The sequence below is a fragment of the Dermacentor silvarum genome, chromosome 1 (assembly GCF_013339745.2).
Source record: "Dermacentor silvarum isolate Dsil-2018 chromosome 1, BIME_Dsil_1.4, whole genome shotgun sequence".
NCBI classification, from domain to species: domain Eukaryota; kingdom Metazoa; phylum Arthropoda; class Arachnida; order Ixodida; family Ixodidae; genus Dermacentor; species Dermacentor silvarum.
This window is the reverse complement of record NC_051154.1, coordinates 6,899,339-6,960,833: the sequence shown is the minus strand read 5'-3', so window position 1 is coordinate 6,960,833 and position 61,495 is coordinate 6,899,339. Positions and strand designations below refer to the sequence as shown.

Below are 61,495 nucleotides of genomic sequence, written 5' to 3'. Positions count from 1 at the left end.
GACGAGAACTGTCAGCGCCTGCAAGAAGAGTTTACTTACGCTTTACTGCGCACAGCAGTAATTCATGCTTGTCGGCTGTCTGTTTCGTGCATTCTGTTGCGAGTCGGTGGAATTTCACTGCTGTCATCAACCCCTTCGTGTGTACATTGCTGGCTTGGGATTCCACAACAAAACAGCAACTACCAGCCTTCCGTAATTGCTGGTTTGGAATTCAACAACACAACAGTAATTACCAGCCTTCCGTAGGGGCGCAATCGCAAACAAGAGACGTTTCTCGCGCAGACTAAGCCTACGTTCGCACTTGGGAAGCGGCAAGCGGGCGGAAAGGCCAAAGCGGCCGGAAAACTTTTTCAGCGCCTGTCCAAGTTCACATTTGTTTTGCTACCGCCGCGGCCGCCGCTGCCGTTTTCGTCCAGATCCATCTCGTCTGCGTACGTTTGTCGGCGTGGTGGCGCTCATTATCGCATTATTTCGAGCGGTATGTTCATTCTTTGACCCACGTACCGTCATCAAAAGTGATCATTTTACGCAACTTCGCGTGTCATCTGCGACCTTCGGTAAATTCCTCGTTGGCGTTCCGTAATTCTCCTCACACGGGCGCGGTAGCGCTGAGTCACAGGTTGGTGCCTAGGCGTGATAATATTTCTTTAATAGCTTTTATTTACAAGTTGTAATAACATTTCATCATTTCGTATTGTCGGCGCCTCCAGGACACCAAAGGGGCAACGGGTACACCACAGCTAAAACCCGGGCTGGCCCTAATGTTGGGGCTCGCCAAAGCCTGCGCGTCCTACGTGAGACCTACGCTCCCAATCTATCGTCGCGACGAGAAAAGCACCCCGCGATTTCTGCAACGTACCGTACACGTGCGAGGTGAATTATGGAGCGCCAACGAGGAATCTGCCTAACTATTGTCTGCCGTGGAAGAAGAAATGGCCTTTATACTTCTACCTACTTGTTATCTAGAAATGGACAATGAATAAACGGAAGACGCGGACACCTCGGAAACGGCGGTGGTGGGTTCGCCTGGCTTTGCAAAAGCGCGAGAAGTTGGGTCACGCCAAGGCTTCGTTGCCGCACCTCCGGTCGCGCGACGTTGAATATACTATCGCGAGTATTGCAGACAGTACGTTTTGGTGCCACTCTTGTCGTATGAGCAAGGGCTGGTTCTTGATCACGTCGATCAGCATTACAGCCTACACTTTTGGTGCCATGTTCAATTTTACGACCGGTTGTTTACATGCTAGTGTAGCTTCCAGTGAAGCAGAACGACTTTCCGCCGCGTTTCCGCTTCGCCATGGTGAAAAAATCGGCCCGAGACCGATTTGACTCGCAGCCTGTTTTACTGCCTGTTTTGCCGCCTAGGCGGGCGGATTTTTGCAAGATTTTGCCGCTTCCGACGGCTTCGAGACCAAGTGTGAACGTAATCTAAGATCCTGCGCGAGCGCGGCCTAACCGGCACCTGAAGGGAAGCGGCGGAAATGTATGCCGGAGATTTCGACCACCTGGGGTCTTTAACGTGCACCTAAATCTAAGTAAACGGGCCTCGAGCGTTTTCGCCATCATCTAAAATGCGGCTGCCGCGTTTGTTGCTTCAGAATGTGGCCGCCACATTCTCGCCCAAAACCTCACAGAGTGTCAAAGCCTTGACAAACACCGTGACAGTTTTTTTCAATATGCAGACATGATTCGCTGTAAATTACCAACCCAAACGGAAGCGCCAAGGAATGAAATTGTGATATTAGCACCGGTTTCATGAATTATGTCAGCGCGAAGCGACGCGAACAAAGGGTGTGTAAGTAGGGGGGGGGGGTGCGGAAAAATTTTCGCCCCCCCCCCCGGGTGACATGGGTTGGGCCTCTTTTGAAGTCAGAGAAGCACAGAGCAAAATTAGTTTTGAAGAAAGGCTCAGGAACATGGATGAAAATACATGGGCGCCTAAAGTGCACAAGTATCTCTACACGAAAAGCGTGGACACAGAATGGAGAAAGAGGTCAAGCAAGTTGACAACCAAGTACAGGATAATCGAAACGGTAAATAGACAACCAGGAGTCATCAGAAAGAAAGTGAGAGAAATCGGGACCATGAATTGGATGCAATTAAAGAATGGAAACAAAAAGGACAATGGAGATTTACAAGAATGAGAAGAAAGAAATTAGAAGGGAAAATCTGTACGATAACACAAAGGGCAGTGCCTTGCTATTTGAGGCTCAAGCCGGTTGCCTAAGGACGAAAACATATCGGAAGAAATATTCGGAACTAGATGAGACATGTGTATGCTGCAGTAAAGATCCAGAGACCACTCAGCACATCCTAATGGAATGCGACGGGATCCACCCAGCGAGAACCGTAGGTAACGTGCAACTCCCAGAAGCGCTTGGTTTCAAAGTGGAAGGAAACATAAACAGATCAGCCGTAGAGATCAGCAAGAGACGATTAGAGTACTGGTGGAAAAAAAGCAGGGAAAAGATGGATACGACCTGATCTCTTAAAATCATAGGCAACTGTACAAGGTAAATTTTTGAAAAAGAAAAATAATAATGAGAGGTATACAAAAATGCTAGATAAAGAACATGTATAGTATACCTGATTAAATCAAGCAGGCTAGGTGACTATTTGTCGCCGCCCCGTTTAAAAGGGGATGCCAATAAATCATCATCATCATCACGTAGACGTACAGAAATAAAGTTGCCAGTAATGAATCAAAAAGGTTGATGCCTGGAATTATTTGTATTTGTGTGTTTCTCAAAAATAAAGGTAGGACATTAGGGAAAATAATAACAAGTGCTTGGTGGCGCAACCCACCGCCCCGTTTCAAAGGGGACGCTCATAGCATCCATCCATTCATCCACGTCTGCTTAAACACATGCTTAACGTCGGCCGCGACGGCGGCTAGCAGCCGCAGTGCAAGCGCGCTGTGTGGAATGCGATCGTCCGCGCGCGCAGCCGAATATGCAATAACAAAAAAAAAAAAAAAATGAAAGCTTCGTAATATATATTCTCGCTCGTGCATGGCGGCAAATGGCGATAGAGTGGCTATGCTAGCCGTTTCGTAATTGAAAGGCGCCAATCCGATTGAGCGCGCGTCGATGGTAGAACGTAGCTTGCTTTAGACGATTTACTCCGGCTGACATCTTATCGAACACAAAGGAAGAAAATTCCCAGTGGTAACTCGGAAGCAAACATTTTATTTTTTGACGCACTGTTTACGCAAACAACTAATTTTTGAAGAGTTACAATCCGTTTAAAACAAACCATTCTCCGTCATCGATTCTTTTTTGCTACGCGACGCACCTGAGCTGCTGCTTTTTTTTTTTTCTCACGAGAAAAAAAATGTTTTAAATTGTTGACAAACAGTTCAAACAGAACGTTGTCACCCTCTGCCAAGTGACGCGACTGAGCTTCAGGTGCTTCTTCTTTTCACGGGAAGACTCTCTCTTTGTTGAGTGCCTTCGTGTAGAAGGGAAAACGGATGACCAAAAATAATTTTGTAACTTGGTTGGTAAGGCTGGGGCCATGCGGTGCACCGCCCAATATGACGTCCTTTTTGTGCAGACAGTATACAAGCTCTTCCAAGCTGTCACTGTGCCGCTCGTTGTAACTGAACCACATCGAAAACAGTGGTTTCAAGGGCGTCTATACAAATGAGAAGAGTTTCTCCGAAGGGTGAATGAGGCCCCCATTGACGCAGAACTTGGTGAACATCGCCACCTGCTCGATGGCTTTGCCGGTGGCACCAAGGAGCTCGTCAAAACATTTCTTGCGCACAGACTACTGGGTATTTACCCTGCCACGCAGAAGACTAACCGCGAGTCGCTCATCTTTTCATGGTAATCATGGTCGGGTAGCATTGCGGATTCAAAACGACAGACTGGTGGGCTAGTTGGTATGACATTATTTACACAGTAGCGCAGAAGCACACGGACGGCGAAAGAAAGGGACACAGCGCGAAGAACTGAGTGTTTGTCGCGTTAGGCGCCTGTGTCAGTTGAGCTTGCTAAGTTGATTTGTTTGTGTGTCTTCCTTGTACATTCCTTTTGTGTGGCGATATATATATATATGTATATATATATATATATATATATATATATATATCTGCTCTCGTCCAATAAACACTCAGTTGTTAGCGCTGTGTTCCGTCTGTTGCTTTCACCGTCCGTGTGCTTTTACGCTATATCCTGCGTAAGTAAACCATTAATTGTGGACTTCTTTATAATGTGAGAAGCTGCTTCAACCTTCCCACTATCCAGCAGTGCGTCCAGTTCATGGTCTGCATCCTCAATGCTGAGGAGAAGTGTCAGATCGCCCCCTCACAGTTGCCACTGCTGGGAGCTTTGACCAAATCGTAGAAACTAACACAGTTCACGGTGAGAAAAAATTGGGCAGCAGTACGATAGTAGCAACCAGACACGAAACAATGTTTTCGCACCATTAGTACACATATAGACTTGCTGCAGCACAAAAAGAAACGAACGTAACTTTCCACAGGTCAGGGCGGGCGGCGTCACTGAAGCAGCAGAGCCGGCGCCAGGGGCGTAGCCAGGGGGGGGGGGGGGGGGGTTCAAATCCCCCCCCCGAAATTTTTCCGCAACCCCCCCCCCCCCCCCCTTACCCACCCTTTGTTCTCGTCGCTTCGCGCTGACATAATTCATGAAACCGGTGCTAATATCACAATTTCATTCCTGGGCGCTTCCCTTTGGGTTGGTAATTTACAGCGAATCATGTCTGCATATATGGAAAAAACTGTCACGGTGTTTGTCAAGGCTTTGACACTCTGTGAAGTTTTGGGCGAGAATGTGGCGGCCGCATTCTGAAGCAACAAATGCACAACAAATGAAGCAACAAATGCGGCAGCCGCATTTTAGATGATGGCGAAAACGCTCGATGCCCGTTTACTTAGATTTAGGTGCACGTTGAAGACCCCAGGTGGTCGAAATCTCCGGTATACATTTCCGCCGCTTCCCTTCAGATGCCGGTTAGGCCGCGCTCGCGCAGGCTACGTTCACACTTGGTCTCGAAGCTGTCGGAAGCGGCAAAATCTTGCAAAAATCCGCCCGCCTAGGCGTCAAAACCTATGGTGTTGGGCTGCTGAGCACGAGGTCGCGGGATCGAATCCCGGCTACGGCGGCCGCATTTCGATGGGGGCGAATTGCGAAAACACCCGTGTACTTAGATTTAGGCGCACATTAAAGAACCCCAGGTGGTCCAAATTTCCGGAGTCCCCCACTACGACGTGCCTCATAATCATATCGTGGTTTTGGCACATAAAGCCCCATAATTTAATTTTAATTAATTTTAGGCGTCAAAACAGGCAGAAAAACAGGCTGCGAGCCAAATCGGTCCCGGGCCGATTTTTTCGCCATGGCGAAGCGGAAACGCGGCGGAAAGTCGTTCTGCTTCACTGGAAGCTACACTAGCAATGTAAACAACCGGTCGTAAAATTGAACATGGCACCAAAAGTGTAGGCTGTAATGCTGATCAACGCGATCAGGAACCAGCCCTTGCTCTACGACAAGAATGGTACTAAAACGTACTGTCAGCAATACTCGCGATAGTATTCAACGTCGCGCCACCGGAGGTGCGGCAACGAAGCCTTGGCGTGACCCAACTTCTCGCGCTTTTGCAAAGCCAGGCGAACCCACCACCGCCGTTTCCGAGGTGTCCGCGTCTTCCGTTTATTCATTGTCCATTTCTAGATAACAAGTAGGTAGAAGTATAAAAGCCATTTCTTCTTCCACTTCCATGGCAGACAATAGTTAGGCAGATTCCTCGTTGGCGCTCCATAATTCACCTCGCACGTGTACGGTACGTTGCAGAAATCGCGGGGTGCTTTCCTCGTCGCGACGATAGATTGGGAGCGTAGGTCTCACGTAGGACGCGCAGGCTTTGGCGAGCCCCAACATAAGGGCCAGCCCGGGTTTTAGCTGTGGTGTTCCCGTTGCCCCTTTGGTGTCCTGGAGGCGCCGACAATACGAAATGATGAAATGTTATTACAACTTGTAAATAAAAGCTATTAAAGAAATATTGTCCCGCCTAGGCACCAACCTGTGAGTCAGCGCTACCGCGCCCGTGTGAGGAGAATTACGGAACGCCAACGAGGAATTTACCGAAGGTCGCAGATGACACGCGAAGTTGCGTAAAATGATCACTTTTGATGACGGTACGTGGGTCAAAGAATGAACATACCGCTCGAAATAATGCGATAATGAGCGCCACCACGCCGACAAACGTACGCAGACGAGATGGATCTAGACGAAAACGGCAGCGGCGGCCGCGGCGGTAGCAAAACAAATGTGACCAACTTGGACAGGCGTGGAAAAAATTTTCCTGCCGCTTTGGCCTTTCCGCCCGCTTGCCGCTTCCCAAGTGTGAACGTAGGCTTAGTCTGCGCGAGAAACGTCTCTTGTTTGCGATTGCGCCCCTACGGAAGGCTGGTAATTACTGTTGTGTTGTTGAATCCCAAACCAGCAATTACGGAAGGCTGGTAGTTGCTGTTTTGTTGTGGAATCCCAAACCAGCAATGTACACACGAAGGGGTTGATGACAGCAGTGAAATTCCACCGACTCGCAACAGAATGCACGAAACAGGCAGCCGACAAGCATGAATTACTGCTGTGCGCAGTACAGCGTAAGTAAACTCTTGTTGCAGGCGCTGACAGTTCTCGTCGGAGTTCACGCGTCCTGAGAAATTGATTATGTGCACTATGCACTGAACAAGACCGGAGTTCATTCCTGCATCACTAGTACACCAATCAGTCGAGATTCTGTGAGGCACGAGGCCGCTTCCTGTTTGCACCAGCATAAGTGAAGCAGAAATGAGTTGCACGTACGCACTACTTAATATGCGTACACAAGCCATATCTATGCTGTGCGGTGAAATATTCTGTACAATTCTGAATCTGTTGACGTAAAGGCAAATGACGGCTGCACGCTCGCACACAATGGAAGACACAGCGGCCCATGCACTTGCCGCAGGAAATGCAACCATCTCGTATGAAGGTGCAGGGCGACGAAAGCTTCGAAAAAAAAAAAAAAGCCTTACGCGTTTTTGCGCGTATTTAAGTTTTCTAGCGCAAATACGCACCGAACAAGCTATTGCTATGGCAGTAGTTATAGCCTGGTCACGTGCATTTTCACGCGTATAGCCGTCCTTGACTTGTGAAACGCACTGCGCCCCGACGAGGACGACGCCATCTACGCTTAACAGAAATTAACAATTAATGATGTCTTCCCCGATCGCACGGGTCGTCTCAAAGATGTGTTTTCGAAGACTGGTCCATTCAGTGGCGCGATGAGAGACCGTTGCTCCAAACGCCTACTGTACCTGTCGTACTTACTGTATTTACTGAGCGTAGTTTACTTTTTACTTAATTTTTGCACAAGCACACGCACACGCGAGGGGGGGGGGGGGGCGGTCCCATGTCTGTGATATACATGTAGAGAATCTGCTTAAACTACCGATATTTATTATAGATCACGTGACCAGCGCCGGAAATCATTCTGGATTTTGTCTACAATGTCTTTTTCGCGCTCGAAAAGACATTTCGGCATGAACATTGCGAACTCGGGTTGGATTTCATGGCAACGCCCATGCACTTGGAGTCACATAACGCAAGGAGGCCCATCCGAGCACAAAGTTTCAAGGGCTTTTCGATAGCGTGCGGGCGCGTCGCGGCATCACGCAGCGGCCGCGGAATCTAAGAAGCGCGTGGATTTCAGTTCCAAAACGTTATGGCTATAAAGATCTCATAAACCTTTGACCGGAAAGGTGCACTGACATTTCCAAAGGCGTGCTTTAGATTTTCAATTCTGTAACTTCATGGGTTTAATGTTCTTATAAACTTGGACCATCATGCACGTCCTCGTGTCCAAGCCATTCCATAAATGGAAGCACGCGCTCGCAAAGGCTTCCACAGACGCGAAAATACTAAGTATCACCGTGACTGTCAGCTAGCAGCTGATAATTTTCTCCAAACATCTTCAGGAAGCGCGCCCAATGTGATCGATCAGCTGGACCAGGGCAGGCAAAGTACAACAAGAGAAAACAAAAGAAAGTTAACGGCCTTTATTGAGACAGTTCTTTTTTGCGGGCGGCAAGGTCTGGCTCTCCGAGGCCATAGGGCTAGTGGTCCTGTGGATTTCAGCGAAGCCCCCGCTGAAAATACTGCTATTTTCAGAGCGCTTCTTCGCATGCGAGCTAATTGTGGAGATACATATCTGAAGAACCATTTGGAAAGTTGCCCCAGTAATGCCTCGTATTTAAGCCCAGATGTACAAAACCAAATGATAGAAATTTGTGGTGAAATTATCAAAGAAAGCCTAGATGCAAAAGTAAACGCTGCAGGCTGCTTTTCCGTACTTGCTGACGAAACGACGGATATTGCTGGAATCGAACAGCTTACTGTTTGTGCAAGGTACCTGAACAAGGATGCCAACGATATCGAAGAAGTGTTTTTAGGTTTTAGCACAGGAATAGATGCCCTCTCTCATTGCGACTCTCCGCCATTGGACAGGTACTCGTGGTTAAACCTATTCCTAGGAATATATGCACCCTCAATTTAACATCGGAAGGCGTAGGGCTAGAACCAAGTAAATCTTGGAGCAGGTACAATCAAACTCGGGATCGTCGACCTTCACGGACGCAGCGCGCACGGATAGGAATTGTTATGTGGCCGTTGCGGTCTCTGAGCGAGGTACATTAATGTCGGCATGCTCTGTCGAGGCAGCTTCCCCGGCAATAACTGAGCAAGTATCCATCGCACTAGGGCTTTTGGACTCCACCCGTTATCATATCTATTCTGATTCACGTTCGGCGGTTAGAGCCTTTGCCTCTGGCAGGGTCTCCACGCTTGTTGCTAGGATTCTCAGACGTAGGACCGTCATTCCATACGAGATTATTTGGTTCCCGGCCCATATGGGTTCCACGATCGGCGGCATCACTAACTCCAACGAATTGGCCCACGCCCGGGTGCGAGGACTTGCATTCCGCGCGGGGCTTCACGGCCCTGGGTCGTTGGACCGCTCCGCCACGCCCGGGGCCAAGCCTCTGGATGGGCATGCGGCTGATTGAATGTCGTGGGACATTCTAGCTACATTCAACTAAGTCACTTCGCATTATCGCTTGGGTCGTAGGGTCTTTCCTCCACCCCGTTCGCATCTCACCAGGGGACAAGAAATTACGCTCAGATTGCTACAGACAGGGGTTTACCCCTGTCCAGCTAGTGTTTCGGTATATATGGATATATCTCCTGACTGCCCGGACTGTGGGTGTGTGTGTTTACATTTAAACACATGATGTGGGACTGCCCGCACATACCCAAGGAACTCAAGGCGAAAATCATCTCAAGACGAGGCTTTTATTCCGCCATCGAAAGCACGGATCGTCACCGTCAGCTTCGGGCAATCCAAGGGGCCCACGATGCCGCGGGCAGGTATACTCACTGCCTGTCCCAACGTGGGAGCGGCCCGCAGGGGGGTCGGGGTAAAACCCGGCTCTCCTCCCTCGGTCTTCAATAAAGTTATTTATCTATATCTCATTGCGACTGCAGGTTTTTTATTTTATTTATTTCAGCACCCTAAAGGCCCAAAGGGCATTACATAGGGGGGGGGGGGAGGGGATTTTTATACAATCATAATGTACAACAAAGTTGCAAATACAAAAGAAAAAAGCGAAATACAAAAAACAAAACAAAAACTATAGAAATGGAGCGTTCACAAATCAAAGCAGGAAAGTACAAGAGATATCATCTTACAATCAAGAGGTATATTATATGAAATATCGACTTCATGCACATTGACGAGGTTAGGGTTGCTGCGTGTCAATTCTATCAAGATACCCCAGCAATTCTGTCTCAAAGGACGATATATCAGTAAGGGTTGTAAGGACTGTGCGGCGGAGACAACCCCCGCAAGGCCGAGAGATGGCGCCACCGGACAGAGCGACATCATCATCACCGATACGGAGCCGAGAGACGGCGCCACTGGACGGAGCGACCGCCCGGTTTAAAGGGTTCAGCCTCATCCATCCATCCATCCATCCACATCGTGAGGACGGAGAAGGAGTGGTGGGGAGACCGAGGAGGTCACTCTAGCCGAGGGGAGAGAATAAAGTGTTGTACTTGTTCGAGACGCGGTGTGCACGCTTCCTTCCTGACAAGTGGGGGCTCGCCCGGGATTGGAAATGGATAGCGTGAATGTTCCGGAGGAAGTAGTGCAGTACCTCGTCAACCAGACAGACGGATCGCCCATCCAGCGTGAACAGGTCGCCTCCCTGCTGCGGCAACGAGTGATGACCGCCACCGTGACTACCGCGCCGGTAGGCCTAGGGGTGCCGGTGGCTGTGTCGCAGCCGCCTGCCGTGACTTGCACGCCATACGGGACATCAGAGCCGCCGAAGTTCACGGGATTCAACGACCTACAGTCGCCGGAGGTGTTCCTCGAACGTTTGGAGAACTTTTGCCTCGTTTCTGGTATCGACTCAGCCAGAAGGCTTAGTAACGTGGTGCCGGCCGCCTTGGAGGGCAGCGCTAAGCTGTGGTGGCGCTTTGTCGGCGTTTTCGCCACGTGGGAAGAGTTCACACAAGCGTTCCGCGCGGAGTTCGCTTCAATCGACTCGAAGCGCCGCCTGAAGGAAGAGCTTCAACAACGCACCCAGCACCCAGAGGAGAACCTGAAGGAGTTGATTTATGTCATATCGGCATACTACGACCACATCGGTGAAACCGTGCCGGAAGAGGAAAAAGTCCAGCAGGTTCTCCGCCAAATGCACCCGCAGCTACAAGACCTCGCAGAAGGGTCAACCTTTACCACTCTGAGGGAGCTCGCGACGGAGGCGGACGGATTGATGGAAAGAGCGTGGCGGCGATGGCAGTACAAACCGCCGCCACCACCAACAAATCAGGTCGCAAAGGATTTGGCATTCCAACCACACAGGGCAGTCGCTAACGCTCTCGCACCGCGGCCCATGTCGGCGGCTGCCACCATGGGCACCACTACGTCAGGCACAATGGTTTTCAAGTTTTGATCTGTCACAAGGCCTTTTCCAAATCCCAGTGTGCCAACAGGATATCCCTAAAACAGCATTTATCTGCCACCAGGGCACCTTTGAATTCACTAGGATGCCCTTCGGCGTGGCAGGTGGGCCAGCAACCTTCCAAACGTTGATGGACAGAGTTTTGGATGGTATAAATCATAAATTTGCAATGGCATTCCTCGACGACGTCCTGGTGTATTCAGACACTCTGGACAACCACGTGGAACACATCCAATGTGTACTCGAGCGCATCAGAGCCGCAGGCCTCACCATCAACCCAGACAAAATCCAACTCTGCCACCACTCGCTCAGGTTTCTTGGACATATTATTTCACCTGGGCAGTGTAGACCTGACAAAGACAAAGTGCTTGCTGTGTTGCACTACCCTCGACCAGCAACAGTCAAACAACTGCAAGCTTTCCTTGGCCTGGCGGGGTATTATCGAAGCTTCATACCTCGATTTTCTCTCACAGCCCACCCCCTCACCAGCCTTTTGAAGATGCACCCTGGCAGTAGACCAACCAGCAAGAGTGCGCATTCCAGAGTCTGAAGCAGTCCTTGGCCAATGATGCCGTGGTGAACCTGCCTGACCTCAACCAGCCCTTTGTGGTGGAAACAGATGCCAGTGGTATCGGAATAGCTGCTGTGCTACTCCGGGCAAGCCCAGAGGAACTCAGACCCGTGTCATTCATAAGCAGGGTCCTCACGGAGGCAGAAAAACAGTACACTGTTCAGGAATGGGAGTGCCTGGCAGCGGTCTGAGCAGACGATAAATTCAGACCTTACCTCGAATTCACGGAATTCGATATCCGTTGTGACCATTCTTCTCTCTCATGGATGTTTCAAACAAATCAAGCCTCACCAAGAGTCAAGCGGTGGGTCCTTAGGCTGCAAGGCCTTAACTGCAAGATCAAACACAGGAGAGGACTTGCCAACATTCCAGCAGATGCCCTTAGCAGAGCCCCCTTGAACTGTCCAGACAACCCAAGCCAGACTCTACCCGAAACTCTGTTCCCGATTACCGTTCAAGAGCCTGAGCAACACATTACGTTCGAGACAGTTGTGACAGACACATCGTCTGTGACAGACGATGTCACTCTCCTCAACGATATAGAATGCCTGATTGAGGAGCAAGGTCGTGATCCACTGTTCGCCAAGCTGAAAAGCGTCATGCAAGGTACAACGCTCCCAGAGAACGACCCACAATCACGCCTAATTAGGGACTTGGCTGCTTCGACAGAACTGGAGTCTACTGGGTTGCTCGTTCAGCACAGAGGGAACCAAAAGGTGCCTCGGCTACCAGAGCGCTTGCGGACTCTGGTGCTGAAAATGGCGCATGACCACCCCACGAGTGCACATGCGGGTTTTTTCAAGACATTGCAGCGGGTCTCTTCTCGTTTCGTATGGCTGGGTATGCGAGCAGATGTATCTAAATATGTCAGATGCTGCAAAGTTTGCCAGCGCTCCAAGGCAAATCGCCAAAAGCCAGCGGGCCTTATGAGCAGCCAGTGGGCCACTGCACCGATGGAGGAACTTAGTGTAGATGTCATTGGACCGTTACCACTCACACCACGGCGCCACCAGTACCTGCTGGTGGTGGTTGACAAGTTCACAAAGTTCATTGAATTGTTTCCTCTAAGAGCAGCTACCAGCCAAAACATTGTTGATTGTATGCGGCAAGTCTTCTGTCGGCATGGAGTACCAGTAGCAATTTCCAGCGACAACGGGCGCCCATTTGTCAGTACGCTTTGGAAGAGCCTTCTGAAGCAATGGGGCATAAAAGACCGTCATACCGTGCCTTACCGCCCCGCTGGACAGATGGTAGAACGCCATAACGGTACAGTTAAGGAATGCCTCCGGGCCTACTGCACAAACCACAGGGAGTGGGACTCTCACATCCCCGAAATTGCCTTTGCTCTCCGCACTGCAGAGAGTGTTGTGACAGGCTACACGCCTGCCTTCCTGTGTTATGGTCGAGAGCTGCGCACTCCATGGGAACCACCTGGCACCAAGGACAACGTTGAACCGCCTGCCGCGGCTTACCATGCCTTTTCCGAAGAAGTTCGCGAGTGCCTTGCCCAGGCCTTTGAATTTACTCATGGACAGCAAACTGCCGCTCAGGCAAAACAAAAGACATATTACGACCACCACAGGCGGCCAGTTACCCTGAAACCAGGCGATCTTGTTCTCCTGGACAGCCATACTTTAAGTAAAGCAACAGGCGTATCATCGAAGCTCGCACCAAGACGTTCAGGTCCTTATAGGATTACAAGGAATGTCGGTGCTAACAACTTCATGCTGACAGACCCAACGACAGGGCGCGTCGCGGGATAGCTCATGCTGACCAGCTGACCGCGTGTTATGAACCTCGACTGGACATGCCCGCGACGGGTTCACGTTCTACGGAGGGGAGACGTGTAAGGACTGTGTGGCGGAGACAACCACCGCAAGGCTGAGAGATGGCGCCACCGGACAGAGCAACATCATCATCACCGATACGGAGCCGAGAGATGGCGCCACTGGACGGAGCGACATAGGGTGCCTCGTTGCCAGCGCCGCCGTTCAGGGTGGTGCCATCCTTTGACCGCACCCGCGCCGCCGCTTTCTCGCTGCGACGCCATCTTGAGTCACAGCGAGCGGTTGCGAGTGCTTGGTGCCGGTGCTTAGTTCGAGACACAGTGCGCGCGGATGCTTCGCTGACGCTTCTACTTGCTGGACAGTGTTCAGCCGCATGAATGACAAGCTTGTCAAGTGCATCGAGTCGACATGACGGGCTGTTGCGTTCCCAAGTGCACCGGATCGACGCGTAAAGGGCTTCGTTGTTTACGCTTCCCCAGGGACCCAGAGCGAAGGAAGAGATGGGAAGCCCAAGTAAAGCGGTATCACTGGAAGGCAACGGATAGCTCCTACATTTGCGAGGTAAGTTTCAAGAAAGTTTAGACTATCGCACCGTGTTTTTCATTTAAATAAGAAAGTATTCTCTGATCCTCGCTCATGTACCTACGTTCGCTCACGAACTAAGCACTGCACCGATGCTGTCTGAGTAGCCGATGGTTTGCGAGCGCGCGTCGCATAGGCTTTTGCCGTTTTGATCGGCGCAGTCTATGCGAGTAGTACCCTCATTTTAAAGACTGACGAAAATGCTTCGCCGCGAAATAGTCTTACATTAGCTACAAATCGTCATGTAAACCACCTATTTTACTTTTTCACGGGACGCGCACATCGTGTGTGTCTCTCGTTTTTTTTTTCTCAGTTTCTTTTTTCGCTGGTTATTTGGGATTAAAGAACGCAGTGCTTCTTCTGGGGAGAGCGGCTACGTTGTGTACGTGGCAAGCGAAGCATTGTGATTTTCTCTGCTTTCTCAGCAGATATCTTGCGGATCTCAGGTTGTTACGTTATATAGCTGATTTTTTGGACGAATATATTTGTAGCGTGGTGCTCGTAAGCCGATGGTCATTTGTGCTCATTCCCGATCGTAGTGGGTACTGTGACGGTCTTTAAATGCCTGTGCACGGTATGCCCAGGTGTAGTAGAGTTAAGGGGCATCATGGGACCAAAATGTTTCGGCGCTTTCTGGCATGGTGTCTGTTGTAACCTGTGCATTTCTTCGAAACGTGTGAAGCGAGGTAATACAGCATTAATTCTGCGAAAATTTATTTTTAAGCAGTGTAATGGGTTCTCTGTATTTACAAGGCAACTTTTCAAATCAATAATCACTTTTGTTGTTTTACTTGTACTTAGAAACACTTCGAAGAGGACCATGTACGAGGGAAATCAACAGGATGGGCGCCGTCTGTTAAAGTCAACAGCCCTACATCATCATGGACTATATTTTCGAAGTGAAAAACATTGCTAATCTGCATTTGACTGCCTTAGTTTCATTTACGGTTTTTGTACGCGATATGTATGTAGTGTTGTTTATTTTTTCAATGTAGTTATCAGTGTTCTAATGGTTATTTATAAAATGTTCTGTACTCGCCATCGATGTGTTTGGCTGATGCGACGTATTCGATGGTAGCTCATGTATTCTGGCTGGATATCTTGATTAATCTTACCCGCGGTTGCGTTTTCTTGTTTGCATTCTTGTTTTCGATTTATATTGTGTGTAATAAGGTTGGTGTACTCATTTGAACCCCCCCCCCCCATGTAATGAATAAATTAAAAAAAAAAACTCTCACTATCCAGAATTGTGTGTCGAGCCTACCTTCCGAATTTTTTTTATCTAGTCTTTCGACATAACCTTCAGGCGCCACACAGTACATATAATTTTTCATGTACATATCTCTTTCATGATTGATTGTACTAGACATTATAAGTAAATGTATTTTGTGCGTCGTTTGGTTTCTTGTGTGTACTACACAAGATTGACACAGACAAGTTACGTTACATGTTTCTCTACAGCACTTACTAAACCTTATTTTCACATCGCAGTTATTTTTACACCAGCTTAATCCTGTCAGCACACAGTTTTGTGGGCAAAAAAGCAAAATTGCGCGTAGATATCGTCAAATAATTGCAACGAACGCGAAGAGCACGCGCAACGCAAGGGAAACTAACCGCAGTGCGCGAGTGGCTGGCTACGGTAAAGGAGGCGTGACGTGTAAACCAAAATACAACAGCGAAAAAGAAAAACTTCCACACACAGGGGGTCGCAAACCTTATATACCAAGCATTGAAGCGCAAAAAAAAATAGTGCGTATTTCAAACATACACACGGCATCTTAAATGTAACTTGAATTAGGCAACTTGGGGCATGTTCCCGGCGCCATACATTTACGTCTTGGACCTTCGACGAGTTAACGGCTATTGGTTATAAAGATGTGCAGATGCGATACCGATAAAAAATGTCACAGTTTCGCCCTAAGGGCGAAGCAATGAATGCGATAGCAACACAGCAATGTCATACGAAGTAAGGTGAGCGGCTTTGGTAGCAATATGAATTGTAGTAAACATGAGCTGATTAAGTAAGCAGGTGTGCTGCGGCGTAAGTAGACCGACATGAAGAGAGACTCGATGACCACGAGAAGACGCGTGTGAAACGGTGGTGTTGATGAGAAGCGCTTCCCGTGGGCAGCGCGTGCGAAGGGACACACCTGTAGTGCTGCACTGCCGATCCGGGCAACATTGCATGTGTAGCGTGCGTTGGAAAATGTCGCCCGACTAGTACTAACTGAATGAACAAGCGTGGTGTGAGCGCGCACAAACAAACACGAATAGATCACACTGAAGGACTGCAGACAACGACTGTCAAAACGCTGGCAGCAAGCGCATATACGCCGCAGCGGGCGAAGGTACGTGCGGTCTATCGCTTCAACGGAAACTGAGCGGCGAATGCACGGCGCATAAAGGTCAGAGCCGTGTGGAGATAAGCGACGGTGCGAGCGAGCGACGAGCGCGGTTGTTGGCAGAGAGTGCGTACTCTTGGTCACCAAGTGCGTACTCTTGGTCTCGTCGTCGTAGGTTGTAGAGTCGGGCGTCGATGTTTTGCTTCTCTTTAATACGCATTCGGGCGAGCTGGCGAGCTTCCTCGGCGCGTTGAAGGAATCCGGCAACGTCTGCATGGATGTTGTCTTCGACGTGAGGCAACACCGCATCCAGCATGGTGGCGACTTGGCGACCGAAGACAAGCTCGAATGGCGTCATCTGCGTTGTTTCCTGTGGCGCGGTGTTGTACGCGAACGTCACGTACGGAAGGATTTCATCCCAAGTCTTGTGCGCGACGTCGACATACATGGCGAGCATGTCGGCGAGGGTTTTATTTAAACGCTCCGTGAGGCCGCTTGTCTGAGGGTGGTACGCTGTAGTGCACCGATTGCTCGTGTGGCTCAAGTGCAGAATCTGTTGCGTGAGTTCTGCTGTGAATGCCGTACCTCTGTTGGTAATAAGGACCTCCGGTGCACCATGACGGAGAACGATGTTCCTTACTAAGAATTTGGCGACCTCGATTGCATTTCCCGATGGTAACGCCATTGTCTCGGCATAGCGCGTAAGGTAATCCGTTGCTACCACTATCCACCTGTTCCCGCAAGTAGACGTCGGGAAGGGGCCAAGCAGATCCATCCCTATCTGCTGGAATGGTTTCCGTGGGGGCTCTATTGGTTGCAGGAGGCCGGCTGGCCTTGTAGGCGGTGTTTTCCGGCGTTGGCAATCTCGGCAGGTTTTCACGTAGCGTGCGACGTCTGCGTTCAGGCCGGGCCAGTAGTACTTTTCTTGGATTCTTCTCAGAGTTCGAGTGAATACCAGATGCCCTGCTGTCGGCTCATCGTGAGACGCTTCTAAAATCTCTTGCCGTGGAGGGCGCTTCGAACGCGCAGCCGGATCCAGACGTGCTTCGTATGGGCTCTGCGTTTTTTCAGCATTTCGGCGAATATTCTCACAGTGTACTTACGAATCTTGGTGCACAGGACCGTGAACCAGTAGCGTACCCAGGATCTCTGCCAGGTGGGGGTTGACAGTTTGCCAATACCATCTAAACAGCAATAATTTCGATTATTTCACGGGAAATTGTCAAAAAATGTGCTCTTTGCGAGTGTGCAGACGATTTCGCGTCCTACATCTTAGTTGCAGCACTCAAATGCGTAAGGAAAGAAAAGGGGTTAAACAAAAGGGGGGGTTAAGTCGACCTCAAGGGGGGGGGGGTTACAACCCCCGAATCCCCCCCCCCCCCCCCGTCGGTGCGCCACTGCCGTGAACCCCTCCGGAGTGAGTGGACAGTGCCCCTTTTTGATCATTTTTGGACGTGTTCTTCAATGGACGACTTGTGCTCCGAATCGACGTGTTATATATATAGCCGCGTCTAGGCTTAGCTCGAGTGCGGCCGTGCCAGCTGGCCGTCACGGGTAGGCCAAGTGCATCATGGACTCGATGAACGCCCCTCTACCCATCGCAGGGTCAATTCAGCAATTAGAACATCTCACGGATTCAACCATGACCTCTCACATGAATGAAATCACCGTGGAACATCGGAACGCCAACTCAACGCGGCCAGGAACGCGCCCGATATCTGAGGTAGACGCGAAGGTGGATGCGGCCGGCTCGGCATCCCTGACGGCGACGCCGCTTATGATGAAACATGGAGCACGAAGATGATGACACATCGGACTGGAGCCCGGTCAACTACCGCAGATACACGACGCGAAGACTCAAGGGCGAACTGCGATCGGAGCGGGTGAGTAGGCCTCACTTTTTCGTGTTCGTCAGGCCGCTTAATCAAATGTCTATAGAAGAGGTCCCAAAGTCAACCATTACCCGCCTCATTGGACAAACTGCTCCTACTAGCGTTGCAGCCGAACACTCAGCATTTATGTACATACCTAAAGCCAATGCAGTTAGACTTTCCATTTGGGATCAACAGCACTTGAACAATTTGCTGGCACAGCGCGAGCTCACACTAACGCCTGGAACTTCAGGTGAGGCGCGTAGGATTCCTGTTGAAATAGTGGATGCAACCCAACCTGCTGAAGTCACTAGCAAGGGGGTCGTGAAAATTCGACCGGAGCACACCGAGGAATACATCGCCAATCACATTCGCTGCGAATCCGCTAACATTCTGGGATTTCGAATAATGGGAAAGACACAGATGCTTCTGGTCACGTTTGATACGTCACATCCTCCTATAGAAGGCTCTCCTTGGACTACGAAATTGTCCCAGTGTATGAGCACCGACCTAGGGCTCTGGCATGCTTCCGGTGTCACGGGCTGGGCCACATGGCCAAGTTCTGCCCCTCGCCGGCGGTATGTCGTCACTGCGGTCGAACGCATAAGGAAGATAGCCAATGTGAAGAGACACCATTCTGCGTTGCCTGCCAGGCAGCGGGGCATATTTCTTTGGCCCCCAACTGCCCCACTAGAGCGTGTAAAGCCGCAAGCTCGCCACCTCCCAAGAAATCTTCTGCTACTGAAACAGAACGTGGAGAGCAGGAACCACCGCTAGTTAATAGTACAGGCACTCCTCTCTAGACATGGTCGCAGGTAATGACTTCGAACAGAGTGAAAAGTAACGGCAAGGGTGAGGATAAGACCGAACGCTTCGAGCAAGTCCAAGCAGTCTCGGCAGGCCCCTGGAGCAAGTTCCAACAACAAATGGAGAACTTAATACAGCAGAAATTAGATGCTATGCAAAAGCAGATCACATCTTGGATACAAGCCTCCCAAGGACAACACGCACAAGCAGCAATCAACCCACCACAACTCGGAAAAGCTACAAAGCCACTTGCTCCAGCACCCCCTAAGAAACCGTCTCTAATTACACCAGAGCACACCTTGCAATCTAAAGCTACGTCGCTGCCAAACACCGAAACGCAGTGTGCGTCTCAGAACTCCCCTGCTTCTCTCGAAAGAAAATCTCCCGTTACAGTGGACCGGGCAATGGACACCATCATGCAACTTCTCGAGAAATTGAACTCCCGTATGGAGGCGATTGAGCGAGCCATCGAACAACAAGAACAGGTTATCATGCAGCACAAAGAGGTCAACGAGCGGGAGCTTGCCCAGCATAAGGCTACTTTAGACGAATACAACAGGAATTGGCAGCGAGCCCGCAACCGCAGCAGGGATTAATCATGAAAACTCTCAACAATATATGTATCCAGTGGAACTGCAGGAGCATCTCTCAGAATGTCAATGCGTTAAGGTATAAAGTTGATCAATACAAACCCCTCATCATTCTGCTTCAGGAAACTAGGGGCCCAGTTTCAATACATAATTATCAGACCTTCACGCACCCAACAATCACTCACGTTTCCGGAAGGGACACAGACCTTGTGCCGTTGCAGAAAGGGCAGGCAGCAGTATTAGTTCACAAGTCATGTACTGCAATACTCATGGATACAACGCAGGCTAGCAATCATTACAGGGAGATCGTGGCAGTCAAGCTTGCTTTACCCGGCAAAGGCAAACAGCACTCGTTGGTGGTGGCCTCGGTCTACTACCGACCACGTAGTGGCACCACATCGCCGAACGAATACGCATGGATTCTGAAGCTGTTGCACGAGGCCAACGGCACTCAGATCATCATAGGAGGCGACTTCAATGCCAAACATGGTATCTGGGGATATGCCACCGCCGATTCAAGAGGACGCATCCTGGCTGATGAGTCATTACCGCTTCATATTTGCAACACCATAGGGGTGCATACCCGAGCAGGGCTTCATGCGAAGCAAGCCGATACCACGCCCGATTTACCTAAAACGCTGGGAAACTCATCCTACCACATGGGGCAGTGATCACTACCCCATTATTTTCACAATCAATAAGAAGATTCGCAAACAACGCGAACTTATTCGCACTATCAACTGGTCCCACTTCCGAGAAGGTGTCGGAGATAAATTCGAATCCATTGAAGAATTCGCTCAGCTTATGCGCGACAACCTCAGTTCTGCCACCGAAGAAACACTTGAGGAAGAAGACGAGGGAGTAATCGACTCCAGGATGATTGCTCCCTGGAAGAAAGCTAACAAGCTCACACAGAAGTACAAGACCAATGGTAGAAGGTATCAGACTCTCCGTCGCATCAGAGCAGGCGCGTAGCCAGGGGGGGGGGGGGGGGGGGGCTGATGGAACTTCAGCCCCTCCCCCCCGCCCCCGAAATTTTTTCGTGCCGGCATGCATCGCCGACCAAAACTACCACCGACGCCGGGAATCATTCTGCATTCTGTCTACAATATCTGTTTCACGCTCGAAAGACATTTCGGCACGAACATTGCGAACTCGGGCTGGATATTGTGGCACCTGGGGTGGATTTCGTGGCAGCTGGGGTCACGTAACGCAAGGAGCCCCATCCGAGCACAAACTTTCAAGGGTTTTTCGATAGCGAGCGGGCGCGTTGCGGTATCTCGCAGCGGCCGCGGAATCTACGGAGCGCATGGATTTCAATTCCGAAACTTCACGGGTATAAAGTTCTCATAAACTTTTGACGCGAAAGGTGCACTGACATTTCCAAAGGCGTGCTTTAAAAGATTTTCAATTCTGGAACTTTATGGGGTTAATGCTGTTATAAACTTGGACCAACATGCGTGCACTGGAGCCCTCGTGTCCAAGCCGTTCCAGAAATGAAAGCACGCGCTCGCAAACTTCCACACGCACGAAAATACTAAATATCACCGTGACTGTGAGCTAGCAGCTGATAATTTTCTCCAAACATTTTCAGGAAGCGTGCCCAATGTGATCGATCAGCTGGACTAAGGCAGGCAAAGTAAAATATGAGAAATCAGGAGGAAGGAAATGGCCTATTATTGAGGAAATTATTTTTGCGGGATACGAGGTCTGGCTCTCCGTGGCCACAGGGACAGTGGCCCTATGAATTTAAGCATAGCCCCCGCTGAAAATACAGGTATTTCCAGAGCGCTTCTTCGCATGCGAGCTGATTGTGGAGATACATATCTGAAGAACCATTTGGAAAGTTGCCCCAGTAATGCCTCGTATTTAAGCCCAGATGCACAAAACCAAATTATAGAAATTTGTGGCGAAATTATCAAAGAAAGCCTAGTTGCAAAAGCAGGCTGCCTCTCCATACTTCCTGAGGAAACGACGGACATCGCTGGAATCGAACAGCCTACTGTTTGTGCAAGGTACCTAAACAAGGATGCCAACGACATCGAGGGAGTGTTTTAGGTTTTAGCACCGGAATAGATGCCCTCTCTCTTTGCGACTGCAGGTTCTATGTAAATGTGTACAAACTGTTCCAGATTCTAGTCACCCTTCCAGTGACCACTGCCTGCGCAGAGAGAATATTTTTTAAGAAAAGTTTACTAAAAAACTACTTGCGCTCTACAATGTCTGTGGAACGCATGGTTAGGCTGGCGCTTCTATACACCCACAGAGACGTCGGCATCAACGTGTCCGAAGTCATTGACCGCTTCGCTCAACTTCCCCGCCGCGAGAAGTTTGTCCTTTAGATAGCGAAGCAGCAAAAATCAATGCAAGTAAAAAGCTCTGTTCCTTCAGGTCCATAAGCTCGTAATTATGAAAACGTATGACTGTTCGTTAGCTTTTAAAACCGCAGAAATCTTAGCCGTTTATTCTAGCCGTTAGCATTATGATCAAAATTGTCATGCAAACACGAAAATTACGAGGACATCAATAACCAATTTTGACCGACCTTGCTCATAGAAAGCCCGGCCCACGCGGCGTTTGCCAAAAACACACTCGGATATTGAGTAGTTCAACTTGCCGCATCATCTGTGGCTTTCGTTTGTCCTTTTCTTTACTTTTTAGCTACCTGCTTTTATTTCTTTTTTGAAACGAAGCAAAACCCTCCTTTAATTTTGGGTGCAGAATAATTCTTGCAGCTGTGCAGGCAGTTAAATTACACATTTTTGTGTAATTTAACTTTGTGAGTTCTGCGTTATTCCTCTATTATTCTACCTGTATGGTGCTGTCGCGACCGCTGCATGGCCCGAGTACATATCACGATTTCTGCGATCATAGTTTTGTTCTTGTCTAGATCATCTGTCTTTCTGTGCGCAAAGTTTACTATCTCTGACTCCGCAGCGTGTTTATTTGTCTTGTTTGACGCATAATATAGTGACATTTGCTTAAATACGTAGATTTATTGGAGACTTAGACGTATATTTAAATATCTTGTTGCGAGGTGTTGTGTATACAAGCAGTGAACTTTGTTTCCAGCGGCTCTTTCTTGCCCTTTAGCGAGTTGTATCTTCGCATTTGTATATTCCATTCTATCTTCGCATTTCTAATGTATATTTTGGAGAACTCCTACTTTTAAGTGACTGCCACAGATACGAAGATGAGAGCATTGCCCTTCGGACGGCTTTGGGGCACTCAGATGACAGGCCTTTTATGGAGGAAAAGATCTTGGGCGCGTGGCCTCGTGCGTCTGCTATGTGCAGGGCTACAAAGGCGCTGCTGCGTTTTTTGAAGTGCACAAGCCTGCATGACCGCCTGTGACGAAACTGAGCGATGAACGCTTAACTGTAAATGTGCAACGTGTGAACTGTGAACTTCTTCCTTCTCTTTCAATCCCTGCTCCCCCTTCCCCAGTGCAGGGTAGCCTACCGGGCTCAGCATGGTTAACCTCCCTGCCTTTCCCTTATGACGAAGATTCATCAAAATATTTGTCCTCAACTTATTCATTTCATGGCCTTTACGTTCTTCATATCAGCTGTATACACTGCTTTGCTGGTTTCGAACTGATATAGTTCTAAAGTCCGTGTGGTATTTTCTTTACTTATTAAATAGACAAAAAAAAAAAAAAAAACGCGGCCGCATTGATATCAGTTATTTCTGCCAGAATTCTGGGGGCATACGAATACATTCTTTTATGAAAAAATACATATTTTACTTGACAGTGCGTAGCGTTCAATAATTCGTTTGCAGCATCTAATATACAATGGCATTGGAAATGCAGTTATTATTCATGTATTTGATCCCTCGACAAATTCTATAAAGAGGAGGTCGCGCTGCAACCTGAGCCCCCCCCCCCCCCCCCCCCCCCCGAACAAAATTTCTGGCTACGCCACTGTAGTACAGTACAGTACAGTAGCACCTATATAGAGTAGTAGATGTGCTTGGGCACCCAGTCTTGTTCGAAACGGGTGATGATGGACTCCGCGGAGCCCATGCGTCTAAAGTCGAGGATGGGAGGGTTCTGCTCGCGATTGAGACGATCCTGAATGTCTTCGTAAGAGTGGGCGAGAGGGACCCCGTGGACCACACCGCGCGCGCAGTCTTCCTGGGCCGCTTGGTAGGAGTAGTCGTAGGCAGTGTCTTTGATGAGTACGGACTTGATGGCGAGGTAGTGGTTCTGGTGTTGCGGGTCGGGAGTGTTGATGAGGACGACGTCTTGGAGGGTGTTTATGATTACGATGTCTGGCTTGGCCTCTTGGTGTCCGAGGCGGGCTGCTTGCAGAATGGCATCGCGCAGCCCAACGCCGTTCACGGTCCAAAAGTTGAGGCCGCCACGGGGACGGAGGATGATTTTATGATCGTCGATGGGTAGCTTGTGGTGGCGTAGGGCGGAGAGTTGGGGCGGCCGGGGCCGGCGCCTCGCCAGAGCTTGAGGCGTAGATGGCTGCATACATTTCTCGGCAGCGGCGGAATTCGGAGTAGTGGTGGGGCGGGAGTTGCGAGTCGAGCTAGGATGAGTTGGCTAGGAGGAGTTTATCCGGTCGTAGGGGACAAAGTCGGGTCTCCTCCGCACCCCGGAGGCCCGGTTTTGATTCCCGCCCAGATCAAAAATTTTCCTATTTTTCTTTTCAACGGGATTAGTTTACTTTGTTTACATGAACCTGCCTGCTAAATTTGTCATCAATTCGAACATTTTTTACGCGTTTTTACTCTTTGCCGTCGGCTATTTTTGGTAGAGTCATTCGGTCACGCCGCCGAATACAACTACGGGTTTTCGCGTAATGGGCCATATAATGCTTTCGGAATAAAAAAATGGAAAGGAATCGGCTCCAACACGGAGCCTTGCGGCACACCAGACGTAGCAGGAACATCATCTGAGCAACTCCCATTCAAAACAGCTCTTCGACATACTTACTTAACAACACGGAGTTACAGCCTGTATATTCATAAAAGTATTCACGTGTTCATAGTACCGTTAATCTTACCTGGTCAACCTATTACCGCTAATCTTACCTGACATATCGACATTAGTAACAATGTGGATCGAACGTTGGGTTATTGGCTCCTGTACACTTATAATTCCGCCATCCTCTCTCATGTTACTACTATAGAAAACACTAATGGGAACAAAATTTGAGTATACATCCAATGTGCGAAATTCCATTGTATTTATTACCTCATTAGACCTCAAAATTACTCCGCTCGTTTTATATGTTCAACTTATGATCGAATAGCTACTCTAACCCCAAATAAAACTAAACTTGAATTTGTAACCCGTAAACTGATACAGTCGAACCCGGATATATCGAATCTGAAGGGGATCACAAAAAGTTCGTTATATAGGTAATTTGATATATAAAATAATAGGCCCTCAGGTAACGGTGGCTTACCGATTAGTGCATCTGAGAGCCGCTAATTTACTGCACGCAACTCGGGGGAAAAAAGCAAGCACACTTTATTTACACGCAAAAAAACATTGCTCGTTCACTTTCCGCTTCATTGAAAAGTCCAAGCTGATTCTTTTCTTTTGACTTGTAGCGGCCATCGCTTGTGGAAAATAAACTCGTGAATAGGCACTTAACTCATACGACGACGCCTCGAAAATCGGATAGAAGGAATGTTGACGTCCGAGGTAGCATGAGGGCTAGCCGAACAGCCTGACGGGGCTCAACTGACTGCAGTATCTCTTCTCCACCTCCAGGTGCCAGAACACCTCAAAGTGTACAAAGAAGTGCACTATGAGGTCTTCTGCGTGGCGCCGCGCTCGATATATCGAATGTGCTGGTGAACGAGCGTTCTTTATAAGCGTGCACCAGCCCGATACATTTGCATGGAATTTTCAAGGAGATTTTACAGCTGTTCGATATACAGAATAATTCGTTATAAGTTGGCTTGATATATCCGCGTACGACTGTATCTCCGTCACCACATATATGGCATCGTATTGATCAGCTGTACAAAATACGTATCAGATTTAGTCACATTAACTTCCTTCAGCTCTTTCTGGCCTCGCACAGCCCTTGAATGGTATCGCCTCCCCAAAGAAATTCTAAAGAGTACTAATAAACGCAAGTTTCATGCAACATCAACTAGCGTACGTTGTGTAATCTGAATTTGTTAATTAGTTACTATGTTCCTTTTAAATTCTTTGTAAGGTCAGGTAATATGGTATAATTGTAAAGCTGCCTTCCTGGTGGGCACTGAAGTTTTTTTCCACGTACCACCAGCTAAAACTATATGATTAGAAAGTTACTTTTTAATAATTGCATTATTTGTTTAGCCTGCTCAACCCATTTCCTTCCGTAATGCCTTCGAGTGCTGACGGCGCAAATAAATAAATTATTAAACTGTAAAAGATATTTCTTGGATGAGGGGTGGTCACCTCCGGCAATGTTTCATCATCATCGTCAGACTATATTTATGTCCATGGCAGGACGAATGCCTCGCCCAGCGATGTCCAATGACCCCTATCCGGCGATGTATAAAATGTGTGCATTATTTAAAGCTACATAGTTTAACACTACATAGCTATACTCAGTTATTCTTCTGAAATAACTAGTCAGTTGTTCCTCTTAGGCGCTTATTTTGTCTGTGCATGAAAGTCTCTCATCTTATTTGCGCAAATGACAACCTAATTAACGAGCTCTTGAAACTTATATTGCTTTGGTAAATAAGTTGCTACGTGTTTTTGGACTCACGCGCTAAAAAAAAAAGTACATTGCTTTATAAATGCAGTGGATGAAATTTCTGCGAAAAGACAAAGCCGTGTAATACATTTGAGCTTTTCATTACATGACTATAGCCAGGAAGTTTATGCAACCAAATGATTGTGTATTATTACATTCTCAAATTCCTACGGCATTTCCCCTATGTGGAGAAGCCAGTTTAACTTTTAAATGATTCACAATTCGACTTTGTGATGTTTCGACCATATATTTGATAGATAGAAATGTGCATGACCAATAGGAACATATGTTGGAGGCAAAAATTCTTATCAAATTTTCCAAAATAATCTGTGTTTACCAACTGAACAGCATATTTCTAACTTGGAACAGATAGGAAATTGAAATGAATCACATGCATCAAAGTTTGCAGCGCGAGTATTATGAAGTACAGTTTCAGTTTTATTTCTTTCAATTTATGATATATGATAGTTGATGTGATGACTTCAATTGCCTGTTTTATGTTTAGGCTACTGACACTGCACAAACTATATTTTTTCTCATAATACGGAATACAGGCCGCAGAGTGCGGCTCATAAACACATCGGGATAATGAGGTGTAATTTGTGGATACATTTCTGGTTATGGGTAATATAGGAGCTCCTTTCTCGCAAATATGTCTTGGTTGAGAGCGCATGTGCTGAAAGTGGACTGATTGTCCGCGCTTTCCGTGCAGCTACAGAAGTGACTGTGGCAGCCTTTCGCTGTTTAAAGGTTTAAGCCTTTCGATGCCAAGCGCCTGAAATATACACAAACAACGCGCTTGTCCAGAACCAGAAAGGTCGCAAGCATCATGCCAAGGGAGGGATTACCCTTCTACGGGTTAGTTGCATCCTTGAGCAAAAAAGAAAAACCGGGGAGTGACAAGTCATTTTTAACGACGGGCTGTCGCTCTTATCGTTATCACAAATGACGACTTGCGCCAACGTGCTGCGCTTTGTCGGGAAGCTGTTATGGTTCATTCTTTAGAAAGGGTATTTATTTTTTTTCCCGCAACGTAACTTACGTCATCGGGGCAGATTTTAAAACATAAAGGTCATGTGTCAGGCGGTGGTACCTAGGTGACATGAACGCCCGGGAAAGATGGACTTGTACAGTCACTTTCTTTTGGAAGCGCTGATAACGTTGCAATTTAAACCACAATAGAACTTCGTACATGGTATTTTTCCTCACAGCTTAACGGAAGGCTAATCAGTCCTCATATTATTAAACTCATAACTTTTTAGCAGAGAAACTCTCAGATGACTTTTATATATATATATATATATATATATATATATATATATATATATATATATATATATATATACAATAAAGGGCTCTGTTATTTCCACCGTGACTTTACGTAGGTACGTTGGCGTACTTCCTGTCATAATCCCAATCAGCCTACTCACATATACCGCATTACTAATCACATCTACCATGGCCTCGGCTACATCCCAAGAAGCAATTACCTACCTACTTTGATTACTTAAGACTCGGTAGGCTTAAGACAGGCCAAAATTCGAATAGGAATGCGTAGTATGGAATTAGTACGAAACCTACAGTGACATAGAACGTACGCATTACAGACGAGTCTGTCCAAAATCGGACAGTAACATTCATTTACTCAGACTATTCATTTATCATCAGTATTAATAAACAAAACGCATGCTGGGCCGATCTTTCCCCCCACCTCACTCCAAATTCAGTTGGGCGCAGGCTGCCACCCTGCGTCTGCTACAAACAAATACGTACCCTTCACTCGCCCGCCTCCACTTTATATTCCCTGAAGTCTACAGTACACCCAACTGCCGGTGCTGTGGCACTCACCCGGCTACGCTTCTGCATATGCTGTGGGAGTGCCTAGCACAGTACACTCACATTCACACCACGACCCTCTCGTCGAGGTTGCGTGAGGCGCTGCGGAGCTCCGTCCTCGACGACCAAACCTGGGCGACACAGCACACCCATGAGGCGGCGGTGAGGCAAGTCTCGACGTCCCCTCATCGCTAGGTTTGCGTCGTGAAGTCACCTGAGCTTGCACAAGTTCTACAATTCTACGCTCCAATATTCCATCATCAAGTGTTCGCGCTTGTCATCACGAATAAGCTAAAAAGCCACCTCGCCTTCAGAACGTATAGTCAGCGTCAAAAGCTTTCGTACCCCGGAAGGTGAAAAAATATTTATATTTATACGCCTTAGTCACGCATCGTGGTATTCGGATTTACCGCGTACACTGGTCTAGAGTAAACAAAACAAAAGTTTTGCACTGTTTTACTGGCTGCGGGCGTAGCTGCGTTGAAAATGAACTTATTCGCAGAATCTCGGCCGCGTAAACTTTTGACGGCGACTGTGCGAGTGAACACCTGCATTTTCTTTATCCTGCACATAATTTTTTTAATGAATGGCCTTCCAGCCAACGTCATGCAGTGCTTACACCTGGTTAATTTTCAGGACAGCAGACTCAGACATGACTTATTAAGTAGAAGAACTGAACTATTATGTAGCACGTCATTATTATCACCAATCAGGTGTAATAAATATGTAAACAAATAAAGGATAATAATATTGCCTATGAAATTTTACTAAAATCTCAGGACTACTTCAAAACTTTGCCTGTTCGTCCTGTGTACGTCCCTATACTTTCTAGCAAACTGAAAGGGAGAAATTCAAGGGAGAAATTGACATCTCTTGTGGCACCCTGGCAGAAAAGGGAAGGTGTGGCTTAGTGGGCCCATATGAAAGGATCAGCTGCGATTGTGCTACTCACGCACAAGGAACGACACTTTTGTATTTTATTTACAGGCAGTAAAGTGATAAATGGTGTCAGTGGACGCTGGCGTGATCATGACAATACCACCGTACCTATATGGGTCATAAACGATTCTAATAAGGGAACATTTCTGCAAACCCCCATGGTCCTTTCTCATGTTTCTTCAATTGTTCAAACACGTTAAATTTAGGGTAGGAGAATATTCTCCGAGAATTACTGAAGAATTGTACCAGTAATTATATCATGGTGCTGCGATCTGCTTCAGCAATAGAGTTAGTTAAGAAAAGAACAGCAGAATGCCATAGCAACTTTCGTGATTGTAGCCGAAAACAATGTCTTCTTACAACAATTTGTGGGCATAACTCAAAAAGGGTGTGGTTTGTGATTGGAATCGTTCTCTGTTTTTACACGACAAACTACATTAACACGTCCCGGTGTCTTTTCGCATAATTTCCAATACTCATCTGCGTGCGTCGTGGTAAAAGGGTATGAAGACCTTTAGTAATTCTGGAATTTCGTGAAGGTATATGGGAATGGTTCAAATGATAAGACACGTGCGCTGCATATTGAGGATAGAATGTTTATGTTTCGAGGTATCGGTTTGTACTAAGTAAAAAAGCTTGTGAAATAATTCGGACAGCCTTCATTTGCACCGAAGATCCGGTACGCAAAAATTCTGCTTTGATATAATGCAAATATACTCAGTCAAATAGCTTCTGTATTCCTCTGTAAGAATACTACGTCTGGGGCTGCAGCCAAGTTTTCTACTTCTGTGTCTTGTAATTGCACACACGGGACGCTATTTATTTTTGTGGTACGTTTCAAGCAGAACAAAAGTCGCACAAACACGCCTTTCCATGACATAGCTGAAGAGGCAAAAATATTTCTTGGTAATGTCTTTATAAATGTTTGCCTTGAGAAAGAAATGAACTTTCAAAACACGTAACCTGAGTTTATTGTCTAAAATACATTACACCTAAAGTGCAAAAGAAGTTTGGAAGCACGTTCGCGTGTTCACGAAACCAGCCAGCTATTTTTTTTTAGGGAGACGTTGGTGCAGTAGAAAGAAACGAAACAAGAACCGTAACTAAATGACCTGCATTTCGGAATATGCCATGTGGCGGGAAACCGCCAAAATAAGCAGCGACAAAGTGCTAAAAAAAAAAAAAATAGCGGCGCCGCCGGCTTCGAACCTGCGAACTCACAAACGTGGTATCAGTGATCCTAATCTGTGGTCGCGCAGAACGCTCGGCTATAGGTTAGACGTGCTGCTGGAGGCAGAAACTAGGTTTATATACGTACGACAATAAATTCTGCGACCTTGTTATGAAAACTGCGATTTTGGAACGACTTTCTTGCCATTTCAAGGGCTGCTGTGGCAACTAGCTGAAAGCTGAGTCATTGAAGTTGATAAATCCCCGGTAATACGTCGATCGATGCAATAGGCTCATCGCAAATTGCTTTTTACTGGCCAAAAAAGCCTCCAAAATTTGGCCGTTTCCATAGACTCTCATACTTCGAACTTCGCCCGCAATTTGGAACGGGTTTTCTGTCGTAAGTAATGGTACCGCTTGCATGAGATGTCGGGCTAAGCTCCTAGAGCCTATTTCCACGGTAATATTTTGAAAGATGGCTTCTATGATTAGTTATTTGGGAAAAACGACGCACTCCCATAGAAAACACGCATGTTTTCAGAGGCGGCCGCTAGAGGCACTGTTCGGCGATGTAATACGACAAATGAGGCAGTGCAGGGTGACATGGGTTGGGCCTCTTTTGAAGTCAGAGAAGCACAAAGCAAAATTAGTTTTGAAGAAAGGCTCAGGAACATGGATGAAAATAAATGGGCGGCTAAAGTGCACAAGTATCTCTACATGAAAAGCGTGGACACAGAATGGAGGAAGAGGTCAAGGAAGTTGGCAACCAAGTACAGGATAATCGAAACTGTAAATAGACAACCAGGGGTCATCAGAAAGAAAGTGAGAGAAATAAAGACCGTGAATTGGATGCAAAGAATGGAAACGAAAAGGACAATGGAGATTTACAAGAATGAGAAGAAAGAAATTAGAAGGGAAAATCTGTACGATAACACAAAGGGCAGTGCCTTGCTATTTGAGGCTCGAGCCGGTTGCCTAAGGACGAAAACATATCGGAACAAATATTCGGAACTAGATGAGACATGTGCATGCTGCAGTAAAGATCCAGAGACCACTCAGCACATCCTAATGGAATGCGACGGGATCCACCCAGCGAGAACCGTAGGTAACGTGCAACTCCCAGAAGCGCTTGGTTTCAAAGTGGAAGGAAACATAAACAGATCAGCCGTAGAGATCAGCAAGAGACGATTAGAGTACTGGTGGAAAAAAAGCAGGGAAAAGATGGATACGACCTGATCTCTTAAAATCATAGGCAGCGGTACAAGGTAAAATTTTGAAAAAGAATATTAATGAGAGGTATACAAAAATGCTAGATAAAGAACATGTATAGTATACCTGATTAAATCAAGCAGGCTAGGTGACTATTTGTCGCCACCCCGTTTCAAAGGGGATGCCAATAAATCATCATCATCATCATCATCAACGTTAGAGTCACTGGAAAAACAGAGTACCGCAAAGGTACGCGGCATGCTGGCAACATTGGGTGGCGGCGGCCATATTCCTTCCAGACTGCTGACGCGCTGTAGCGGTGCCAGTGTTTATAGAGGTGCTGTGCCAGTTGACAAGCATTCGTAATCATGCTGTAGCCGGTTTGCAATAAAACTTACTATTTTACAGCCTCCCTGTATAAGGGACACCATACCATTTGTCCCCGAATTGCTTCATGCTGTCAGCAAAATTCGCATTTTCAGAACAGCATGCAGTCACAAAGTAAGATGTGGAGGCAAGCAACATATTTATTTCACAATAGTCACAACAACAATTTATTTCGTCAAGCATGACAACAGCATACCGGTCTTCCGATTCAACTCTTGGTTTCTCAAAATCATCAGGAATGAAATGGTCCTATAGTTTGTCCATGGAGAAAACAAAGAAAAATAGGAATGTTAATAACCCTACCCTGTGACAGTGCTTAAAATATCTAAACTGTAAATAGTCGCAAAAAACAGAGTCAGGAAAGCTATAGAAGACATTAATGTGCGTGTGTTCGGCTTCACTCTCTCTCGAGTGAAGCCGACGGGAGCGGACGTGTCGAGTTGAGGTGCCGTTTCAGCGCAGCAGGAGCAGCGTGCCAAAGAGATAAGTTTTCTTATTTTATAGTTCCTCTTTGTTTTGTTTTTTTAGGAGGGTTAGCCTAGCCAAGCAATCTTTATAAATTATTTTCATGCTTTTTCACTTTCTTGGTCTTCGAGCTTAGGTAAAAGTAGGTAACAAATTGTTTTTTTTTTTTTTTTGGTCACATCCCCGCCTTGATAGTACGAGATGATGGTTGGTACTCGGGGAAACCCACGCGTGCGTTGTTCGGAGTGCGAGCGTTCTTACGCGTTGGAAGAAACGCGGTTTAAGTCTGCACGCGAAGCGAACGGTGCCGATTTTATCTGTAGGATGTGCGTGCTAGGGTCGCGGCTAGACCGTCTCGAGCAAGAGAAAGATAAGCTAGTTAAGCGGGTTGGAAAGCTTGAAAAGGAACTTAAAAGTGAGCAGAAACAGAGGGAGGAGGTAGAAGAAAAGCTAGTTAACGTAGAGATGCAGCTGAGGGCCACCATTCAGCAAAGCCATGGTGAACCCATCGAGGCGAGCTCCGTGAATGGAGCTGGCTGCGATGCGAGTGCAGAGACAGCCGAACCCGCCACGCCGGGAGGCAGTGGCGGAACCGTCAGTGATAGTCACGAGGGGGATACCACTGACGCAGCCGCGGAAGAGAACAAAGCCAACGGCAAGGATAAGACAGGAGGGGAGGGCGTTGTGACCTCGGGGGCCGCTTTCGGCGGTGAGGGGGAAGAAAATCGTCGAGTAGTGTTCGTTGGGGATTCCAACATGCGTAGAGTAGAACCGGCGATAACAGAGAGGGTAGGTGCAGGCGAACGAGTCCAGGTTAGCGCGCTTCCGGGAAAGCCGATTAGAGAGGTGATAGCGAAGGCCAAGGAACGCATGTGGATGATGATGATGATGATGATTTATTGGCATCCCCTTTGAAACGGGGCGGCGACAAATAGTCACCTAGCCTGCTTGATTTAATCAGGTATACTATACATGTTCTTTATCTAGCATTTTTGTATACCTCTCATTATTTTTATTTTTCAAAATTTTACCTTGTACCGCTGCCTATGATTTTAAGAGATCAGGTCGTATCCATCTTTTCCCTGCTTTTTTTCCACCAGTACTCTAATCGTCTCTTGCTGATCTCTACGGCCGATCTGTTTATGTTTCCTTCCACTTTAAACCAAAGCGCTTCTGGGAGTTGCACGTTACCTAGGGTTCTCGCTGGGTGGATCCCGTCGCATTCCATTAGGATGTGCTGAGTGGTCTCTGGATTTTTACTGCAGCATACACATGTCTCATCTAGTTCCGAATATTTGTTCCGATATGTTTTCGTCCTTAAGCAACCGGCTCGAGCCCCAAATAGCAAGGCACTGCCCTTTGTGTTATCGTACAGATTTTCCCTTCCAATTTCTTTCTTCTCATTCTTGTAAATCTCCATTGTCCTTTTTGTTTCCATTCTTTGCATCCAATTCACGGTCTTTATTTCTCTCACTTTCTTTCTGATGACCCCTGGTTGTCTATTTACAGTTTCGATTATCCTGTACTTGGTTGCCAACTTCCTTGACCTCTTCCTCCATTCTGTGTCCACGCTTTTCATGTAGAGATACTTGTGCACTTTAGCCACCCATTTTTCATCCATGTTCCTGAGCCTTTCTTCAAAACTAATTTTGCTTTGTGCTTCTCTGACTTCAAAAGAGGCCCAACCCATGTCACCATGCACTGCCTCATTTGTCGTATTACCGTGTGCTCCCAAAGCCAACCGGCCTACTGATCTTTGGTTAACTTCCAAACCCGCCAATATATCCGATTTTAAGCATATAATGGCATTTGCGAATGTTAGCGCTGGCACCATTACTCCTTTCCAGATTCCACGCACCACCTCATACTTATTGTGGCCCCACAGTGCTCTGTGTTTCATTATTGCTGCATTCCGCTTCCCCTTTATTTTCAGATTTATCTTGGTGGTTGCTTGAGTAATTCTTTCCTTCGTTTATGTGTACGCCGAGGTACTTATATTGCTTCACTATGGGTATTACTTGCTGTTGAATTGACACCACGAAGTTACTTGTGTGTTCATTAAAAATCATAATTCCTGATTTCTCTGTGCTAAACTTAAGGCCTAGATTTGTCGCTGCATTCCCACAGATATTCGCAAGTATCTGTAAATCTTTTTTATTGTCCGCTAGTAGCACAATGTCGTCTGCGTACATCAGTCCGGGGACCTTCTGTTGCACCATTTGTCCATTACGCATGTAGGATAAATCAAAACCTAATTCGCTGTTTTCCAGTCGTCTTTCTATGCCCTTGACGTAAAGCGTGAACAATGGAGGAGAGGAGGACACAATGGAGGAGAGACACCTAGTGCTGATAATGGGCGGAGTGATTGATGTACTGCACGGACGAGGAGCAGGGATCACAAAGCAAATAGCCAAAGGGGTCACCGACCTGCGGAATGTTTCAAAGGAAGTGCAAATCGCGGTGTGCACGGTGCCAGAGGTTGAAAGGCAGGGCTATGAAATTGAAACGGCAATTCTTCCAGTAAACAGGGAAATTTGGACTCTAGCTAAAGCAATGAATTTTACGGTCATTGACATCAACCGAGAAGTGCACCGAGCAGGCCGCGAAGGCGCTTTTGTGGTTGACGGGATACATTTTAGCGAAAGGGTAGCAACACCGGTCGGACGTCGATTCGCAGCACGAGCTGTAGCATTTTTAGGCGGGCCCCAGGCAATCAGGAAGCAGGATTAAGTATTGAACGTAGCGAAACACCAGTAAAGGGCAGAATTAGACGACCAGGAGTCAGGAAAGGACGCAGAAAGGATAAGAATAGAGAAGGTAAAATTTGCTACATTAACATGCAGGGTGGTCGCAAGCAGGAAAAATGGCTGGAAATTCAAGCGCAGCTGAATGATGAAGCGATTAGCGTGTACGCCTTGACCGAAACGCATCTATGTGATTTGGAGCAGCCGCCTGTTATTGACAATTTTGTATGGGAAGGGTGCAACAGAATGACTGGGTCAAAGAAAGGCAGAGGCGTAGGCGTACTAATTAGGCGAGGTCTGAAGTGGCAAAGGGTAAACGAGACATGTAAAGAGCATTTATGGATTAGTGGCACATGGCAAGGTAAAAAGACGTGGCTGGGAGTAGCTTACCTATGGACAGGTAGTGATAGCAGAGAAAAAATAAGGAATTGGTTGATTGCATTAGAAGCGATATTAATCAGTTCAGTAAATCGGGCCAGGTGATATTAGTAGGAGATATGAACGCACACATGGACGATTTAGACGGATATACTGATTACAATGGCTCTCTAGTGCTGGATCTGTGTGATGAACAGAACCTTATAGTAGTTAACAGGGAGAATAAGTGTCATGGACAGGTAACGTGGCAATGCGGAAACAGGCAGTCATGTATCGACTACGCCTTAGTCTCGGAAATGGTCTACCAACAACTAGACCAAATGATAATAGACGAAAATGGAAAAAATAGCCTGGAAAGCGATCATAGACGTTTAGCATTAAAGTTTGGGAGAGATACCAACGCAGAACATGAACCCATAGCCTCAGAGTTTTTAAAAATCAATGACGAGCAAATAACAGAGATCGCAAACAACATAGAGAAGAAAATTGAGGCTTTTCCTACAGCAGTCTGGGAATATAAGGAACTGGTGGAGGTTATGCAGCATGAAATAAGGCGGACACGGCAAAACAATTGTTGGATTGGAAAGAGGAAACCACGTAAGTGGTGGAACAAGGAAATAAAACAAGCTATAGAAGAGCGTAAAGAGGCATCTAGGGCTCATCGAGAAGCCAAAAAGTTGGGATTACAAGAAGAAGAGGTGCTCCTTAGATGGAACACATACCGAGAAAAGAAAGGGGTGGCGAGTGAGCTCGTGCAAGAGAAAATTAAATGCGCAAGTGAACGTTGGGTGCATAACATTCACAAAAGAGACAAAGGCGCACCAAAAAGATTCTGGAACCATATAAAAGCACTCGGAGCTCCAACTAAAAACTCGCAAACGGCTATAAGGGATGAAGACGGTAACATCTACGAAGGAGACGATGCACTGCGGTATACATCACAGACGTTATTAGGGATAACTTCGGCACGAGAAAAAGCGTAGTTCAGACAACTGATCCAGCAACAGCAGAGAGGCCTGAGAGACCAAAATTTAGAATGGAAAGCTTTTATTGGAAAAATGCAGCAGAAAATGTCCCCAACAACACGGCAGCAGGACCCGATGAAATCCCAATACAGCTAATCAAAAACCTCGGTCTAAAAAGCAAGGCACTGCTGACAAATGCCATAGACCAAGTGATTAGAACAAAGAAAATTCACGTTGGATGGCGTGAAAGCAAGATGAATCTCATCTACAAAGACAAAGGAGATAAGGATAAGACGAGCTCGTACAGGCCAGTTACAGTAACGTCGGTGATATATAGAATGGCAATGCAAGCCATAAAATTAGAACTGTCGAAGTGGGTGGAGAAAAACGATGTATTGGGGGAACTACAGAATGGGTTCAGGCCAGGCAGACGCTTAGAAGACAATATGTTTGTACTAACTCAGTGCATAGAGATTTTAGCAACTCAGAAAAGACCTTTATCGATAGCATTTCAAGATATTAAAGGAGCTTATGACAACGTAGACAGGGAATTGTTGTGGGATATTCTTCAATACGAAGGCATAGATGACGATTTCGTGGAGCTGCTGAGGGAGATATATAGAGACAACCAAGTACAAGTGGTATGGGAAGGTAGAAAAGGAAATGAAATGGTGGGAATTCACCAAGGATTGAAGCAAGGATGCCTTCTTTCACCATTGTTGTTCACGCTTTACGTCAAGGGCATAGAAAGACGACTGGAAAACAGCGAATTAGGTTTTGATTTATCCTACATGCGTAATGGACAAATGGTGCAACAGAAGGTCCCCGGACTGATGTACGCAGACGACATTGTGCTACTAGCGGACAATAAAAAAGATTTACAGATACTTGCGAATATCTGTGGGAATGCAGCGACAAATCTAGGCCTTAAGTTTAGCACAGAGAAATCAGGAATTATGATTTTTAATGAACACACGAGTAACTTCGTGGTGTCAATTCAACAGCAAGTAATACCCATAGTGAAGCAATATAAGTACCTCGGCGTACACATAAACGAAGGGAAGAATTACTCAAGCAACCACCAATATAATCTGAAAATAAAGGGGAAGCGGAATGCAGCAATAATGAAACACAGAGCACTGTGGGGCCACAATAAGTATGAGGTGGTGCGTGGAATCTGGAAAGGAGTAATGGTGCCAGCGCTAACATTCGGAAACGCCATTCTATGCTTAAAATCAGATATCTTGTCGGGTTTGAAAGTTAACCAAAGATTAGTAGGCCGGTTGGCTTAGGGAGCCCACGGTAATACCACAAATTAGGCAGTGCAGGATGACATGGGTTAGGCCTCTTTTGAAGTCAGAGAAGCACAGAGCAAAATTAGTTTTGAAGAAAGGCTCAGGAACATGGATGAAAATAAATGGGCGGCTAAAGTGCACAAGTATCTCTACATGAAAAGCGTGGACACAGAATGGAGGAAGAGGTCAAGGAAGTTGGCAACCAAGTACAGGATAATCGAAACTGTAAATAGACAACCAGGGGTCATCAGAAAGAAAGTGAGAGAAATCGGGACCATGAATTGGATGCAATTAAAGAATGGAAACGAAAAGGACAATGGAGATTTACAAGAATGAGAAGAAGGAAATTAGAAGGGAAAATCTGTACGATAACACAAAGGGCAGTGCCTTGCTATTTGAGGCTCGAGCCGGTTGCCTAAGGACGAAAACATATCGGAACAAATATTGGGAACTAGATGAGACATGTGTATGCTGCAGTAAAGATCCAGAGACCACTCAGCACATCCTAATGGAATGCGACGGGATCCACCCAGCGAGAACCGTAGGTAACGTGCAACTCCCAGAAGCGCTTGGTTTCAAAGTGGAAGGAAACATAAACAGATCAGCCGTAGAGATCAGCAAGAGACGATTAGAGTACTGGTGGAAAAAAAGCAGGGGAAAGATGGATACGAGCTGATCTCTTAAAATCATAGGCAACTGCACAAGGTAAATTTTTGAAAAAGAAAAATAACAATGAGAGGTATACAAACATGCTAGATAAAAAACATGTATAGTATACCTGATTAAATCAAGCAGGCTAGGTGACTATTTGTCGCCGCCCCGTTTCAAAGGGGATGCCAATAAATCATCATCATCACCAGATTCCTGTTATTGTGTGCCGTTCCGTAAAACGATGCCCTTGAAGATGCGCAGCATCGTTAACGAAAGAAGCTGCGGAGGCAACTGGCGTCCATCCGAAAAAGCCGACGAGGCGAGTGACAGATCACAACGCAGCCATATTGGCGCACTAACTGCACTCAAGGAGCGATTCAAGGTAGCTGCGGGGCTACCTTTAGACTCCCGAGTAAAACGCTCGAGCTTTCCTTCACTCAAGGCGCGTTTCGAGTGGAGGGCGATTTGTGAAATGAAAAGCCGCCCTCAAGGAGCATTTCGAGTGGAAGGTCGAGTCGAGGGGCGTTTGTGAATAAGGGGGTAAGCCCAGCGCTACTCTACCTTCATTAGCTGTACCTTAATAAAGACATATTTAATTAAGGCACTCGAACCCTCGACCTTTGATGGGAGTAGAACCCACGACCTTTGGTGTTAATTAAGGCAATATGTCAATCAGTAGCGCACCCAGGATCTCTGCCAGGGGCCGGGGGGGGGTTGACAGTTTGCCAATACCATCTAAACAGCACTAATTTCGATTTTTTCACGGGAAATTGTCAAAAAATGCGCTTTTTGCGAGTGTGCAGACGATTGCGCATCTTACATCTTAGTTGCAGCACTCAAATACGTAAGGAAAGAAAAGGGGTTAAACAAAAGGGGGGGTTAAGTCGGCCCCAGGGGGGGGGGGGGTTACAACCCCCGAATCCCCACCCGTCGGTGCGCCACTGATGTCAATTAAGGCACAGTTAATTAGTAGATAGTTCATTTATGCACTCGAACCCACGACCTTTGGTGGGAGAAAACAAGTAATCGGAAGTAACAGCACATTCAAATGAGAATAATGACAAGTAATTTAATTAATGTCTCGTGAGCGCGCAGGCTTTCGCCTTCATGCTCTTCAGCGCATGCTAAAGTGATTGCGAACTTTTTTTTTATGTTTCCCTGTGCGCTCGTGACACCATGCTTGATAATTTAGTTGGCAATCGAATGTTTACGAGTTTATATATGGCCGATAAAACTACCATCCTTACTTCGTATAGCTGTTTACTAATTTGCTGTCGCAATCGATGCTTCGCCTGTCGGGCGAAACTGCGATTTTTTTTTACGAAAGATGGCGGCCAACTCAGATAAAGAGCGATTCCGCCTGTACATGTATTTATCACTCGTATGCATCTTATTATGCGGACGTATTTGTATTGTTGTGGTTATTGTACTTGTAGTGATGTAAGCGTTTCTTTAATATATGGCATCATAGTCATTTAATGTGGTCACCCAGTAATGGTCAACATAACGAGCCGGATCGGCAAACATATGATACAGATCCAATGCACTTGTTGGAATCGACCTGAAGCGGAGCTTTCATGCAACGGTCAATTAAATTCTATAAAACCAACTGCAATGTGTACAATTGTCCTTATTTGAATTCAATGCAACACTAACTCCTATGCAATACAGTTCACAACTTTAACTTCATGTAATGATTGACCCTTTTCGCGGCGATCCCGTGGGCGCTGCCATGTTTGATCACGTGGTGACGCGTCCATTGCTTGCCTCAACGGCCTCAATTGCCTATTTGTTTACCATAGATGTGTATGACGCCGGTGCAGCTTAGCAAACCTGTTTCGGGAGATATTGTAGACGGTGAGTGGGTGGACGACACGAAGCTTTGCCCACAGCTTCAGAGAACACGTGCAAACGGCGCGAGGAGCGTATACGATGCTTGCTCTAAAAGCGAGGCTAAATATGAATTCCAAACTTTCCGCTCATGAAATAAATCAGGATTAGTGTGTTTTGCTCTTCGTTCTTTATTTGGCAAATATTTTGAGGCAGCGGGTTGTCATATTTCTGGCTCAGTAAAGTTTCTCGGTGCGGTCACTATCTGATTATTTTCTGGCTAATCGCTCGCGCTTGTGCTCAGTTTCATTAGGTTTATTCTTGCTGCGCACAAGGCTTGAAACGCAGCTGTTCTGTACACTACACCCAACCTGTACACTACACCCATACCTTGTAGCAAAGATGTATTATCGCTAGTAACTCGCTTACTCTCTTGGACCGTCACGAAACATTCAACTTGGACCATTCGTGCGCTATCGGTGTAGTCCGTCATTTATTGTGCGTATAAAGTGCACATATATTCAAGTGTGCGCCCATTCACTTATTCTTGACACGCTGGTGAAACAGTGGGCGTAAGTTTCCGTGCCGGTCGGGGTAGATGGGTGTAGATCCTATGCGCGAAACCTACTATGACAGGAAGCGGCGCTCCTCCCTTTGTCATTGTTTAACGAGTGGTACTGACTCTTGCCGACGTACCGGGGCTGAAGCCCTTTCTTTGAAGGTTAGCGACACAACGCTGGAGGATGAGCAAATTTCTGTATCCTCGAGGAAAGCCGTAGATCTCAAAAGTGCATGAAAAATGTACGGACAGTTGCAGCAGCGGTCCGCGAACTTGGCCCCATATATTCATTACATTCCTTAATATGCCAGTCACTATTTTTGCAGCCAACTACTGCACGCGTAACCAGCATGAATGAAGCACAGTGTGTTAGCGAAAACTTTCCGACAGCTGATCGCATAGAAGCAAGGTAGAAGCGCTAATGGTTTCGTATTCATGCGCTGTCGCTGAGGCAACGTATGGCGCGCCGCCGTAAGCGCCATCTCGTTTCTTTAGAACAAACTGCTCCGCGAAAAGGGTCAATACATAGGTCGGTGTGCTCACTCGAGAGTCAGCTCACTCTGACTTTGAGGCTGAGATCGTGTTAGCCTTGCTGAGTAGAATTGTGGTGAATATGAGTGGGAGCAAGCTTGGCTGAGTAGAATTTATGGGAGTCTGCACACACATTCCATTTGATCACACCATGGAATAAATCAGTAAACAGCTTCATCTCACAATCTAACAAAAAGAAGATTCAGATACACAAATGTCATGCTGTCTTTGTATATCTAGCGAGTTGCATGATACTTTAATTATAGAGGCAGTATAGACAGGATAGGGTTATGAGTTTATGCAGTAATACATGTAATTGCAAACTCATAAGGAACTTTGTTTCTTTCTTGTTAGGCATGATCTATGCCTCGTGATACGTCTGCACACTTGATTAGCAGTGGACCTGCAAGAACCATCCGCACTTGATTGTTTGCAGGAAGGGATGCAACTGGCTGATTTGATTTGCTTTTGTTTAATGTGTTATCTTGTTTAAAAACTTGTCTATAAAAACAAGTTGTTTGCCTGCTTTCTACATAGTTGCATGGCATTTTACACGAGGTAAAGGGAGAGAAGGAAAGGAAGGCATGGGGGTTTACGACATAGTTTCTTAGAATAGTGTGATATATGTTATGACCAGCATAAACAAAAGAAATTCAATGGACTGAAGTAAGTGCAATATGTAATTACATTTTAAAGTGAGGGTTAATGCAGTAAGGATACAATGTCTGCAACTTATTGAATGTTTATTGGCTTCGGTGCTGGAAAAAATGATACATTAGAAAATTTAGATACAACTGTTTCAATGATGCTTATTGTGCATTAACGCTTCAAAAACAAATTGACGATGCTGCTTATTCCTTGTGAAAGCGTATATGCTACTGTAGAAAATTAATTACGATATGCGGGGTGATCCACCTTATGTCTGCCGGACTTTTTAAAAATCGCCTTTTGCGGGTAACATAATTCTAGTCCTTGAGCTGGATTATTCAGAGAGGCGGACATTACTTGCACGAGAAAACCGAAACACATATTGAAGTAATTAAAAAATCAGTATTTTCTAATTACCTTACGGCACATATTTCAATTTACGAATCGTAGCCGGTGAGCTTGCAAGGAGTGCAAGTGCGATTTCTGTCGCATGCGACCGAATCGATGAAAATCGCATCACGTGAAACAGGCTTCAGACGAAACCGACATTCCCTGCAGGTGAAGCAAAAGGAAATCGCCTTCGTTTCTTTCACGCAATAACGGTTGTTTCATTTTAATATTGAATTAATTACAAAAACACCGCGACAGCAAGCACAAATGGCACATTCTATTTTATTCTATTTTATCATTTTTGTTTTGTTAAAACAACCATCTGCCGAAGTTGGCGCCGAATTCGATAAGAAAACTATCGGTCGCTTTCTTACCATCAATTGACTAGGCGACTTGCGAAGGTGATGCAAGAACAAGTTACGAAGGCCGTTGTGAAAGTTGCGCTTTCAACCATACTGCCGATGATGTAGCACGTGTGGTACCGGAACGGCTTGATGTCGAAAACTCGAGACCAGAAAGAGGCGTGCGGTGCGAATACAAGCGGCAGGTCGATGCTCACTATTTATAATTTGGCCATCGCCCTAGAGACCTTGTGCTCGAGAATGTGAAAGTAATTAGCAGAAATGAAGGAGGCTAGACTGGGCGCCGTTTTCCTCGCGGCTCGTCCAAATAACCAAAATACGACTGATGTCGACTTATTTATTATCGTATTATTGAAACGCGACTTATGAAACAAAACTGGCATAAGAACTTTTTCCATAAAAAGTAAATTGAAACACGAGTGTAGTAAAATTCAGCACACTAGATAAAATATGGCGTGCGCGTTAACTGCGAGTAGCAGCACCGATCAATTGGTGCGTTTTGTGAAGGAGCCCTGGTACTGCCCAACAGTGCGTCTGTTGCTTGGAAGCGGCTTGCTCCCAAGTGGTCACTGATCGCCGTGTCCCAGCTGCAGAGCGAGGAGCTTGACCATCACCTGCTGGTGGACCAGGGCCTCGTTCTTGTCGCACAGCTGCGAGCAGAAAAGGGCACGACACGCGTAAAGAAAGCAGCAGTTGCTTTTTTTATCATTTAAATAAACCACGCTAGGCTGAACAGTAGTGCGGGAGAACCAATTCACGTCGTCCTTTCTTCGCTCGCATACACAATACAATAAACGCCGTTGCGATTCGCGTGGCGTTGGAGCGAGTACTTCCGTCTGCTACATTCGAGGTGCGTCCCACAGCGTCTGTCTTTATTTGCTCGCCAACCCTGTGCTGAATTTTTCTAGACAACAATCTATTTCTAAAGGATAGCATCGGTCGAATGTAGTGCGGGCTTTCACCGTGCATGGTTCTATACTCTACACTCCACCCGAATAATAAAGACAAAATATTTGGCAGAACATTAATTTAAAAGACCAGGGGAATGCTTGGTGAACAAACAAGAAATAAAACGGTGGCTACATATACCTTTTACAACATTTACGTTGATTCTATCACGCTAAAACTCCGCTTGTCAATTTTGTTCAAGACGCCAGAATTTCGCATTTCTTGACTCAAGCGTCTGGTAGCAGCACGAGGACTAACCTAACAATCAAGTCTGCCTTGGCCTTTTGTTTCTGTGAAAAGCTTCCCAAATATAAGCCAGCCGGTTTTGAGTCAACATTGTTTTTTATTGCGATAGCAATTATATGAACACTTCAACCGGATTTCTGCCGTCGGCGTCGCCGTCGCCGTGAGGTTCCCTATAGATAAAATCTTCGCCGCGCGCCGTATGCCCGAGTGGAAGCGTGCGGGGACGCGCGCTATCACGGAGAGCGAACGCACTCAATCTCCCACGCGCAAGCAAGGAAGCGGGAAGCCAGCGCCGGAGGGAGCGGGGGGGGGGCGCACTTCTACTCTGCCAGCAACCGCGCTCGTCGCTCGCTCGCACCGTCGCTTATCTCCACACGGCTCTGACCTTTATGCGTCGTGCATTCGCCGCTCAGTTTCCGTTGAAGCGATAGACCGCACGTACCTTCGCCCGCTGCGGCGTATGCGCTTGCTGCCAGCGTTTTGACAGTCGTTGTCTGCAGTCATTCAGTGTGATCTATTCATGTTTGTTTGTGCGCGCTCACACCACGCTTGTTCATTCAGTTAGTAATAGTCGGGCCACATTTTCCAACGCACGCTACACATGCAATGCTGCCCGGATCGGCAGTGCAGCGCTACAGGTGTGTCCCTTCGCACGCGCTGCCCACGGGAAGCTCTTCTCATCAACACCACCGTTTCACACGCGCCTTCTCGTGGTCATCGAGTCTCTCTTCATGTCGGTCTACTTACACCGCAGCACACCTGCTTACTTAATCAGCTCATGTTTACTACAATTCATATTGCTACCAAAGCCGCTCACCTTACTTTGTATGACATTGCTGTGTTGCTATCGCATTCATTGCTTCGCCCTTAGGGCGAAACTGTGACATTTTTTTTTAGGTGAACCGAGGCTTTCATTTGTCAAAGAACTGAAAGCTGGGCCACTTGATTCACAGTGAAAGACGCACGAAGGAGCCAGGGCGCTTATTTGCAAACTACCCGTGTATTTCGTTCTTTGTGCGAGCTGCAGTTTTACCGTGAAGCTTTCATTTTGATTCAGTACATGAATAAACCAGTGCTATCTCCCTTTTAATGTTACACATTCAAGGTTCAGTGATCTGCATCTTTATGTTGCTTTAGGAACACTTATGACAAGTCCGTATCGGGAACCTGACAGCTGCTCGGTCCAAGTTACTGGGCGATATATAAGGCCGCAGTCAAGCCAAAGCCTCAGTCGTCTGAGACTAAGTGAAAATTAAGGAAGTGAAAAGCAAGTTTGTTCTTAGAAGGCCTGTGGTGTCTTCTTCATTCGACGGTGCGAATAGTTTACACCAAGGTTGCGATGACAAAGTAATAACCGAATGTTTAAAACCTGATACAAAATGTTTACATGCTGAATTTCGAGCCATTTCCAGCTACTTCCGATAAGACGAAGAAGAGGTACATGGTTAGACGGAAGCAATACCGGGAAAGAAAATGATGGCGAGTGAACTAGTGCAATAAAAAATATAATTGTACAAGTGAATGTTGCGTGCAAGAAAGCTGGCAAATCAAGTACAGGGTAATTGAAACTGCAAATAGACAACATGAAGTCATAAAAATGAAAGAGCGAGAAACAGAGACGGTAAATTGAATGCAAATGATGGAGTCCATGATGAATGATGAATGCAAACAAAATCGTCCATGGAGGTTTCCAAATACAGCACCAAAGCAATTAAAGTAGCACTGCCAGATTTTTTGTCCTGTTTTTATTACTTTATTGGATAGCGCTAGACCCAGTAATTACTTTATGGAGTCTGAATTCCCTGAGAGCGCAGCAAATAAATAATTACGTTAGGTTTTAATACGACCATTTCATAGCGCACACTAAGCAGCGCGGCTTCGGAAGTGAATATCTATTCCGTTACCGAAGCCTGTTGTGGTGGCGTACACACACGTGACGCGTTCGTCGAAGTATGTACACTGCAGTGGCACATTCGATCCGTGACGCAGGTTGGTTTCGAAGCCAGCAGCCCAATGCGCTACCCATGCACCAGGGACCCAGGTATACGCAGCACGATGGCCCCCGGAAACTCCGTCAAGTACCCAAAGAATGCTAACGCATGACCTTTCTTATTACGTGGAATGAGTTCGACAAGATCTTTGTAAACATCGTCAAACGCATGCTGGAGAGCATAGACACTTGTTTGTAGTAGAATGGCCGTGGATTTCGGCTGTCGTGATGATTTTATGGCTTTGTAGCCCGACAGTTTTGCCGGCAGCCAGTCTCGTGGAGGACAATCACATCCGACGAATCCCGGGAGTTTATCAAGTGCTGGGGTGCTATGCAGGATGCGCCGAGTTTCTCGTTCGCACGAGTTTCACCCGAGTTTGCTCGATGGCAGTCAGTGAACGGAGATAGCAAGGAACGTGCAAGAACAGCAGGCAAAAAGAAATGTCGAGATAAAGCCGCGTATGACAACATGAGCGCACCCTGCGCGGCACAGTGATTCCGTGCTTCAAGCACAGAAGACTGCGCAGCAAAACGCGCCAGCGCCGCGTATTGTTATCAACGTATTATCACCATTTAGCAATACTGTGACGGCACCGCTGTCTATCTGCACACTTGTCGTGAGCCACTTGCCACGCCTTTCTAGGGCGCGTAAAGAGCGTGCCTCCTCTTTCGAGCATTATCTTTCTATCCTCCGTCGAATGCGAACAGGGCACATGCGGTGCACTGTTGCGCCTACACTTTACCTCAATCGATTACGTTAAAATACAACAAACAAAATAAGAAACACTTTATTTCTTGAAGTATTTGTTTTTCGTTTGGAATGCTATAAATGTTTGATGACAAACAGAGATCCAGCGAAGTATAAAATTTTGCACTTTTTTGCCGCGAGTGGCGACAGTGAGGTGAAAGCTTACAAGCGGATACATTGTAGAGGGTCGCACGCACGAGGGAGTTCATACGGTGAGCAGTCGCCAGGGGCGCTGCAGTGCTATCCTTGATAAGGTGCCTTGATGCTCGCGTGCATCGAAGCACTCTAATCCTTGATAAAGTCAGTCATGACAATGATCTTTCCATTCCCTGACTATTAGAGGAATCGCAACGCAGCCCTACGGCATGGTTGTTCACCGCAGGTGCTTCACTGAGGCGCTTTACCTTCATTGAGGCGCTTTAGATATAGCTTTACCAACTGAAACGACGGGAGCAACGGTTGTCACTGCAAAATGGCTGTGCGGTATTCTAGGGTCCGTAGTGACGCAGCACAGTGAAAATACGCCCGTTTATCTGCGTGCGGGAAGCCTCCGCGATGCATTGCAAAGAAGAGCGCGCTGCCCAGTGACACAATTCATCGCTTGTCATCGCTTGCCCAGTGAAGGTGACTCCATTCGCATGCATTCGCAGAGTTTGAGTGTGTTGTTCTCTCCAATGTGCTTCCCGATTGCCTCTGCTGCTGAGCTAACAGCGATCGCAGATGGATATACGTAACGACAGCGCAGCAATCGCATTTTGGCGGGTGATGGCTCCTGTGTGCAGTTAGGAAATTAAACTTCGAACGCAGGAAGGGGTTGCTATTAAGTGTGCTGTGCTTGTGATGAAGAAATGCCATCGCACTGGGTTTAAAAAAGCGAGCGTTTCTCGGCGCTGACCGTGTTTGCGACACTGCGGATCCGATACATCACCGATGACAGAGCAGCCATCTCAAACAACAGCTGCGATATCTTGACGTTGGAAAACACCACGCACTGCTCAGCATCGTCATCCACCACGGCTCATCGACGCCTTGCAAGCAGCTACACTGTCGTTCCGATAATTATTTGCTGTGCGCTACGTCGCTACAATGCAGACAATGAACCATGTTGTGGGGCCATCACAGCCTAAGAAGATAAATGCATAAGGAACGCGAAAGTCGCCGCTTTGTTTTTGATAGTGGTTCTCAGTACATCACCGTTGACAGTGTGCTGTCCGTATTTTCTGTCGGCGGTCAAGATTGTTGATGCCTCTCAGTTCTGCACCACGTCGCTGTTGCCGGAAAATAAGTTGGGCGTGGCCCAACCACCGTGGCGGGTGCGCGCACAAGAGTTACATGCCTCGCGTGGGGCGTGACGTATGGTTTTGATTGACACGCGAACTCGGGCCAAACTCGTACATCGCGAAACCCCCCTCGAGTTGAACTCGGGAACATGGTGGCGGCAGCAGCAGCCTATGTAATCGCATCCAGCGGCAGCAAGCGTCAATATGACCGTCTGGACCCGTTCACTATATACATGTCCGACGTAGAGTTTCAGCGTCATTTTTGCCTTTCCAAAACGTGAGTGTGCTGGCTGTGTGACGAGTTAGGCGAAGGCCGTCGTCTGCGGAGATAGGGTGGCGGGCAAATGATGCTTTCCCAGCGCAGACTGGTGTGACTAGGCTGTGGAGGAATAGTTCGTGCGATCGCTTCGGCTCTCTCCTGTTTCAAGCAAGCTCGTCCACAGCGACCCAGCCCCAGGCCAGGTCCGGCGTCGTCATCGGAGTAGTGGAGCACTTGCGAGCACCTGGGGTTCAACCCGGACCAACCAATCCGGTGCAACAGGTGCCGAAATCAGTTTTCGCAGGTACACGGTACCACTGCACTGCATGGGCAGAGAGGCGAAGGAAGTTACTGCGCCAACACGGACCGCCTCGGCCGTCCGAACGACCACCTCTCCAGGCGGCAAATGATTTGGCTCACGTAATGCGTGAGCAGAAGCGTAGACATATGGATGATGAAAGAGACCGTAGACTTGTTCCCTCTATCGGAGCGCGCCATCGCCGACTGGAGGAGCTACCCCCGTAAGGTCGCGAGGGACGAGCTGCTGGCGCGAGCTCCACTCGGTGGCCCCGGGAAGACAGCGCAAATTGACGAGTGCCTTCTTCGCGGCGAGCAAAAGTGCAATCGAGGCCGCCTAATGACGGGTGACAACGTTCCGCCGAGCCGCCAAAATTACGGTGGTGTTAAAGATGGTGGCCCATGGGTCTTCGGCATGGTCTGCGCGACCTGAGGGGTGCTGCTACTTTTCAAGGTCGACCGACGACAGGCGGCGACGCTAGGCGCCATTATTGCAGCCAATGTTCAACCGGGGACCATTATTCATAGTGACGAATTGGCCGCATACAACCGTATCCCAAATTTAGTTAATGCTAACGGGGCTATGCCTCTATCTGCATCGGGAGACAGTTAACCACAGCGTGCAGTTTGTCGAAACCAACACGGGCGTTCACACGCAAAAAATAGAAAGTTATTGTCAAAAAGTGAAGCGCCACCTCGTCAGCAGTGGGTACAGAGTAACTGCACTGATGCTGGAGTCCCACCTGGGATGAATGTGGTGGCACTCAACGGCCACGTGTGCTGCAGAGACCCTTTCTCGCGTTTGTTAGAAGCAACGGATCGCTCGGGCTACCCAGTATAAAGACTCTTTCCTGCGGTTGTTAGAAGCCATCGATCGGCGCTAGCCAGTATGAAGGTGCGTCACAATGTGAAAGAAAATAAAGCGTAGTTTTTTTATCCTTGCATGCGTGTTTTCTGACATTCCTGAGTGCTGACACGGTAAGCGCGCGGCAAACCACTTATGCGCTAGCCGACGCTCCCTTCGTCTCGGAGCCTTACTTTAGCGCGAGCAACGAGCGATCTGTTGAAAGCCCAGTGCAAAAATCAGGCGCACACCAATCTGTGCTCGGAAATGGGAGCGCAAGCACGTAGCGAGCCGCACCAATTCAATCCAGAGGAAAGAGAAAGAGCAACGAGCGATCTGTTCAAAGCCCAGTGCGAAAACCAATCGCACACCAATCTGTGCTCGGAAATGCTAGCGCGAGCACGTAGCGAGCCGCGCCAATCCAATCCAGAGGAAGAAAGAGGAGGGCGAGCGTGCCCTCGTGATATAACGCGAAACGATTAAACTACAAATTAGTCTAATACATATTCAGTGTACAACTTGTAAACTTTAAAACACCTATACCCTACGGTAATATGACTAATATCATTGTACTAAATGCATTTATTTGATAACTTGCTTGTGCCTCTAATGCACTCGGTGGAACGACAAAGAAATGAAAGAATGCACGACCATGCACCGACCGTATGATCACATGAGCCCCAGTTTGTCGACCGCCCATATGGCAACGTCCAAGGGATGACGGCCACCCAGAGTGAATCTAGATAAACCAATGAAACTGGAGGTGTGCCGACGGACAAACTTTGTCTTGTTACCATTAGTTCTTTCATCTTGGGGCGTCGCCAGAGCTCGTGAAGATCCCGAGTTTCGCCAAACTCGGGGCATCCTGCATAGCACCCCTGGCGACGCTCCCAAGATGAAAGAACTAATGGTAACAAGACAAAGTTTGTCCGTTGGCACGCCTCCCGTTTCATTGGCTTATCTAGGTTCACTCTGGGTGGCTATCATCTCTTGGTCGTTGCCATATGGGCGGTCGACAAACTGTGGCTCACGTGATCATACGGTCGGTGGATGGTCGTGCCTTCTTTCACTTGTTTGTCGTTCCACCGAGTGCATTACAGGCACAAGCAAGTTATAAAATAAATGCATTTAGTACAATAATATTAGTCATTTTAACCTGGTTTATAAGCATTCTAAAGTTTACAAGATGTACACTGAATGTGTATTAGGCTAATTTGTAGATTAATACGTTTCGCGTTATACCACGAGGGGACGCTAACCTTTCTTTTTTTTCCCCTCTTGATTGGATTGGCGCGGCTCAATACGTGCTTGCGCTAGCATTCCCGAGCACAGATTCGTGTGCGCTTGGTTTCCGCACTAAGCTTTCAACAGATCGCTCGCTGCTCCTTCTCTTTCCTCTGGATTGAATTGGTGCGGCTCGCTGCGTGCTTGCGCTCCCATTTCCGAGCACATAATGGTGTGCGGCTGGTTTTCGCACTGGTCTTTCAACAGATCTCTCGTTGCTCGCGCTACAGTAAGGGTGTGAGACGAAGTGAGCGTCGGCTAGCACAGAAGTGGTTTGCCGCACGCTTAGCGTGTAAGCACGCAGTAATGACGGAAATCAATGGGTCAGAAAACTACGGTTTATTTTCTTTTATATTGTGATGCACCTTCATACTAGCTAGCGCCGTGCGATGGCTTCTAACAACCGTAAGAAAGAGTCTTCACACTGGGTAGCCCCGAGCAATCCGTTGCTTCTAACAAACGCAAGAAAGTGTCTTTGCAGCGTACGTGGCCGTTGACTGCCATCACATCCATACCAGGTGGGACTGCAGCATTGGTGTAGTTACCCTGTACCCACCGCTGACGAGGTGGCGCTTCAGTTTTTGACAATAACATTCTATGTTTTTTTTTGCGTGTGAACGCCCGTGATGGGGTCCACAAAGTTCACGCTGTGGTTTACTGTCTCCCAATGCACATTGAGGCACAGCCCCGTTATCATCAACTAAATTTGGGATACAGTTGTATGTGGACAATTCGGTGCTATGAATAATGGTCCCGATTGAACATTGGCTGCAATAATTGCGCCTAGCGTCATCGCCTTTCGTCAGTCGACTGAAAAGTCGCAGCACCCCTCTGGTCGCGCAGACTATGCCGAAGATCCATGGGCCACCATCTTTAACACCGCCCTAATTTTAGCGGCTCGGTGAAACGTTGTCGCCCGTCATTAGGCGGCCTCGACTGTACTTTTGCTCGCCGCGAAGAAGGCACTCGTCAATTTGCGCTATCTTCCCGGGGCCACCGAGTGGAGGTCGCGCCAGCAGTTCGTCCCTCAAGACCTCACGGAGGTATTTCCTGCAGTCGGCGATGATGTGCTCGGACAGAGGAAACAAGTCGCCGGTCATCTCCTCCAACAGCCATATGGATACGCTTTTGCTCACGTAGTACGTGAGCCAAATCATTTGCCGCCTGGAGGGGTGGTCGTTCGGAGGGCCGAGGCGGACCGTGTTGGCGAAGTAACTTCTTTCGCCTCTCTGCCCGTGCAGTGCAGCGGTACCGTATAACTGCGAAAACTGCTTTCGACACCTGTTACACCAGAGGGCAGCCCGCCATCCATTCCGAGTCTTCCTATATAATGAGACCACTTCTCCTTCACAGGTTGGTTAGTCCGGGTTGAACCCCAGGTGCTCGCAGGTGCGCCAGTACTTCAATGACGACACCGGAACTGTCCTGGCGCTGGGGTGCGGTGGAAGAACAGCACTTGAAGCCGGAGGGAGCCGAAGCGATCGCACGAACTATTCCTCCACAGCCTAGTCACACCAATCTGTGCTGGGAAAGCACAATTTGCCCGCCACGCTGTTTCCGCAGACGAGGGCCTTCGCCTAACTCGTCACACAGCCAGCGCACTCAAATTTTGGAAAGGCAAAAAATGACGCTGAAACTCTACGTCGGACATGTAGGTGAACGGGTCCAGACGGTCATATTCACGCTTGCTGCCGCTGTATGCGATGGCACATGCTGCTGCTGCCGCCACCATGTTCCCGAATTCAACTCAAGGGAGCCTTCGCAATGCACGAGTTTGGCACGAGTTCGCGTGTCAATCAAAACCATAGGTCACGCCCCGTGAGAGGCATGTAACTCTTGTACGCGCGCCCACCATGGTTGGGCCACGCCCAACTTATTTTCCGGCAACAGCGACGTGGTGCGGAACTGAGAGGCATCAACAATCTTGACCGCCGACACAAAAAATACGCACAGCACACTGTCATCGGTGATGTACTGAGAACCACTATCAAAAACAAAGCGGCGACGTTCGCTGGCTTATGCATCTATCTTCTTAGGTAGTGATGGCCCCACAACATGGTTCATTGTCTGCATTGTAGCGACGTAGCGCACAGCAAATAATTATTGGCACGACACTGTAGCTGCTTGCAAGGCGTCGATGTGCCATGGTGGATGACGATGCTGAGCAGTGCGTAGTGTTTTCCAACGTCAAGATATCGCAGCTGTTGTTTGAGATGGCTGCTCTGTCATCGGTGATGTACCGGACCCGCAGTGTCGCAAATACGGTCAGCGCCGAGAAACGCTCGCTTTTTTAAACCCAGTGCGATGGCATTTCTTCATCACAAGCACAGCACACTTAATAGCAACCCCTTCCTGCGTTCGAAGTCTAATTTCCTAACTGCACACAGGAGCCACCACCCGCCAAAATGCGATTGCTGCGCTGTCGTTACTATATCCATCTGCGATCGCTGTTAGCTCAGCAGCAGAGGCAATCGGGAAGCACATTGGAGAGAACAACACACTCAAACTCTGCGAATGCATGCGAATGGAGTCACCTTCACTGGGCAAGCGATGACAAGCGATGAATTGTGTCACTGGGCAGCGCGCTCTTCTTTGCAATGCATCGCGAAGGCTTCGCGCACGCAGATAAACGGGCGCATTTTCACTGTGCTGCGTCACTACGGACCCTAGAATACCGCATAGCCGTTTTGCAGTGACAGTCGCTGCTCCCGTCTTTATGGCTAGAGTGTCGTTTCAGTTGGTAAAGCGGCGGCCTTAATAGCCGCCTCAGTGAAGCACCTGCGGTGAACAATCCATGCCGCAGCGCTGCGTTGCCATTCCCCCAATAGACAGGGAATTGAAAGATCATTGTCATGACTGACTTTATGAAGGATAGCACTGCAGCGCCCCTGGCGACTGCTCACCGTATGAACTCCCTCGTGCGTGCGACCCTCTAAAATGTATCCGCTTGTATAGCTTTCGCCTCACTGTCGCCACTCGCTGCAAAAAAGTGCAAAATTTATTAATTCGCTCGATCTCTGTTTGCCATCAAACATTTATAGCATTCCAAACGAAAAACCGATACTTTACGAAGTAAAATGTTCGTTATTTTATTTGTTGTATTTTAATGTATTCGATTGAGGGAAACTGTAGGTGCAAGAATGCACAGCATGTGCTCAGTTCGCATTCGACGGGGGATAGAAAGATAATGCCCGAAAGAGGAGGCACGCCCTTGACGCACCCGAGAAAGGCGTGACAAGTGGCTCACGACAAGTGTGCAGATAGACAGCGGGACAGTGACGGTATTGCTGAATTGCGATAATACGTTGATAACAATACGCGGCGCTGGCGCGTTTTGTTGCGCAGTCATCTGTGCTTGAAGCGCGGAGCACTGTGCCGCGCAGGGTGCGCTCATGTTGTCATACGCGGCTTTATCTCGACACTTATTTTTGCCTGCTGTTTTTGCACGTTCCTTGCTATCTCCGTTCACTGACTGCCATCGAGCAAACTCGGGTAAAACTCGTGCGAACGAGAAACTCGGCGCATCCTGCATAGCACCCCAGGAGGTGTTCCTATTTCCGGCGACATCCCCGGCTGTACCATCGCCAGACGTTGGGCTCGGCGCCTTGCAGTGGCGTAGCCAGAAATTTTGTTCGGGGGGGGGGGGGGGGGCCGGGGCTCAGGTTGCAGCGCGGCCTCCTCCTTATAGAAGTTGTCGAGGCATCAAATAAATGAATAATAACTGCATTGCCATTGACAATGCCATTGTATATTAGATGCTGCAAACGAATTACTGAACGCTACGCACTGTGAAGATAAGTAAAATATGTATTTTTGCCTAAAACAATATGTTCGTATGTCCCAAAAATTGTGGCAGAAATAGCTGATATCAATGCTTCCGCTTTTTTTGTCTATTTAATAAGTAAAGAACATATCACGCGAACTTTAGAACTATATCAGTTCGAAACCAGCAAAGCAGTGCATGCAGCTGATATGAAAAACGTAAAGGCCGTAATATGAACAAGTTGAGGACAAATATTTTGAGGAATCTTTGTCATTCAAAAACCTTGTTTACATTTTTGTATATATGCAAGGGCCAGTAAAAAACCTCAATGACGCTGTCCTTCGTTGCAATGGATTGCGCAGGAGCAGATGTTACCGGTCGTACATTGTAATTGCACCGAAATTATAGTCGCAACAGTGAGTACATATAAAAGGTAGGAGTTCTGCAAAATATACATTAGAAATGCGAAGATAGAATGGAATATACACATGCGAAGATAAAGGGCAAGAAAGCGTCGCTGGAAACCAAGTTCACTGCTTGTATACACAAAACCTCGCAACAAGATATTTAAATATACGAATAAATCTGCAATAAATCTACGTATCTAAAGGAAACGTCACTGTATATAATGCGTCAAACAAGATAAATAAACATGTTGCGCAGTCACAGATGGTAAACTTCATGCATACGAGTATAAAGACAGACGATCCAGGCAGGAACAAAACTATGATACCAGAATTCGTGATATGCATTTGGGCCATGCTACGGTCGCGACAGCACCATGTGGCTAGAATAATAGAAAAATAATGCAGAAATCAATACGAAAATGCGTATTTTAACTGCCTGCACAGCGGCAACGATTATTCTGCACCCAAAATAAAAGAAGGGTATTGCTTCGTTTAAAAAAAGAAGTAAAAGCAGGTAGCTAAACAGGAAAGAAAAGGACAAACGAAAGCCACATATGATGCTGCAAGTTGATTTACCCAACATCCGAGTGCGATTTTGGGAAACGCCGCATGTGCCGGGCTTTCAGTGAGCAAAGTCGGTCGAAATTGGTTATTGATGTCCCCGTAATTTTAGTATTCGCATGATAATTTTGATAACCATGCTGTTACAATAAACGGTGAAAATTTCTGTGATTTTAAAAGCTAATGAACAGTCATGCGTTTTCATAATTATTATAATAGTAATTATTATTATTATTTTATAATTATTATGATAATTATAGGAACGTGAAGGAACAGATATTTTTACATGCATTTATTTTTGCTGCTTCGCTATCTAAACGATAAACTTCACTCGGCGGGGAAGTTTAGCGAAGCGTTCAGTAACTTCGGACACGTTGATGGCGACGTCTCTGTGGGCGTATAGAAGCGCCAGCATAACCATGCGTTCCTCAGACATTGTAGAGCGCAAGTGATGTTTTAGTAATCTCATGTTTGAAATTCTCTCTGCGCTGGCAGTGGCACTGGAAGGGTGACTATATAATCTGCAGCAGTTTGTACACATGTACAGGGTCGTCCACTCTTAGTACGAACACGGCGCCGCGTGGCCGCGCTCCGCGGAGCGCCAGCGCACACTTCGAAGCTAAGCGGCGCAGGCGCACAGGGGCTTGGAGGTGGGGCTTCGTGTCGTCTGCTAAAGTGCGCGAGCGCGCTGTGCTTTAGCAGACAACAGGCGGCACATACACGGCTCGCTCGCGCGCTTTAGCAGACGACACAAAGCCCCGCCTTCAAGCCCCTGTGCGCCTGCGCCGCTTAGCTTAGATGCGCGGCCGCGCCGTGTGCGCTGGCGCTCCGCGGAGCGCGGCCACACGGCGCCGTGTTCGTACTTAGAGTGGACGACCCTGTACATGTAACCTGCAGTCTCAATGAGAGAGGGCATCTATTCCTGTGCTAAAACCTAAACGCACTTCTTCGATATCGTTTGCTCAGCACCACGCTCGACAAGATAGACAGCCGTCCCCTCACCGAAGCCAGAATTCTTGGTCCCTGGTCCCAGCCGACTTCGGAACGAACTGCTTTAAAAGCGCTAGTACGCTTTTTAAAAGAAACAGGACTTAGTGAAAAACTATAGAATGTGCGGACTGATACGTTTCTTTTTCTTTTCTTTTTAATCTTCTCTTGTTTTCTATTTTTTTCAGCCCTTACCCCATCCCCGTGTGCAGGGTAGCCAACCGGACACTTAACCTGGTTAACCTCTCTGCCTTTCACCTCTTATTTTCTTTCCTTCCTTCCTTTCTTCATTCGATATCGTTGACATCTTTGTTTAGGTACCTTATACAAACAGTAAGCTGTTCGAATCCAGCAATATCCGTCGTTTCGTCAGCAAGTACGGAGAAGCAGCCTGCAGTGTTCACTTTTGCATCTAGGCTTTCTTTGATCATTTCACCACAAATTCCTATAATTTGGTTTTGTACATCTGGTTTAAATACGAGGCATTACTGGGGCAACTTTCCAAATGGTTCATCAGATATGTATCTCCACAATCAGCTCGCATGCGAAGAAGCGCTCTGGAAATACCAGTATTTTCAGCGGGGGCTGTGTTTAAATCCATAGGACCAGTGTCCTATCTCCACGGAGAGCCAGACCTTGCCACCCGCAAAAAAGAACTGTCTCAAATTTAATAGGCGGTGAACTTTCTTAGGTTTTCTCTTATTTTACTTTTCCCTGCCTTGCTCCAGCTGATCGATCACATTTGGCGTGCTTCCTGAAGATGTTTATAGAAAATTATCAGATGCCAGCTGGCAACTGACAGTCACGGTGATATTTAATATTTTCGTGTGTGTGGAAGATTGCGAGCGCGTGCTTCCATTTCTGGAACGGCTTGGATACGCGCGTTCGAGTGCGCGCATATTCTCCCAAGTTTATCAAAACATGAAACCCACAAAGTTCCAGAATTAAAAATCAGAAGCACGCCTTTGGAAGTGTCAGTGCACCTTTCGCGTTAAAAGTTTATGAGAACTTCATACCCATCAAGTTTCGAAATTTAAATCAATGCGCTCCGTAGATTCCGGGGCCGCTGGAAGATGCCGCGACGCGCCCGCTCGCTATCGAAAAGCCGTTGAAACTTTGTGCTCGGCTGGGGCTCCTTACGTTATGCTACTCCAGGTGCATGGGCGTTGCCACAAAATCCAGCCCGAGTTCGCAATTTTGGCGCCAAAATGTCTTTTAGAGCGTCAAAAAGACACTGTAGACAAAATCCAGAATTATTCCCGGCACCGGTGGTTGTTTTGGTCGACGGTGCACGACAGCACGAAAAAATGTCGGGGTGGGGGGTGGGGCTGAAGCCCCATCAGCCCCCCCCCCCCCCCCCCCCCCCCCTGGCTACGCGCCTGGTGCCTTGTTGTTGGGAATTGGAGTGCGGAGCGTTCCCTTCTAGGTCGGGGACGGTGGGGGTTACAGAGAGTGTGGTAATCTCATACCGGGGACGGTATGAGATTGCACCCTCTCATATGGTGTAATCGAGGGTGAGCCAGGTGGCGCTTGGAATACTGCCGATTCGAGCCTCGATCGTAGCCCGAAATTTGAGGTTAATAACTTTTTGATGCAATCTATGGAGACGGAGGTTTACTTGTTGTAGTTGCTGAATGACATGTTGCATATGTTCCTTCATCGGCTTTTGCAACTCTTGTATTTGCTGCAGCTGCTGTTCAACATGCGTCGCTACGCTCGTACTGAGGGCCTCAAGTTTCTCGAGCCGCTTTGAAGACTGTAGCGCTTGCTTTCGAAACTACGGGTCACCAATTATGTGGAGGATGATTATATGGTCACATTGAACTGTTTAACTGTTTATTATAATAGGTATACATCACTACGTGGCAGAAGCCCAGCGAGCGCGTCTGTTCCTTTCGGAAAACGTCTGGTCTGCTCTCCGCGTGCGCGCGTAACATGACCCAATGTTTATTTTACCCGCGCCCTCCGGCGGCATACCGGGGCCACTCATGGTTGCAGAGGTTGAAGGCGAAACCGAAACTCGCTAAACCGAAACTGTGTGCTCCCACACGTGCTTCCTGGAGCAATAAGAAACGTTTGAAACAAAGAACGCGCTAGCCACAAATTTCATGTCTCAACCCCTTTAAATATATTGTTCCACAGTCATTTATTCAGGTTTGTGTTGAAATGTACAAAATGTGGCTACCCAATTATGGCCAAGATCGCCAGCAGCATCGGCAAAATATGATGCAGATCCAATGCACTTGCTGTAACCGACACGAGGCGAAGCTTTCACGCAACGGTCAATTCAATTCTATAAAACTAACTGCAATGTGTACAATTACCTTTATTTTCATCCGTTTCGACACGGACTTCTATGCAATGTTTGCTTATGCAATGCACAAGTCACAACTGTAATGTTAACCCGCCGCGGTGGCTTAGCGGCTATGGGGTTGTGCTGCTAAGTACGAGGTCGCGGGTTCAAATCCCGGCTGCGGCGGCCGCATTTCGATGGGGGCTAAATGCAAAAACGCAAGTGAACTGCGGAGACTCATAATCAAATCGTCGTTTCGGCACGTAAAACCCCAGAATTCAATTCAACTTTAATGTCATGTAATGTATACATAGCTCGGTGAACTCACTCAAACGTCAGCTCTATAAGACTTGGACCGACCCGTGAGGCTGAGTTCGTGTGAGCTAAGCTGAGTAGAATTTTGGGGAGTCTGCACCCACGTCCCATTGAATCACACCATGGAATAAAATAGCTAGCAGCTGCAGCTCACAATCATACAAAAAGAAGATTCAGACATACAAACGTCATGCTGTCTTTGTATATCTTGCAAGTTGCACGATACTTATTTTATAGAGGTGATACTGATGGGATACGGTTATGAGTTTATGCAGTAATACATGTAATTGCGAACTGATTAGCAACTTTGCCTCTGTCTTGCTGGGCACGGCCTCGTGATGCGTCGTACACTTGATTAGCTGTAGATGTGCAAGAACCATCCGCACTTGGAAAGGTGCTATCCTTCGCAGGAAGGGATGTAACCGGCTCACTTGACTGCACAATTTTCATTTGCTTTTGTTTAATGTGTTATCTACGGTTTATAAAAACAAGGTGTTTGCCGCATGTGTTTTAAAGGAGGTAGCGAGAGATCGAGAAGCAACGTTTACGGCGAAGCAGTTTCTTAGAATATGTTACGACCAGCATAAACAAAAGAAGTTCAATGCACTGAATTTAGTAAGCACAATAAGCAATTCCCTTTTAACGTGAGGGTTAATACAGGTAAGGATACAAAGTCTGCAACACATTGAAGGCTCATTGATTTCTGTGTAGGAAAAATACCTGAGAAAAAAGAGATAAAAGTGTTTAAAAGATGCTTATCGCGCATTAACGCTTCGAAAGCAAATTGACGATGCTATTTTATTACTACTCAAAGCATCTGGGCGAGGAGCTTGATAAGCAGTCACGTTTCGCAGCGGAACCTCGAAATGAGACCGGGAAGAATAGGTGCGACTTCAACTGACTGTACGACAGAGCGCGAAACGTCGGATGCCATTTGACCGGAGTTGCATATTCTTGAAATTGCTCCATCCGTACCGCGCTACAACTATGGCGTTTTCCAATATCGCGAGTAGCTTGTACAACCAGAAAATTGAGACGACATTCGAAGGTCGTCTCCTCGTAGTATTTACAACTTCCTACGCGAGTGAATAACGAAAATGCACGCAAAAATACGTACTATCAGCACCCGAATCCAACTTGGAAAAAAAAGAAGAAATAAAAACGGAGGACCCTTTAAAGGGCCCCTAAACCACCTCAGATATTTTTTGCACATTTCAAGTAAACATGCGCATCGAGTTAGAACGCCGTCACGATCAACGATGCCAAACGCTGCAGCGCTATGCGCCCCGCGGGCGCGCCACAAAATTAAAAAAAAAAAAAAAAAAAAAAAAAAAAAACAATGCCGTCCTGCTCTCCTGGCCTTTCCGGTATCCCCAGCGGTCGTCACGATGTCACCAGGGTGAATTTGGTGATGTCAGCGTCGGTGACGATGCCCATTGGTCGAACAACAACCTACGACTTCCGGTTTGTCTGCTAGCAGGTACGCGCGCTCCCTGTTCTTCCTCGTCGTGTTGCTCGCTTGTGCGCCCTTGCGAATCGGTAATTACAGCCCGCAAGGCAAGTGCCAAATCGCTCGCGTTCCAACACAGTCGTGCTTAGCGGTCTGATTAGCTGTGCGAACAGAGTCCGACGGTGTTGGCCTTTCTACACGTGCGCGCAACACAGGGTCACGCTTCGTATGAACACGGGCCGGAACCGCAGCAACAGCCGGTAGCCGAGAAGCGCCGAGTTCACGTCCCCGTTACCGGCACGGTAACTCGTCGCATGCCGTTTGCCATTCGCGGGCTGCCGTTCGATGGCGGTTTTTCTCGCGAACGGCGAGATTTCCTTGCCGTAGAGAGAATGAGACCGGGACCCATTTATGCGGTAGCCTCACCGCCACCGCCGCCGATCGCTCGACGGCGCCGATATCGTCGCTAGGCCTTTTCCTGCTCACTTCAAAGCTAAAGCGGACGGCGCTTCGGAATGAATTACCGACGGTCACAAGCCGCAATATTTTCTTACCGTTGTTATCGCTCTTCGCAATAATTGTACACGAAGAAGAAAACACGCTTATATTATCGGCGCCGTCGGCTGCGATGCGAGCGCCGCCGAGCCGGTCGTCTCGCGTCGGTATAGCCGTGCACAGCAGCTGAGCTCGACAAGTATCGGAGCTCTCGAGTTCATGTTTAACGTTTGACAGTGGATATCGTTCTTCATAAAATGTACAATTTTCGCATCACTTTATCTAGGGAAAATTATTTTGCTTGGAACAGAAGCTGCAGCCGATGTTTTCGTCGCCGGTGGCGGAGGCGTGCAGCTTCGCAGTCGTCGATTGGCCCGTTGATCGTTCTGCGGGTGGTGCGCCGGCCGAACTATGCCGTCTACTTTCGACACCTCTCGCGCGGTAGACGTTCTAGGGCACGGGAGGCCGGTTCGCCGTCGGTATATTTGCCGCTAGCGTGGACGTGCCTTAACCGGAAGTGGGCAGTGTTTTGAGAAGCGCGTTGGCGATGACGTATGTCACGTGACATTTGGAGCAGCACTCGGCGAGGAGGGGAGACCAGCCGACGAGGAGAGTAGCGAAGGAAAGACCGAAACGAGGGAGGGCCGTTTTTCGATCATCAAACG

At 47.4% G+C, this 61,495-nt stretch overlaps 2 protein-coding genes across 2 annotated transcripts in view; both read right to left on the bottom strand.

The window, feature by feature from the left end:
- Positions 1–11,890: 11,890 nt before the first annotated feature.
- LOC119455750 (uncharacterized) lies at positions 11,891–16,774 on the bottom strand. Its single transcript, XM_037717187.1, has 2 exons — positions 16,462–16,774; positions 11,891–12,003 (listed from the first exon to the last, which is right to left on the bottom strand). Exons 1-2 carry the CDS (start codon positions 16,772–16,774, stop codon positions 11,891–11,893), a joined length of 426 nt encoding a protein of 141 aa, XP_037573115.1.
- A 25,215-nt stretch (positions 16,775–41,989) lies between these two features.
- The window catches only part of LOC119456331 (coiled-coil domain-containing protein 125-like), a 260,423-nt gene continuing 240,917 nt past the window's right edge, over positions 41,990–61,495 (bottom strand). The window contains exon 6 of the mRNA XM_037718042.2: positions 41,990–43,313. Coding sequence (XP_037573970.1) covers positions 43,230–43,313 — 84 coding nt within the window. The 3' untranslated portion in view covers positions 41,990–43,229. The remainder of the gene's footprint in view (positions 43,314–61,495) is intronic.

Excerpts from the sequence above, each read along its gene's own strand:
- LOC119455750 (XM_037717187.1), bottom strand. The coding sequence starts at position 16,774 with ATGCTCGCCATGTATGTCGACGTCGCGCACAAGACTTGGGATGAAATC. Across the intron at positions 12,004-16,461 it reads AGACCAAGAGTACGCACTTG|TTCAAGGGGGCTCTGCTAAG; the intron begins GTGACCAAGAGT and ends TTGTCTGGACAG.